The following is a 72,089-nucleotide window of genomic DNA, read 5'->3' as shown; positions in this document are numbered from 1 at the left end:
ATGAACCTCATTGGTTCTCACACGTCAAGCGAACATGCTTGAGCTTTCGTTTACCACGACTGATGTGTGAGTTGATGAATGTTTATGTGAATAAAAGCCTAAATTTAATCTTTTCATCATATACTGCGATCGAGTCTCTTCAGAAAACTTGAACTAAATCGCTCAATTCTTGGATTAGTTTTATGGTCTCTTTATTAACTTTTTGAAGAGTCAAAGTGGTAGTTGCGTAGCTGTCAATGGAGGGACAGAAATCACTGTATCTTCCAGTTGTGTTCCAAAGATGAACGAAAGTCTTATGGGTTTGGAACGACATGAGGGTGAGTAAATGATGACAGAATTTTCATTTTTGGGTGAACTATCCCTTTAACTCAAAGACAAATTATGGAAGTACTGATGGACCACGTGAAAGCACTTTCTAAGATATAAAACATCTCTCATATGCATTCAAACTCCTTATGTTGAAATTATTGTAATATCTCTTTTCTTGTCTCTAAACTTGATACTGAAATAGTTTTATTCATAGAAATTCCTGCTACTGGACCACAAATTCTTTGGTCAGACTTTCACATGGATACTTTCTCAGGAAACACAACAGCCCGTGGGTGGGTGAGTTAATCATGGGTAACATAATCACAACAGTCTAACAGCTTTAGTTCCTGTGACAATAGAGCACCTGTCGTTGACATCAATGCAAGTGAGGTGTACAGATCATTTCAGAAAGACACATATGCTCGTCTTTGTCTCCTGAATCTGTGAGAACTTTGCCCTCATCACTTACAGTACTAGTGTTGGTAGCTGGTTTCTAGTGACATGGCAGATTTAACTTGGAAAACAACGGAAGAAAGGCCTTCATACACTATCAGAAGGCACCAGGTTGCCAGTGGTGTCCAGCTGCATGCATTTACAGGTGCAGGCCGACACGGGACACTCACTGTGATCTCTGAAAAGAAAGAATATACAATATTACATTAAAAATACTGAACTTCATACTATACTCTACTACTGTTCCAAAGTTTGGGGTAGGTTAAAGGAGTTTTTAAACGAAGTTTACCAAGTTTACATTAATTTGATCAAACTACAAAAAAATATTATTAAAATTAAAACAAAACCTATCTTCAATGTAAATATTGTGAAATGTAATTTATTCCTATGATTAAAGCTGAATTTTCAGCATCATTACTCAGTCTTCACGATGTAACACGATCCTTTAGAAATCATTCTAATATGATGATTTGCACCTCAAAAAAACATTTTTCTTTTTATTAATGTTGAAAACTGTTGTGCTGCTTAATGCTTTTGTGGAAACTTTTTTTCAGGATTCTTTGATGACTAGAAAGCATTTATTTGAAAAAAAAAATCCAGTCACATTTGATCAATTTATTGCATCGTTATCTATTCGGATGGTAATTATTTCTCATGTGGACATCTGTAAAAAAAGAAATGAATAAATAAAACTTCATATGGTGATTTATTCATGGTAAACAAGGTCTGTGATCCTACGAACTCGAGAACGCACTGTTCATGTGCTCAACAACACACTGCCCTGCTTCATACTACAGTAACATTATTAATCTCATCCATGAACATGATTTCTGCCCAAGTCCCGTTCCGATTCTTTTTCACCGGCTGAGCTGAAGACGACAACTCCCAAGATTTCGTGCTCAGTCTCAACGCCATCACGCTACGCCTTTGTTTTGAATAGGTGACCCCTAGAGGCAAAAAACTACATAGTGTGCCTTTAATTTAATAATAAGAAAATAATATCCTAATATTTATTTGATTAATTAAATCTATTTAAAAAAGGAAAACTTTAAAGTTAAGCATTACATTAAAAATGGAAAGTAGCAGACAACGATTAATGCAACCTCTTATTTAAATAAGGTACAAATTTGATCCAGCTACTTGATTTATATTTATAATTTTATATTATAAATATATAAAAATTGTATTTCATACATGTTGCTGCCATAATAATGGCAACTTTAAAATGTTTATGTGCTTTACTCTCCTTAATTTTGTTCTTGTAGTGGAGAACAATATACTAATCAGTATTTCTGTAATAATGTTCATCTTTAAAATTCATCCATGTGTCACCATAAGGTGATCAGCAGTGGTCAAAAAGGATTTACAAAACAACTTTTGGATTGATCCTGTTATAAATTCAGAGATGTGGATACGGACAGCAATTAAATTACCACACAACCTTGGTGTATGTCAAAAAACAGTAGGTAATTTGGCCGGAAATTGTTACACGGATGGTGGGAGAAAAACAAGCATTCTGTTTCGAATGGCAATAAAATCAGACAATATACAAAATGGTGAAAATGCTTTACATCCACATAAGAAACAGTTACCTAAATAGCTATTGCTGAATGATTTCTTTAATAAATCTTTATAACCCCAACTCGACTAACTTTTGAACAGTGGTGTATTTGTATTTATAAGGCTGATCATATAAATGGCATAATATAGGTGAATATGGCTCTTACCTGAACCAGCCGAGCATATGACCTGCATGACCACCATGCCGGCAGTTGTGGCACCAGGTAAACCAGTTATTGAACTGTGCAAGTTTTTTGTCTCGTGTGAGATCGGCTTTCTCGTCTGCTTTTGCTGATTAAGAGGGATGAGATCAGTCTCACAATGAACTGAACACATGTGGGCATTATAATATCATATATCAAAAGAACTTTAAATGATCTGTGTGTTACCTGGGCAGCTGGACACAGGGGTGCCCATGTTCATTAAGCAGAGGGCACAGCGTGGAAGTGGTTTACGACAGCCAGGGCAACTGGTGACCTTTGACTTGGTGGGCGAACCGCTGACCCCATACTGACTGAATCCACGGCCCTGATGTGGAATCGCCGAGCAGCTGTATGATATAGACTTACCGCAGAAGTTGCAGCTCACAAACACCTGCACAGATCGCATGCAAAGGGAAAAAATGATAGAAGAAAATCAGAAATAGCAGCATAAAAACAAAAAGTAAAAATGTAGGATGCTACCAAAATGATATTAATTCATGATAGGGAATACTAGGTAACTGTTAATTATGTTTATGTTACGGCTCATGAACAACATTATAAATCGCTAGCATATAAGGTAACACTATATTTTGATAGTCCACTTTAAACATTCTACTAACTATAAGTAACTTTGCAACTACATGTGAACTAACTGTCATTAGAGTATTTGTAGACTGTCTGATTAATATTTACTAAAACTTTATTTTGTCGGTCCCCCAACAGACATCCTACTCACTGTAATTAAATGGGCAACTACAATTCAACTTATTCTACTAACCCGAACCCGAACCCCTAACCTACCAGTCTACTGACAGTATACTAATACTCTAATGAGAGTTAGCTGACATGTAGTTGCAAAGTTACCTATAGTTAGTAGAATGTCTAAAGTGGACTATCAAAATGAAGTGTAACCGCATATTAAAAAAATTGCAATCTAGAATTTTATATTTTGATAACAGATCAATCAGATTAAACTTAAAAACTGGTGGGAAAAAAATTATTCTAGCCTGTGCAAGTGGTTTTGAGCTGGGATCCAATTTGCTTCTATGAATGTCAAATTCAGCCCGTTTATGCCAAAACCTCCAGGCGTCCAACAGGTTGCGATAATTCTCGATCCAGCACTGCACCCGAGGGTCCTTCAGCACCTCTCCTGGGGAGCCCTACCGCAACAAACACCATTAGCCACTCACCTAAACTTTTGTGAAGTAGACCTACATACACACCAGTTCTCCTGGGTTTACATCTGTCCCACCATCGAATGCACATCTTTTTTGAACTTTTTGCCTATGTTGTAATATTCACTACTGTTCAAAAGTTTGAGGTAAAATATTTTTTGACAAAAAATAAGGATGCAATAAATTGATTTAAAAAAAAGTTACAGATATTTGTTACAAAATTCTACATTTAAATTAATGCTGCTCTTTTGAACTTTCAAAATTAATCAATGGTTCCCACAAAAATATGAAGCAGCACAACTGTTTTCACCATTAATAATAATAAGAAATGTTTTTTGATCATTAGATTAGAATGATTTCTGAAGAATCATGTGACCCTGAAGTAATGATACTGAAAATTCAGCTTTGATGAAAGGAATAAATTACATTTTTAAAAATGTTATAGAAAACAAATAGTATTTTTTATAGTATTTTTGATTAAACAAATACAGCACTGATGATCATAAAGGGCCTGATATACTCACAATAAAGTTCTTTGTCATTCTTAGCTTAGGGATAAAACGTCATATACTGTGATATACTGTTACCAAATCTGCCAAGCAAGCATTTTTTTAAATAAAGCATAAGAAAAGTGTCTGATCATAGCAATGTGGATATGTTTGCACAAGCTCTGCATTTCGCACTCTAGTAGTCATTTACACAATAGATTACATAAAATTAAGTAGCTTTAAACATGACAAACAGTGTTAATAGAAAGTACAACTTCATTTTCTACTATAAAGAACCTCTCCAGTGTGTTCATGTTTTCACTCATGGATTTCTGACCTCGACTGACTGAACAGGAGAAATTAACCAGAAAAGATTTCCACATGAAAGAAGGCGGAGCCACAGCACACACCTACCTATTACGTAATCACCATGGATCATTAGGAGAAGAAAGGTGTTTACCAGCCATAGTGAACTTTTCCAGACAGGAAAACTCCCAAAATTAACTCCAAGATATATTAGTTTTGGCCTGATTTTTTTCGAAATTACATCACATCAGTTCGTTCTTCAAAGTCACTTTAAGTATATCAGGGTCTTATAAGATTTCTTTCAAAACATAAAACATATCTTACAGATCTCAAACTTTGAATGATAGTATATGTACAACAACACATCCATACAAACATCTATCTGAGAGTAGATCATTCTCTTATATGTGACCGTCTTTATCATGTATTGTTCGGTGTCTGGATGTTCAGTTACCTTGAGCATGCAGAAACTGGCCGTCTGCACGTCTCCGGTTCGGTCTACATAACTCTCCATGAGATCTACTCCATCTTTGGTTAGTCCTGTAAGCAGGATTCCTTCCAGGTTACCAGCCTCCTTCATCTCATTGGTCAGCTTGTCTATGTAACGAGGTAACTTAAGGGGGGGAAAAATGACAGTATATAACACACCGCACATCAGCGACACTTGGATGAATGGAGCGGTGAATAGGCCTTACCTGAGCATCGTTTAGAAACATGCATGCAAAGGCCACCCTGTCCCTGACAGCCACACGACTCTCATACTGTAAAATAAAGAGCCTGAATATTCAGCAATTCAAAACAAGGTGATAGTTGGATATTTTAAATTCAGTGCAACTTTGAATATTCATTTAAGCACAATACTCTATCTAGTTTATCTTTTAACATACCAAAACCCCATCATACGCGCCAGGTTCACTGGTGAGGAAGGCAAACATGATGCACAGGTACGGCTTCTTCAGCTGGAGTCTGAGAGAGCTGCACATCTCTCTCCACAGGGAGTTCTTCTCATCTGTGTAGCCCGACAGAGCCATGGCCACTACATTCAGATTCAGATCACCTAACCAGAGCATAAAGGAAAAATCATTTTCATTTCGAATTCATGTTTTTCTTATTTGCTACCAAAAATGATGAATCCCCAAATCGATCTTCCATACAACAAGCATGGGGTTGCCAAGGTCCAAAAAAATAAAAATAAAAAATCATAAAAAGTAACATAAAAGTAGCCGATATGGCTTGTGCACTTTTTCTGAAGCCATATATCTTTATACCATAGGGATATTTTAGTTTTTATAATATAGTTTCATTAATATTTTGAATTAGCTTTTAATGCTATGTTAATTTTTTGTTACATTTTTGTAGCAATTTTGTTATGCGCTTTTATCATTTTATTTTATTATTTATTTTTATTATTCTTTCAGTTTTAGGGTTAGTTAGTTTTCATTTTAATTTTTTTAATTTTTTATTATTATTAACTATTAATAGTTTATTGCCAAGGCAAAAAAGTCCCTTTTTTTTGTTAAATTTTTTTCAAAAAAATGTTTTATTATATATATTTATTTAATTAATTTAATTAAAGGAATGTTTTTAATAGTTTTAGTTAACAATATTAACCCTGTTATATGATAAGCTGAAGTTTAAGTTGTTGTTTGCTGAAATTCTTTATCTTCATCTCTGAACTTGCACATTTTCAAGACAGCTTTTCAGACCACTGGTTGATATATGCTTTCATTGTATGCAAAAGAGCTCTGTGGATATCCTGCAAAACATCTCCTTTTGTGTTCCTAGAAAGAACATCATATGCTGTTTGCATAAGTGCAAACAAAACACACAGCAAAGACAAAAGACAAAAGTGGTGGTAGTACTTGTGAAAAACCACACCCTTTTACAAAGATCATATTGGTTTTCTAAAACCTCTGAACCAAAACAAATTACGCCTAAAACCCAAACAGGCAATAATGAATGTTAAGCAAACAGCCCTATATGCCGTATGCATCTGCAGCTTCAGGGCATTTAATATTCATGAACTATCATTGTGTAACATAAGCTATGCTTTTGTCATTTTATTAAGTATATAAGAAATGCTTTTCATAGCAGGCAGCTGATGGTGTTCACCATTTCTGACTACTGTGGATTTCACACAGTCCTTATAATAACTTGGCAATATTCATCCGAGCACAAAGGAGGCAGACTTCCTTTAAATCCCTCCGAGAAACATTAAAATCTGTTTTTCTACATGAAAAAGCTAATTAAAATTTTTCAGACAGCATCTTAAATGTACATAACTCCCTAATAAAGATTACTTATATTATTAGCAGTCTATAGAGGTATTTTCTCCAATTTAAATGGGATACTGTTACTTTGTATATAGTTATGCATCGTTACAGACTACAGTGTAAAGGCTGATTTATACTTCTGTGTCACACCTGCGGCATAGCCCTTACACCGTGGGCTACACGACGATTTACATTTATACTTCTGCATTCTTGTCTGCGTTGACGTGCAGTGTTGGTTTGGTAGACAAATCACAGCGCTTGTGGTCAGCATAGAATTGAAGCGCTGTTACATTTTTGGAGAGTTGCTCATCAGGGTACATCGTAGGCTACGCGTGCAACAGGCAGCCTAAGACATAGCTAAGGCACACATTTGACGCAAACACTAAACACTAAAGAAGTAAAAAAAAGTAGCAAAATCGCACACATTTGTAATTTTGATTAATGGTTAACATATCATGAAAATGTATATATGGAATCAGTCAAAATTGCTAAATCTTTTGGAAGTGGCACTAACATTTCAACACCTCAAACTCATTGTTGTGCTCCTCAAACATTCCTGAACCATTTTTGCTTTGTGGCAAGACGTATTATCCTGCTGAAAGAGGCCACAGCCACCAGAGAATACTGTTTCCATGAAAGGGTGTACATGGTCTGCAACAATGCTTAAGTAGGTAGTGCGTGTCTAAATAACATCCACATGGATGTCAGCTCAGGACCCAAGGTTTCCCAGCAGAACATTGCCCAAAGCATCACACTGCCTCTGCTGGCTTGCCTTCTTCACATAGTGCATCCTGGTGCCATGTGTTCCCCAGGTAAGCAAAGCATACGGACCCGGCCATCCATGTGATGTAAAAACAAAAAACAAAAACGTGATTCATCAGATAAGGCCACCTTCTTTCATTGCTCCGTGGTCCATTTCTGTTGCTCACATGCCCACTGTTGGCGCTTTCGTTGGTTACAGGGGTCAAACAAACTGAAATGCACTGTATATTCTGACACCTTTCTGTCAGAATCAGCATTAACTTCCTGAGCAATTTGAGCTACAGTAGCTCGTCTGTTTGATTGGCCCAGCCTTCGTTCCCCACGTGCATTAATAATGACCCTTGGCCCCCCATGACCCTGTCGCCAGTTCATCCCTGTTCCTTCCTTGGAGCTCTTTTAATAGACACTGACCACTGCAGACCAGGAACAGCCCACAAGAGCTGCAGTTTTGGAGTCGTCGTCTTGCCATCACAAATTGGCCCTTGTCTAACTCGCTCAAATCCTTTTGCTTGCGCATTTTTCCTGCTTCTAACTGGAATATATATATTATTTTCATTACTGTAAAAAAAATTATATATATATATATATATTTTTTTTTTTTTTATTTATTATTATTTATTTATTTATAATATTTATTATATATTATATTTTTTTACAGTAATGAAAATAATATCTCAATGCAAAACAAATCTTTATACTAGGGTTAATTTCTGTTTGTGTTCATGTTTTTATTTTGGGGTGAGAAAAGACATGGGCTCTTAGTCGCTGGCTGGAAAACGTTCCTCCAGTCTAGTCCTGTACCTTTCTCTGAGGAAGCTCCTTTATGAAGAATCTGAATCGCCCGGCGGATGTCCAGGTTAAAGAGGGCGACGGCAGCCGCTCTCTCCCACTCGCCCTCCTGCTCCAGAGACTTCAGGAAGGGTTCAACATCGATGTCAGGCCCTCGGCTAATCCAGCCACACAACTGCAGGGCCAGACTGCGCTCCTCACTGTGGTACCGCGGTACATCTGTCTGCCTGTCTGAACCCGACCAGCACCGCCGTGTCTCTGTAGTGCCTGAGGAGAGGAGAGGAGAGGAGAGGAGAGGAGAGGAGAGGAGAGGAGAGGAGAGGAGAGGAGAGGAGAGGAGAGGAGAGGAGAGGAGAGGAGAGGAGAGGAGAGGAGAGGAGAGGAGAGGAGAGGAGAGGAGAGGAGAGGAGAGGAGAGGAGAGGAGAGGAGAGGAGAGGAGAGGAGAGGAGAGGAGAGGAGAGGAGAGGAGAGGAGAGGAGAGGAGAGGAGAGGAGAGGAGAGGAGAGGAGAGGAGAGGAGAGGAGAGGAGAGGAGAGGAGAGGAGAGGAGAGGAGAGGAGACATATCTTGGAATGGCCTCCACTGACAGATACCATGAAGGGTGACTGAGGCATTTAGCATGTCTGTGAGAAATACTTATACTGTACCAAGCAAAGATGTTTTGCTCATCTCTACAACAATCCCCATTATGTTCAGAGAAAACGTGATTGACTATTGTGCTATTTACACTTACCAGAGCTGGACTTGATAATGTTTTTGATGCCTGAGTAGATTAGCGACTGTTTATTGCTCTGTTGCTTCTGCTCCACATTTTCAGTGTACTGCTTCATAAGTAAAACTTGTATAGGAAATATTAAGATATCAAATAGACTCAAATCCCTCAAGGGATTAAAAAATAAGAAATTAAGAAATGTGAATTTAAAAACATTTGTCAAGAGAATTCTCCTCTGGAATATATAGTGTTATTTTTTTTTACCAATAAAAGTCATATTATATGTAATTAATAATGTAATAAACATTAATATATATATATATATATATATATATATATATATATATATATATATATATATATATATATATATATATATAAAATAATTAATATATATTAATATATTATATTAATATATATATATATATATATATATATATATATATATATATATATATATATATATATATATATATATATATATATATATATATATATAAAATAAGTAAAAAAAGTAGCAAAACATCCAGAAACAACAATAAATAGTTATGGACAGAATATAACATGACATTCAACAGTAACTTTGCAATATATGCTTTGAAAGGTCCCTTGTAATGCCGCAGCGGTGCAGTAAAGGATATAATGAAGAGTGTACCAGAGCGACCTCAGCTGCGGGTCGTCTCCTCCGGCCAGCAAGTGATTCCGCCACACCTGGACGGTGTCGTGGCCATAGCGTGACTGCGCTCGCTCCCTCATCTTAGTGGCGATGTCCTTTTCAGCAGCGGCTGACTCCTGGCCGGCGTCTTCTGCGCACTCGTAGAGGTGCCGCCCACACGCCCACATCAGTGAAGTGGTGGAGCTCCAGGCCAGCGAAATGCGCTCAAAGACGGTGAAGTCGTTCATGACCCGGTTGGGCGACACTACCACCATGCGATTCTGGGCAGACGGATGCCAGGCGAAGCTGCTGCTGATGCTCTCACTGCAAGGCTGCACGCTGCGCTCAATGATGGTGGGTTCCACCTCGTCGCCGAATGGCATGGGCGTGTGCTGCATGTCGTACAGCCGGATGATGTTGCTGTCCCGTGTGAGTGTAGCCAGCAGGCCCATACGAGTGGGACACCAAGCCACTTTAGTCAAAGGTTTGGGCTGCTCGGTCAAAGTGAAGACCGGTTTTTCGAATTTTCGCAAATCCCAGATGGCCACCTGACCTTCAAAGAAGGATGCCACGCGATCCTGAAAGTGAGGGTCCACCGTCACGCCCTGGATGGCCTTGGTGTTCACGAACGTCTTCTGGCTGGTGTTGCGCAGGTCAAAGATGGCCAGATTCCTGTGCATCCCGGCCAAAAGCAACTTCTGTTGCTCACGAGGGAGCCAACAAAGAGAAAGACAGGCGTCATTCTGACCCAGCTCGTACAGCGGTTTGGTGACCACTGGCCCAGAGTCCGCGTCCCCAGACATGCGAACCTTCTCGGCAGGAACTGTTTCGGGGGAAAACTTACTACTGATGTCCCATATCAGAACAGAAAAATCAGCCCGATGTTTATCCAAACCAGCCGCCAGCCAATTACTGTCCACTGGGTTCCACGCGAGCGTATTGCATTGTCGGGCGTGCTTGGGCACAAACTCCTTACCCATAAGTTCCTTGCATTTAGAGTTGTGGCTCTGTCCCAGACTGGTCAGGACGACTCGGCCATTGGCCTGTCCCACCGCCAATAAACACTCTGGCTCATGTTTGGGATACCAGGCCACACATTTCATATACGGGGTGTCGGAGTTGATGGCCAGCAGCGTGGCCGCCGTCTCCTCGGATAACGGAAGGGCGCCCGCTTTGGTTTCTGAGCTTCCTGCGGGTCCGATTCGATACAGGCTGAGTTCATTGTCACAGATCACATAGCGGTCTGCGTGATGGGGGGACCACAGGATATCTGGCTTATAGCCACTCGACATGGCAGGAGAATAGTTTCTTCAGTGCAGATACCTGTGCAAAAGGAAAAAGTATCTCATTTATACAGCACTTGTACATGTCACCTGTTTCAGCAGATGTTATTTATATTATATTATATATATATATATATATATATATATATATATATAGAGATAGAGAGAGAGAGAGAGAGAGAGAGAGAGAGAGAGAGAGAGAGAGAGAGAGAGAGAGAGAGAGAGAGAGAGAATAATATCTATTGAAGTGCAATGTAAGTTGATTAGCCTAATCACAATAAAACATTTATAATAAACATAATTATTATTGTTTTTATTATAATACATGTTATTGTTATTATGTAATCAAGTCACGATACAATACATCATATAATAATAATTGTATTATTTAATAAGTTATACATCAAAGGGTTAAAATAAACAAGAGTAGTTGCACATGAAGCTAAAGATAATGAAAACAATGTTACCAAGGCATTACCAAAGTTCACGTGGATTGTTAAAGCCACAGTAAATACGTTTTTAATGTTTTAAAAAATAGACATAATATAATTAAACATAAAAAAAATTAACACGTATTTAATAAACAAGTAAAAATTTAAGTGTGATTTAATGTTCTTATGACTTGATATTAATAACTGAGAGTTAGCTGGTCAGCTAACGTTAAAGCTAAACGAACAACCTTTTCTAAACCGAAAACAGGTAATGACAGACGCCAGTCTCCTTATAAAGACACACAATAAACCATACTTTTAGATATAGAACTATAGCTGTACTCATGAACGTTTGATAACTATAAACTCACGTTTGACGTGCAAACATGCTGAAGTTTGTTTGGATGGCGTGAAGTCGGAAGCAGTGCAGATTGTAAACACAGCGTGACAGAAGCTGACAAAATAAAAGTCCCCAAGCGTCTAATGAATGTAACGGACATTACGACGGCGAAAGATTGAAGATAATTTTATTATAGTGGGACTCTCTCTGTGGGAGATCCGAATTTAATAAGCTCAGGCTCAAACCTCAAAGCTTTGTGGGCAAATAACCAAGATGAACAAATTGATCTAAAAAAAAATATATATATATAAAACTGCTCAAATACAGGTTATACAAATACAGTACAAAATTGTTGTGGGGAAAAATGACATAAAAGTCATAATTATAGCCTAAGTTCCAATTCTAAATGTGGAAATGAAGATATAAGAAGTCACTAATTAAATGAAAAGTAGTTTTTGACTTTTAATCTCATAATTTCGATTGACGAACGCCTTTGTTTTCTTACGCGGCACACACAGAAAAAAAGGGTGTCAAAATTGTACCTTTAGGGGTAGAACAGCTTGTCGCTGGGGCAGTACCCTTCAAAGGACACCTTTGTACCTTTTTTACTCCTAAAAGGTACATATTAGTACCTTTGAGTACAAATACGTACCTTAAGGTCCTACTATGAACCTTTTTGTGGTAAAAATGGTACAAAGTTGTAATTTTAAGGGTACTGCCCCAGCGACAATATGTTCTACCCCTAAAGGTATAATTTTGACACCCTTTTTTTCTGTGTGCAGAAATTAGCTTCCACAGGATTTAACTGTCAGAATTTTTGACTGTTTAATTTTTTATTTTAAAACTGTACTGCCCTCTACAGTTGAAAAAGCGGTAGGCTATATTTATGAAAAGTGGGAATTTATTCATAATGTTAATTAAGTAAAAATCGTAAGCATTTACGAGATACAAGAGACAACAATAAAGCATTAAGAAGTCATTTAAAAAGCTTTCATTATAATTAAATGCAAATTGGCTGTTTATGTTTGTGATTGTTGGGGTCACAAAAATAAACAGCTGATTTGCGTTTAATTATTGGCCTAAAGCTTTTTTATATGACTTATTAATGCTGTATTGTCTCTTGTCCCAATGTTCTTGTTCTTGGAATGTTTATTCTGTAGCTGTATGTTATATGCATATCTATCTGATAGGCTACTTCATGCATGTAATGGCAAAATAATTAACTTCGCCGCTTCAGCAAATAAGAGACAAACATTAGCCAATTATAATTATAAAGGTTTATTTAATAAAAAAGTTTCTTGCAAGAAAGAGGTACGGTTGATGCAACAGCAAGGCCACACCAAGCATACACTGACTGAAGTCATAACAGAAGTGGCTATCTCTTTATACTGTTGGCAGCATCCTCCCCCCTCAATACATTTCCATACAGGCCGTTGTTTAAGTCAGGATGTCACATAGGCTATTTTTCTGATCACACACACTCCATATACGCTACATACAGCACGTATCTTCCATGGTCAAACCCGTCAGTTTAAGATATAATCAGACAAGGGAAGGAGTCTCCCTCTAACATCAGGCCAGATGATCCAAGACCTTTGACCTCTGCATGACTAGGGATGACTGTGCATGCCTCTCTAAACTATCACATGGTCGTATCAAGTTTTTTCCATAACACTCCCCGCTTTTTATCACATGTTGATAAACTTACAAGAAAATTAAAACATGGTAAAAACTTTAAAGATATTAAATGTTATAAAATTTTTTAATAAATTCAAATTTAATGATTAATGTTAAATTAAACTAACTGATTAAACTAAACTCAACCTTAAATGAAAAATTAAACTTAAAAGTTAAAGATTAAATGTTAATAAACAAAATCAACTTAATTCAAAACTGAAGATTAAACATGATAATAAAAACGACAATAAAATATACTAATTAAAATAAAATACAATCAATAATACACACAGATCACACGTATACCCTTCATCTCTGATTTTCACATAAGTGGTCACCCTCTTAAATCTATCAAAGAAGTTAGAAAATATGCATAGGCTGTTTTTGCGAGACATAGTCTCTATTTTTGTAGCAAGCATAGTATAGTCTAAAGTCAGAAGGAAAATGAATCAAAGTAATACCCTAATCCTTAGGGTTCTCGCCATTAGGCTCATCTAAGTCATCAGTCATTTCATGAAATTCGTCCGTATCCATTTTTCATATTCGTCATTTACCGCCACCTTAGCCATTTGAGGTGATACTATTGATGTCACCAGTCTTCTCACCAGTCCTGCTACACATTGAAAAACAAATGGTAAGCATATCAATATCAGACAATCACAGCCAATACAGTGTATCCTAACCAGTGTTTCTATCCCCCCAGGCTTTCTATCCACCCAAACCATGTATCATCCGCTTTCTCAGGTTCCTTCACTGCCTTTCACCGCAGTGTCTGCTCTCTCGTTTCCTGTTTAAATAAAATCTTTGTTATTAGCGTTCGCTGCACATTTACAGATACCAACCTGGCCATGCAAGAACATTTTGTCTAGAAGAGAAAACACAATACAAACATTAAGATTGGCGTGCATCTGGCAATCCTCAGAGCCCCAAAATCATGCAAATCTCTGAGAACAAACCAATTATTTTACCCTTCAACAGCTTGGCATGTTTTCTGTCAGGGCCACGAACTCAACTCAAAAAGTTTCCCAAAACAAAACATACTGTTAACATGTGCTCTCTCAGGCAATATCACAGGCAATATTCATCTGGCTTCTTTAGTGTTTCAAATCCATATTTCACATCTAAAAACCCGGGCTAAGTCTTCAAAACACTATTTCTGCACTCTCGACATGTTAGGGGTGTGCACTACCCCTAACATCCAAACACACATCCCTAGGCCAGACCCTCAGTCTCCACAGAGGCCAAATACACACTTTAGAAAAAACATAAATGAAGAAACAACCAATCAATGGTTCTCTTAATTATTCAAAATCATAGCAGACCCTTTGGGGTTCGAGATACAATACATTGTAAAAAAGAAAAGAAAAGTTGACATAACTTAAAATTGTAAGGCAACTTGCTGCACAGCGTTTTTGAGTTCACTTAACTTTTACACAAAATAGTTCACTCAACTCCAATAACTGAGTAAGGTCGCATGTCTCCCAATTTAAGATCTTTTGTTCAGCTGACTGAGTATTTTTTTTTTTTTTTTTTTTTTTTTGGTCACCATAATGGTGGTTAGTGATCTTTGGTTGGGCAGTATGAAAACTTTTTAATAATAGAGTGTTTCTCTGGCTGCTGAATAACAATTGAATCATTATGTTGTGGCTTAATTCACTGATTTCATGATGAGTTTAATATGAGCAATATATTATTAACTTTTTTTTACTGTGATTCTAGAAAAATATACAGCATGGTTTTAATCATAAAAGCTGAAACCTTAGTTAAAAACCGATTGTACATTAAGCACGTTGACCTCCTGTGATATTTTCTCCCACACTCAAAAAAATTACTCTTTGAATGAACATAAAAAAATCATGGAAAGTATTTCCACATGATTAACTTGCTTTATTTCAGCATTATACAATTCTGTTATTCCAATTTAATGTACTTACATTGGGTCAACTTAATTTATTAAGGTTGATTCAACTTATTTACTATGGTTGGGCACAGCTTAATTTAATAGTGTCAGCTCAACTACACAGATTTGTTGTAGTCTTGTTGTATTAGCTTAAAATCATTTAGTCAAAACTACTAAAAAAATCATGTCATTCCAACTAGATAAAGTAGGATAGAGAGGGATAGAACTGATGGCCATATTTATTCTATGGGAACTGCGTCACATGAGTTAGTTTTCTTTATTTCTATAAAAACTATTAGTCAACAACACTTGATCACTTGCTAATTGTAACATGCAATCAATGATCAAGTAAAGCATTTCTCGTCACTGGCACAGTTACAGCTCATTGAGAACAGCACAGATTAACCACAAGGTCTACACTTCACTATAATGGTAACCTCAAAAAAATCAATCCAACATAACACAAACTTTTAAATACCAACAAAACAAAACATTAAACATTAAAAAGTCTCTCGATTTTCTAATCTCGTTAGAAATGCACAAAATAGCACTTTATTTAAACATTTACTCTCCAAATTCAGCCCCTTTGCAAAGCATGATGGGAAGTGAAAGTCCTGTTTGTCTGGCTTACTTGATTGATTGAATCATGTTATTTCAAAATAAACACATCAAGTTATGTTAAAGAGTAACGGTTTTAAGTCAGTTTAACATGAATCAATTACATTTGAACCAGAAACCTGATATAATGGTGTTAAATCAATATGAATTGCTTAAATAAAGTGAACAGCTTCATAAGTTCAATTTTTTTGAGTGCACAAGACATCAATAATCAGCCCATGAATCTCAACAATGGTGACATGCTTCATGCCGCAATGCATGCTGGGAGCCGTGGATGAGTTTTCTGTGATGCTCCCAGAATGCATTGTTAAATTGTTCCAACTTATATGCTCGTTAACTTGCAATTACAAATTGAATTTACAATGAATACTAGGTTGGTCCAACAATTGTTGAACCAACTTCTTTTCACTGGTTAAGCCAACTTTATTGCATTTATTTGTCCAGTTAACTAAAACATAATCAATAGCCTAACTTTTTGTGAGTTGGATTTTTTACAGTGTAGTTGTCCAACTCAAACTAGCCGACAAAAACAAGTAAGACAGATAATAATCCACGTAAGCACTTTGTCTCGTAAAACAAAGATGAACTGCTCCAAAAATTGGAGCTGTTTCAAATTCACATTTGAAACAGTGTTTTCGTTTTGGCTGTTTTCGCAAGATATAGTCTCTATTTTTGTAGAAAGCATAGTATAGTCTAAAGTCAGAAGGAAAATGAATCAAAGTAATACCCTAATCCTTAGGGTTCTCGTCATTAGGCCCATCTAAGTCATCAGTCATATCATAAAATTCGCCCATATCCATTTTTCATAGTCGTCATTTACCGCCACCTTAGCCATTTGAGGTGTTTTTTATTTAAAAACACATGGTAGCCTAAGCATATCAATATCAGACAATCACAGCCAATTGGTAATACAGTGTATCCTAACCAGTGTTTCTATCCCCCCAGGCTTTCTATCCACCCAAACCATGTATCATCCGCTTTCTTAGGTTCCTTCACTGCCATTCTCATGTGATCAATAATGCTTGTTACATTGCTGCTGTAATCTGGATTGTGAAAACAAAATGACAGCCCCAACATTTCGCAAACTCCCCCTTTTTCTGCTGTACAAATGTCTAAATTGTTTACCTTTCTCATTCACCATTGTTCAAACATATTTAGTGCTGTTAGTACAGTCCACGCCAACCCATTCCTTTCGTTTATAGTCACTCCCGTTTGGAATGTGTGGGCTACTTTTGAGCACACATCAAGGATGCTCGGATCTCATAGCTCTTGAAATTGTCTCTGGTTTCGACTTTTCACAGAAACAGTCGCTTAATATCTTTCAATAGGCTCTAACTTGAATGTTTGCTCTGTCAGTACCACTCTTGGCAGATGCCCCTGCTCCTGTATCGATCATGGCAGGTGATGTTTATGTTTGACCTCTGCCCGCCGACATGTGCTTCCTGTTGCTCTCCTCTCGGTTCCTCCTCCTCAGTCACCGCTGGGACCTTTCTGCAATGGCTTGCATGTACCTACGTCGCTCTTTATGCGACCTTGACAGCGGTGTGTGTGTCTGTCATCAACAGCACCACGAAAGGTCCCAGCCACCTTTTCACCTTCCAGCTCCTCCTCCTCAGGTTCGAATCACCACGAAATCACCCAGTTCGATATTGTGTAGAGGACTTTCTGCTGGCTTTCCCTGAGTCGCCTTTACCTGCACACAGATGTTAGATAACACAGACACAACACATTTCCTTGCAATAATTCAACAAACATACTCTCACATAGATGTTAGATAACACAGACACAACACATTTCCTTGCAATAATTCAACAAACACACTCTCACACAGATCTGTGGGTGGAAGCTGTTGGTTACCCTCTTCCATGCCCATAAAAGGCGATCTTCCGAAGACAATTTCAAACGGACTTAAATTTGCTTTGGGTCTTTTTCTCATTCTCATGTACATTAACACAATTGGCAGGGCCTTTACCCATGTGAGTCCAGTGTCCTCACAGCATTTTGCCAATTTGTTCTTTGTCGTTGCGTTTTCTCGTTGAGGCCGCATGGTAACTACAGTGTGTTCTCATGTCTATTCCTAAAAACTGACCCACTTGTTTGATTGCCTCATTTACAAAATGTGTTCCGTTATCTGAACTGATCTTTTTCAGAATTCCCCATCTGGGAATGATTTCAGTCAGCAGGGCCTTTGCCACTGCCATATTGTGTGTGTTACGAATTACGCATCTACTTCAAAAAAATTTCATCAAAAAATGTTCATTACAAAATTTTAATTTATCATACTATCCCCCTTTGGCTGCATGGTCTAACCCGTAAAGACACTTAGCATAGCATAATTTTGAGAAAAAAAAGTGTCGAGGTAAACAAGGGTTGCCATCCTCCCTCATCCACACATCATATTGGATGGATGCAGCCGCACCATTTCTCCGCTGTGGTCGTGAAGGTCTTCACACTCTGTAAAGAATTCAAAGCATTTGTGTTTATTTCAGATATTATAAGACATTCTAGTTCTTTTGACTTCGCCACAGCTTCTGCTCTCTCGTTTCCTGTTTAAATAAAATCTTTGTTATTAGCGTTCGCTGCACATTTACAGATACCAACCTGGCCAGGCAAGAAAATTTTGTCTAGAAGAGAAAACACAATACAAACATTAAGATTGGTACGCATCTGGCAATCCTCAGTGCCCCAAAATCATGCAAATCTCTGAGAACAAACCAATTCTTTTACCCTTCAACAGCTTAGCATGTTTTCTGTCAGGGCCACGAACTCTACTCAAAAAGTTTCCCAAAACATACTGCTAACATGTGCTCTCTCAGGCAATATCACAGGCAATATTCATCTGGCTTCTTTAGTGTTTCAAATCCATATTTCACATCTAAAAACCCGGGCTAAGTCTTCAAAACACTATTTCTGCACTCTCGACATGTTAGGGGTGTGCACTACCCCTAACATCCAAACACACATCCCTAGACCAGACTCTCAGTCTCCACAGAGGCCAAATACACACTTTAGAAAAAACATAAATGAAGAAACAACCAATCAATGGTTCTCTTAATTATTCAAAATCATAACAGAACCTTTGGGATTCAAGACACAATAGTTGTCCAACTCAAACTAGCTGACAAAAAAAAGTAAGATAGATAATAATCCACCTAAGCAATTTGTCTCGTAAAACAAAGATGAACTGCTCACTCTCAAAATGTGCTTTTACTTGGTCTCTTAACCAGTTTCAAATTCACTATTAAGTTGTCTTTAGAAAGGTCAGCCGAGCTGTTGTATCAGCTGATGCCGTTGTTTTAGTTTTGTCTCAGTTTTAACAGTCACTGTGCCATCTCTGCCTCCACAACCAGCCTCTCTCTCTCTCTCTCTCTCTCTCTCTCTCTCTCTCTCTCTCTCTCTCTCTCTCTCTCTCTCTCTTACACAGATAATCTTTTCAACAGTCTCTGAGACTTTTACTCAGAACAAACTATAATATTAAATTCTATGACATTTTCTTTCAAGTTATCTTTAGTTTAAATACCTTTTGTTTTCCAGACCTTCTCTCTAAACTTCAAAAGCCGTCCGCATCTCAAAGCCATCACCATGTCTCCAAATTATCCTCTGCATATCTAATGACCTGCAGGATTTAAAACTATGATCGAGACATATTAGTTCAATATCACACAGTTTTACTGATACCAATTAATACATTTTGTTCTGATCTCCACAAAAGTTAATGACAATCACCTCATGGTCTCAGCTGGCTCTTGAAGGCCCCTTCCCATCCCTTTAGGGTACTCTCTGGGATTCAAACACACTGCATGGGTTTTTTGGGTGAGCAGTAGAGGAACCTTTCTTTGGGGCAGACTGTATCTCTGTCTGGACTCTCGGCCCCAGCTCCCCCCAAACAATGAGTCTGATTGCCTCACACAGACATCCGTTCAACTCTCATACACACCTCACATGAACCCCACCAACTTATTTTGGGCAGGGTCCGAGTGTCTACGATGAAATTCCCAGCCCATCCCCACTTAAGCTCTTTGACCCTCAACAAGATCAGTGTTTTTGGAGCTTTGGGGAAAGTGCATTCAATTAAGAGTCACTAGAGCCGTTTGGTCTGCTTACTATTGGTAAACGGAGACAGATTAATTACAACACTACTTAATCACTGATACCAATTACATCTTCCAAACCGCAACATATTAGTGTGTAGATTATACTCAGTGAATTTAGCCATAACCACTGTCCATTCAATTTAATGTCCTGCTGACTCTGTGACCATTGGTCCTGTGCATGGTGGTGGCTATTTCTAGCCAGATCTTATGCTGAGCTAGTGTGAGTAGTAGCCTATAAATTTTATGAAAACAGTGTCAACAAATCACTGTCTCTATGATTTTCAACTGATGCACTGTGCTTTTATTAGAAATATCTTATCACCTATGACACAGGCTCAGATAACAGCTTTGAGCTAGTTTTGAATGAGAGAGACAGACTCTGAGTCATTGAAGATGGCACACTGTGTTTTCATAAACTTTATAGGCTACTACTCACACTAGCTCAGCATAAGATCTGGCTAGAAATTAAAATTGTTTTCAAATAAGACATCAAACATTTCCTTTTAACTCTATCCTTAGACAGAGATCACATTTTCAATTAATGATAATTTTTTATTTGTCTTTTGCCCATACAATTAATTTAGAACCAATTTTCAAATCATGTCTATTCATTATTCCTTCATTTTTAGAGAAGTCAGCTGGGTTGATTTGGTTCTGATATCATTGCTTTTGTTTTTTTTCAGCTTTAGCAGGACAATAACAGACAGAGCACCATCGCTGCTTCTCAAGCCAACTCTCGCACACCACAAGAGAAGAGGTGCCTTTAAAATAATAATAAACGCAAACAGGTTTTGAACAACATGAGGATGAGTAAATTGGGAGAAAATTAAGGTAAACTTCTTTAAAATCCATGAGATGAGTCAGATCTCAGGAGGTTCCTGCTCCTGATGTTTTCCAGATTCCACTAATGTGAATTCTTGTCAAGGAAAAGCTGTTGGGGAAAATGTTATTGTCCTCCAAACAATCTCTCAGCATTAATCTACAAAACAGATCTAAACAGCAGAAAATGGTGAAGAGCTTAATTTATGTTTAACGCCATATTAAATCACAATCTAATACAGTTTATGTTGTTTATGTCTAAAGCATTCTTTTCTGTTTATAGGCGACATACAATATCCAGCATCTGACAGGGCTCTTAGTCCATCATGTGCGCATATTTGGAGAAATAATGATTCATAATCACATGTTTGTAAAATATGTCCCGACCTCAGCAGACTGGTGAGAGTAACGTTAGGCTACATGTTAACGTCCAGCTCACCAGTCAGAGTGTCAATGTCAGCGTCGTTGTTGTTTACATACTTTATTTGAGAAGATATCCCAATTGTACTTTTCTTAACCGTCTTAGTAGTAGTAACACTTAAAAAAGTCTAAAAATGCGTTACTGCTGCTTATTGCTAGCCATGACCAAACGAGAGTGAGCGAGCCAGCGAGGTGACGTGACGGTGACGAAAGCACTTCCTGAGGAATTATTAAAATAATTAATCATTAGTTTATATCTTATCCACTGCCCATTATTTTAATCCCATATCAAACACAGTATGTTATGTCAGTATATTTTATTTTATTTTAATTTCATTTCATGTTTTAAATACAATATAATTTTAGTCCACAGCCCCCCACTAGGGGGTCTGATGCTATAACGAGGGGGGCTGCAGCCCCCGCAGCACCCCCTTCCCGCGCTACTTGTCATACATACACATAATACAACCGGGTATGCTATAGTTCATCCTAATAATGTAGGCTTATAACACAAAATTGTTTGCCTGTCCAGTAGGCTACTGGGTGCGTTGTGTGTGTGTGTGTGTGTGTGTGTGTGTGTGGGCGTGTGTGTGTTCAGGCGTCGCGTCAGATAACTTGGGACTGTGATGTTGGGCTGATGTTCAGCGAAGAAGAGAAATCAGTCATAACAGAAAGTTCTCCACGAGAGACATGAGCATGTGGATATTCTCTATATTTGCATAAGAGGCCAGGTAAGCACTGTATCCATTTTCATATTATTATTCCTGCTTAATTTCATTTTAGCATTAAATTACAAAACTAAACATAACCATTAATGTTAAAACAATATGCATTTAACATTATCACATGTATTTGTTGATTTGAATTGGTTGTTTAAAATGTGTTTGATGCATAAGTTCTGATTTATTACACTTGATTTATTAAACATTATTATATTTGTTTGGAAATATCCGAGGACCATGTTCTGCTGTGTTTAAACTTCTAAAAAGTCTGTATTCAAACAACAAGAAAGGGACTACCTTTTTGTACAGTTATTTTTTTTTTATGTCTTTGTAATGCATGCAATAGCCTAATTATGTACCATAAGCACATTTTTAAGATGCTCAGAAAGCCTGAAATATGTTTTATCCTATTATCTTTAAGGTTATGAATGAAAGCATGGCCAAAGTGTTTTTTCTGAGCATGTTGCTTTGGCTGCTTTTACCTGCGACTAGATGCCAGAACACAACACCGCCTAGAGAAAAACCTAACCCCACTGCAAAACAGGGTAAATGCATTAGAGTTTTCTTCAGTGCCAGCTGCAGCATTTATTGTGTTGACTTTGCATGTAAAGTGAAAGTTAGATATCTTTATGATCTCAATTGTTTCTCCAAGACAGCAACGAGCCACTGTTCTCCAGAGAAAGGATGTAGTTGGTTGAAATGTTAACTTTTCACTCAAAATTGTTGCTGATAATATTTGCAATAAGATTGCTTTTTATTCAGTTAGAAAATAAAATAATTTTTGCTTAGGTCGCAGTTGTTTGGACCCAATCTATATCTATATATATTAGGGCCGGGACTCGATAAAAAAAAAAATCTAATTAATTAGAGCTTTGTAATTAATTAATCGAAATTAATCACATTTTAATTGCATATAAATATTTGACCTGAGAACAATGAGAAGTAATTTTTCACATGTATTTTTAGTATACCATTGAATAATGACTGAATACATAAGCTTAATCAACAAAATATTGTTTATTTATTTCAGTCCAGCGCAATGTTTGCCATTAAATGTAGCAAAAGCATATTTGTGATATTTGAGGCTCGATGTGCTGCAGTGATACGCAAATTCCTTGTTGTATAGCTTGCACACAACCATGCTCTTGACGACGCTTCCATTCTTTCGTTTTTTAAAACAAAATTTCCCATCCACGGGGCCAAGCAAAGCGGTCTCATCAGCTTCTTCGTTCATGTTCACTCATGGTTTGTTGTTGTCTTGACTCCGGAGCGCTGGTTGGTGTTCCAGTATAATCGGTCCGTCGAAACTCGTTCATTGAAAAACGTTCCGCGGTGCAAAAATAAGTGTGGTTAAATTTTTTTTTTTTTTTACGCGTTAAAGTCACGTAATTAATTAATCTTAATTAACGCGTTAAAGTCCCGGCCCTAATATATATATATATATATATATATATATATATATATATATATATATATATATATATATATATATATATATATATATATATATATATATATATATATATATATGTGTATCAATCAGGCATAGAATTATGACCACCTTCTTGGTGGACAGGGGTCAGCATGGGCACCCTGACTGGTCTGTAGCTGTGCAGCCCCGCAACAAACTGTGATGCTCTGTGTATTCTGACACCTTTCTATCAGAACCAGCATTAACTTCTTGAGCAATTTGAGCTACAGCAGCTCGACTGTTTGATCGGACCACACGGGCCACCCTTCGCTCCCCACGTGCATCAGTGAGCCTTAGCCGCCCATGACCCTGTCGCCGGTTCTCCACTGTTCCTTCCTTGAAGCACTTTTGATAGACACTGACCACTGCAGACCGGGAACACCCCACAAGAGCTGCAGTTTTGGAGATGCTCTGACCCAGTCGTCTAGCCATCACAATTTGGCCCTTGTCAAACTTGCCCAGTATTCCAATTTCTTACACATCAACTTTGAGGACAAAATGTTCACTTGCTGCCTAATATATCCCAGCCACTTACAGGTCCTGTGATGAAGAGATAATCAGTGTTAAATACCCATAATGTTGTAGTCATAATGTTATGCTTGATCGGTGTGTGTATATACATATGTCAGGCTATAATAATGTATTAAACCATTTCAAAAGGTGGTTTTCCCATGCAGTGCTGCAATTAAAGAATTTTTTTTTCTTTTCTAAAAACCATTTTCCACTATAAATCATATTTTGTGTAATGGAAAGGCTTCATATGTTAAACTATCTTCATGGAACCATCAATGCCAATAAGAACCATTATTTTTGTATATACAGTATGTGTGCTTGAGTTTATGGCTATTGTTTTTTCTCTCGTTACAGCAATAGTATGTCCACTAGAGATTTTATTCATCCTGGACAGCTCAGAGAGCGCGAAAGGCATTCTGTTTGATCAAGAGAAAGCATTGGTGCGCTCCTTCAGCAGGCAGGTGGCGCTGATGAAGTTGCCTGACCGGCGTCTGGAGACTCGTTTGGCGCTCCTCTACTACAGCAGTTCAGTGTACGTCAACCAGCACTTCAAAGAATGGCAGGACCTCGGCGTCTTCCTGAAGAGATTGGAAGATGTCAACTACATCGGTCAGGGAACGTATTCAACGTATGCCATAACCAACGCCACTCAGCTCTTCACCAGTGAGACCAAGGAGCAGAGTGTTCGAGTGGCCCTGTTCATGACCGACGGCATCGATCATCCACGGAATCCTGACATCATGACGCCGGTCGCAGAGGCCAAAGGCCTCAACATTAGAATCTTCACAATAGGCTTATCAAACAACGTGAACCGTACCAAACTGCGGGCCATAGCCAGCAGCCCAGCCCAGCAGTACTCACACAGCCTCGCTGACTCCAACCTGCAAGAACGGCTCCTGCAGCAGCTCGTGAGACATTCAGTTCATCTGTTAGCCTCATTAGCTTTAGCAAGATCACACATCATAATCCCCCATATAATAAACGCAAACAAATGATTGAAGTGAAAGATGCATATAGACCTACAGATATAGCACAACCAACAAAAACAATCAATAGTAAATTGAGAAACCAAGGGTATCAGAAATTCTAATTGAATTCCTTTTTAATACATGAACTTTTCCAAATATTTTATACCTCTCTTTGAAGTTACAATTGAGATACAGCAGCTTTTTGCATTTTTAATCAAATTAAATCATGAGTCCATTAGCTTCAGTGCAAACAAACAAAAATCACCTGAAGGAAAGGGAAAGAAAATATTGTAATTAAGATTTGAAAGCCACCAATTGTGCAAGTTCTCCCATTTAACAAGGTGAGAGAGGCCCGTAATTTTCATCATAGGTACACCTGATCTATGAGAGACAGAATGAGAAAAAAATCACATGTTCTGATTTTTAAAGAACTTATTTACAAATTATGGTGGAAAATAAGTATTTGGCCACCTTAAAGTTCACTTTAAAATGAAAATTCTGTCATCCTTTACTCACCCTCAAGTTGTTTCAAACCTGTATGAATTTCTTTCTTCAGCTGAACACAAGGGAAGATATTTTGAAGAATGTCAGTAACCAAACAGTGAACTGGAGCCATTGACTTCCATAGTATTTTTTTTTTTCCTACTATGGAAGTCAATGGCTCCAGTTAACTGTTTGGTTACTGACATTCTTCAAAAAATCTTCCCTTGTGTTCAGCTGAAGAAAGAAATTCATACAGGTTTGAAACAACTTGAGCGTGAGTAAAGGATGACAGAATTTTCATTTTAAAGTGAACCATCCCTTTAAGCAAGATGTCTGGCTCTCACAGACCTGTAACTTCATCTTTAAGAGACGCCTCTGTCCTCCACTTGTTACCTGTATTAATGGCTCCTGTTTGAACTCATCAGTATAAAATACACCTGTCCACAACCTCAAACAGTCAGACTCCAAACTCCACTATGACCAAGACCAAAGAGCTGTCATATATATATAATGCCCTTAGCTGTTCTAAATTCACTGTAAACCATGGCTTCTTGGGGCGTATTGCTTTTATAAACCAGTTAGTCTATAGAAATATACAGGTGTATGTTTGCAGAATAAATTACACAGCTCAACCAGTCAGAATCAAGGACCATAACTTTCCATTTTAGTAGTATTTTACCGTATGTTACTAACTATGTATTTTTGATTTCAATTTTTTTTTTTTACATCAATTATGAAGACCTAGACCTATGGAGAGGGAAACATTAAAACCAACAAAAAAATAAAAAAATAATGACCTGCCATTAGTCTGGAGTTTTAAAAAAGAAAAATGTACAAATTGTTTTAAAGTTATTACTTTATTAAAAATATTTTTTAATAAAGTAAATAATAACTAAAATAATTAAAATTAAATAATTAAATAATAAATAATTAAAAATAAAATTGCATTTTTTTTGTTGCAATTTTGCTGAGACAAAAATAAAAAATAGCAAAGTCATTCCAAAATATTTTTCACTAACCAATTTTGTTAACTAGCCTACTACCTCCAGGTATTGCTAACTAGTATGTAATCTGCATGCTGCTGTCTTTGCTCATGGTCACTCAGCTCTGGGTTCAATGTACTGCAGTGTTCACTGGTCATTTATACCTTCAGGTAATTCTAACTCTAAATTATGAATAGCCATGTTTGAAGATTATTGTAAAATAAGCGCTCAAAACATCTTGGCATACATATAGAAACAAGCCACTCACACTTTTCAGTTTCTGCACAACATTTCACAGAGCTTTAGTTGCACATGGACTCCAGCTAAAAAGCTCCCCATTAATTTAGCTTTGATGCAAGAAAAAGCTCTAGCTTTGTTTTTTCCAGCTATAGGAAATGTGGCTATTTGGGTTCAGAAAATACAAGCTCTAACCGTTTCTATTGGAGATCCAAATACAGTAACTAGTGTTTGATCTGCTGTCCTCAAGCATGGTTCACACATCAGTGAGTGAATCAAATCTGTGTGAGAGGGATTTTCCAAATAAACACAAGGAAGGGTCTGCCTCTTCTGAAATGTCACTTTAGTCACACAATACGGGTCTCATAGAAATGCATAATACTACTTCCCATGTCATGCAGGAAATCTGGCAATCAATTGGACTTGTTTTGTTACTGTCATAGATTTGTGTCCTAATTCTTATTTCTCTTTTCATTTCAGAAAATAATCGTTGAGAATAAAGTAAGTACTGAACTATCAAGAAGGGTGGCCCTCGAAGTATTCAGACACTTTAGTCATAAAAGGTTGGAATGTCATTGCACTTGAAAAAGAAGCCCACAGAAACCAAGTGGCATTAAGCTAAAAAAACAATCAGGTTTCATAATTATCAATACCCCCCCCCCCCCCCCCCATAATAAATCTATAACTCAAATTGATTATTTTAACTAATAATAAACTTTACCCAGATATAGTACGCTTATGTAAAGCAATATATACTACTCTATAGCAAATCTCAGCTGTGGGATTGTTTATATTGACACAAAAAAATGCAAACTGTATATTATATATTATATCCAACTTTACCGGCATATAAGGGAATTTTTTATTTTTTGTCTCAAAATGTTATTTACATTTTGTCTCATTTTGAGACAAAAAAAATTGCCTATATTTTCTATAAACTTCATATAAACTTGGATTTACAGGGGTTGGACCACAATCATTTATTGGTGTAGGGCAGGGCTAGGCGATTCCAGTCCTGAAGGGCCACTGTCCAGCAGAGTTTAGCTCCAACCCTGATCAAACTCACCTGCCTGAAGCCTTCTAGTAATCCTGAAGACATTGATTAGCTGGTTCAGGGGTGTCTGATTAGGGTTGGAGCTAAACTCTGCAGGACATTGACCCTGGTGTAGGACCTCCTTTTGTAGCCAATACAGCATAATTTTGTCTTGGAACTGACAGATACAAGTTCTTTACTGTGGACAGAGGGATTGTGAGCCATTCCTCCTCCAGAACAGTGTCCAGGTCACTATGAGATGCTAGTGGAGGAAAATGTTTTTTTTTTACTCTCCTCCGAAACACCTCAAATATATTTATATCTGGTGACTGTGCAGGCCATGAGAGATGTTCAACTTCACTTTCATGGTCATGAAAGCATTCGGTCATGAGTCTTGCTGTGTGTATTGGTGCATTATCATGCTGATACACAGCTTCCTTTTAAGGGTCTAATGTTTGAGCCATCAGATGGTCCTCCAGAATGGTTCAGTAGTCTTAAGCAAAGATGCGTCCATCAAACACAGTAATGCCATGATATTGCAGCCCAAACCATCACTGATCCACCGCTGTGCTTCTCACTCTGGACAGAAACTCTGATTTTTTTAAAACGTTTTTATAGATGTGAGAAACACATTGAAGGTGAACTTATCAGAGAAAAATACACATTGCCCAAAATTTGACACCAATGAAACTGACATTTAGCATTGGAAAAAATGACCAAAGGTCAACCATGAATATCCACGACAGTGGATATTGTCTTTTTGGAGCTCATGACCAAAAATTTTGGTGGAAACAGGAGAGTCGAGCTGTGCAGGCAGTTGTGGATTTATGCTTTTTGGATACAATCCAGGTCACTACCTGGACATCGCTTTCAGGCAGCTTCCTTTTGCGTCGACGGTTACTCCTGTTGGAAGTGGTTCGTCCTACGATGGTGGTATGCCAGCATTACCCTGGACACCAGAGCTTTCCATGCACCACAAGGACTTGCAATATTTGATGTACTTTTATGCAAGATTTTATGTAAATCAGTGAAGATTGTCTTCCATACGGCGCATATATAGACGTGAAACCTCCAGCTCTATATTGGCCAGTGTTTTTGTTTTATTGTCCAACCCCTGTATAACTGTGTCCAACTTTATCCACATACAGTAAAAACCCATATACAAGCAATCAAGCTACAAATCTCAAATGCTTGATCGCTTATCATTGCAAAATGTAAACTATATTATTGTCCAGCTCTAATCTGCCTAATGTGGAAATATGGCATTAAAATATTAAGGTATTTTAAACATTACCATCATGATTTGCAACAATGTGTATACTGTGAAAATGGCTATACAAATATATTTGATATTAAACCTGACTTGATTAAGCAGCATATCACACCAATGCTGATTGCAAACTACCTGTTGGATGTATTTCTCTTACCAGTGCCTGGTGTGTAGGTGCGAGAAAGGTGAAAAAGGTCTTCCTGGAGCTCCTGTGAGTATTGCTGGGACGGAATAGATGCCATTTCCCTTCAATGAAGGCATTTATGAGTAAAACTTTATTTTGTTTAGGGTGAAAAAGGAGATCCAGGTAATAAAGGAGAACCTGGTTCAAAAGGCTCATGGGTGAGAGTGAAAATAATGATCACATTTTTTTAAAGGAATTATGATTAGAGCTGTAGTTTCTTGTTGTGGACGCACTGACCTGACTGATTTTAAAGGGGGAAACAGGAGCACCGGGTCCTCCAGGAATCAAGGGTCCAGAGGTACATCACATCTTCATATGGTCATCTTATATATTTTGACTTACTACTGACTCTCTGACCAACACGGTTCTTGTTCCTGATTCCTCATCCACAGGGAAGTCCTGGGTTCAAAGGTGATAAGGTGAAACATTTGAGTCTTATCTTTTGCATGCATTTAGGTTATTGTAATTAATTTGTTAATATATTGTCCTAACCAGCCGCAAGTCTATCTACTAAGATTACATAATCATTAGTATGCAAATTGAAGGTTCTTCATTGGCTTTGATGGTTGGAATGTATGCTGATGTCTTGAGTTATGTTTTAGGGGGATCAAGGTATATGTGGACTACGAGGGGAAACAGGACAGAAGGCAAGTCTTTTCTGTTCTACGAATTACTATTGTTCTGAAACATGCCACATATTATTGATCAAAGTCGTATGTTTCATTTCACAGGGCGCTGAAGGGCCTCCAGGGCAGAGGGGCCCCAGAGGAGAGCAGGCACAGTACAAACATCTCTTTACATGACACATTATATTACATTTTAGGTTTTAACTGAATTCATAATGCGTAAAAAAAATTTTTTTATCACTCAATAATGATAATAATGTAATAACGATTAAATAATAATGATTATTTAATTTAATTCTGTGAATAATCTGTGTCCTTTATGGTACACACTAATAATATTTAAACAGTAGAACATTTATATTTATCTCATTAGACCTTCACACAAAAAAGCTCCAATAACAAAAGAAAAAAAAATTCTTAAAAACATTCCGACTATTCCTTATTTTATAAATTAATACGTTTATACATGCACGATTAATCGAAATCATACCGCAATCGCGATTTGGCTTGTGTGCGATTATAAAAGCTCAAATACTGTGATTTTAATTAAAGGGGGGGTGAAATGCTGTTTCATACATACTGAGGTTTTTACACTGTTAAAGACTTGGATTCCCATCCTAAACATAGATAAAGTTTCAAAAACTAATGTTGGACGTTTGATGGAGTATTTCTGTGTTAAAAATACTACTTCCGGTTTCTCACAAGTTTCGGAGAGTTTTTTTCGAGCATGGGTCGACTTGACGTTAATAGATCGGAAGGTCCTTGTATGGGCCGTACGGGCTCTTCTCCCGGTAGGGTGCGCGCGCGTGACTAGAGCGAGAGAGGAAATGCACGCCCATAAACACTCGCTCGATCCAGTCGATCCAGGCGCCGCGCTCCACTTTATTCCTATGGGTGACATCAAGCGACTTCAACGCTTCAGCACAGCATTCCGGGAAGGCAGCGCTGCATTTTAACCGATTTGAACGCAGAAATGACGGGAAGCTTCACAACATCGCTTCAGTTGCGTCACAAAAGTGGATCTCCACCGTTCACTGCTGTCACAGGACTTTACCAAATCATACCAAAGAAGTGTGTTTTTGACGGAGCGGTCCCAGCGATAAAGGTTCGGTCCTGCTTTGGAAGCAGCCGGTGAGTAAAACTGCTTCAAATGTCTGTGCTGTTGGCTCGTCGTGTGAGTAAACATCAGTAAACGACACGATCGCGTGCTTCGTCATTCAAATGCGCTAACGGACTCTATTGTTGTTCTATGTATAACGTTACACTAGTCTGACATGCGAAACCGTTTTGCTTGCTACTGCTAAGGTTTAGTCGCATACAATAGTCCATAAACCGAATCATGTCCTCATAAACTGCGAGTAAAGACACACAAATGTTGACAGGCCACTAAATACAGTACATACCACAGAGACGGACATCCTGCTGTTGCTGTTTCTCCTGTTCAATTTATTTCAGCCTCCAAATGATTCTGGATCATTATCTGTATTAGCTGAGATAGCCATGGGTTTCTCCACGCGATCGTCATTCTTTAGCTCTGCCCACACAATACGCCTCCAGGCGCTCGTTTTTTTCCGGAAAGACTCGGTACAGCCCATATTTCTTTTATAAATATAATAAAACTAAAGACTTTTCGGAGATATGAAGGATGCAATACTACTCTATAGGTACTCAAGATTGACATGAGATTGACTGAAACATATATATAAATATATATATATATATATATATATATATATATATATATATATATATATATATATATATATATATATATATCTTATATTATTTTTTTACAATAACTCCTTAGGCTTAGACCTTTCAAATGTTTTTTAGTCATAGGCTGTCTGCATATTAGGTAACCCAGCAGTTTCTTTTTTGTTGAAAATAAGTTTTCTGTAAAATATTACAAAAATAATAATAATAATAATTAGTATTAGTATTATATTGTTATATTTATTCAGACATACTATTTTTTATTTGTAATTATGAAAATGTTATTGTAATTTTAAAAATATTTTTAGCAATAATAATAATCATAATAATTATTATTAGTCACATTAATATAAAAACACAAAATGTTATATACACACACTTTTCATTTGTAAAAAATAATAATAACAATAATCGCATTTTAAATCGCAATCACAGTTTTACCCAGAATAATCGCAATTATATATTTCCCCCAAATCGTGCAGCCCTAATTCAGACTTATATATACTTATATGACTTATAATCAAAATTATAAAACAGTAATTACACTCTAAAAAAATGCTGGGTCAAAAACAACCCAAGTTGGGTTGAAAATGGACAAACCCAGAAATTGTTTGAACCCAGTAAATGGACCCATTCAAACAACCCAATTTCTGGGTTTGTCCATTTTCAAAACAAATGTTCTATATTTACTAAATGTAAAATTGAATTTAACTATCAAATATCAAAATAATGCATTTACTCTTTTACACTGCATTTACTGCAGAAGTACTTCACAGTGAATATAATAAAACCAAATAATAAAGCAAGCAACTGTACAGTTGTGCACTCTTATTCATCCTAGCCTGTAGAATGATGTGTTCATTTTTTCTAAACACAAAACAAATGATAATTGTGTATTTCACCCATACATAGGCTACTATATATTACTATAAACACATTTATAGCAGAACTATAATGCTATTTTTGATGCCACTATTTAAAAACATCTGTGAACTAAAGAGATTTTTTAACTTTTAACTTAAAACGTTACTTGTCAAAGATACAGAAAAAAATGTAAAAGAAGGGTTTAGAATAGCACAATTTAAGGAGTGATTTCAGAAAAGAAAATCATTTAGAGTGATCAAATGTCATGTGACTAAAGAAAACCGGTAGTATGCTGTTTTAAAAAGGCTGATTCTTCCATTCGAACTATGCGATTTGTTGTAGTTGTTCTAAAAGTGAGAAATGAACATAGATAGAAAATGAAATGCGTTAGTCTTATCACATGTTGTCTCATTACATAAACGCAGCGACCGCAGGCCGTTTCCCCGCTCTGCACTAATGGAATGTGATCGGCAGATCGCTCGTAATCCTATGCTAATCTACACATGTAAAGCAGTGAATCCAGCCTTGCAGGATATTATTCTTTTTCCGAGGAGAACTTTGTACTGTGGGATTAGTGAAGAGACCGAATAGTTCAGATTGACTGGGTCAAGTTCTTCAGAAGCGACATTAGCACAGTTTAACAGGCATCAACAGATGCCTAAAAGTGCCATATCAACCTATGGTTTACATAGTGATTAAAAAAATAATGCATTACAAGAGCAATTTTAACATATTTCTTCATTATTTCACCAGGGTTTTAAAGGGCCTCCAGGGGAACAGGGGAACGAGGGTCAAGCAGGACCCAAAGTATGATCATATCTTCCATTTCTTTGTCAGTGAAATGTCTGTAACTGATATGTGTGCCTTAAATAAAGACAGAAATCTGGCTTAGTAAAGATTTCACATTTTAGGGATCTTTCCATGTTTAAATGCAGATTTTGCCTCTCACGTCTGGTCTGGAAGTTTTAACAAAGAGTGCTTTGAAAATCTGAAAAATATATAATTGCACATGCAAATGTAAAAACTCCTAAACTGTTGGACACAAGTGCCTTTATCCTGTGTGAATGTTGTATGGACACACGTGAGAGAATGCGTTGGATGGTCAGATTGTGTATAACAGGCTATAATATGAATATTACGGAAAAAGTTGCAATGTGACACGCATCCGAGATGACTGAGGTTTATGGCATTTAGCAGCAAATATATCAGCTTTATGATGACGTCCAAATAAAAGACTGACCTCTGGGTTGTTCCTATAGGGGGATCGAGGGCCGGTTGGTGTGTCTGGCCCGCCAGGAGATATTGGAATTGGATTCCCTGGTCCAAAGGTAAACTTTTCAGAGCTGGTTGTTCTCTATAGGACTTTCCTCAGTTCATATTAGACACAAAAAAATGTTTAAAGCAGGTGTAACATATACTACCATTCAACATTTTATGCTCAGTTAGATATTTTAAAATATTTTTGAGGATTAAATTAGAGACTTAAGGATTACATTTATCAAAAGGAACAATAGAAATTTCTATTTCAAGTCAATGCTGCTCTTTTGAATTTTCTATTCTTTAAAGAATCCTGAAAATAAATGCATCACATTTTCCACCAAAAAATTAAGCAGCAGCACATTATGTTTCTTGAGCAGCAAATTAGCATATTAGAATGATTAAGTTCTAATCATTGGAGTAATCATGTAAAAAATTGCATCACAGGAATAAATTAGATTTCAAAATATATTCAAATTGAAAAGATTTATTTTAAATATTATTGGGGTTCTTACTAGCCTGACAAGCCAGACCCACATCAAGATGTTTGGTTTGTAAACTCACCATTGACAGCTCAATCCGAGGGGAGGGATAAACGGTTGTCTTTCAAACTCCCTCTGCACGTGATAGGATAGCGCTACACCAAGCAGAGCAACGAAGGTGAAGCGGAGCTCGCTGACTGATTAAACATTCGCCGTATCTGGTCAGTTAAACTCCGAACACATCTTCCCTTTTTAAGAATGACTTCAGTGCCGTTCATTGCTCTTTTCTCAGAGAAAAGCTTAACTCCAAGTCTTCCAGAGTCGCGGTCAAAGCTGATTCGAAATACCGCCGCCGTTTGCCAGTTTCTGTGTTTACTAGAAGCACGCAAACGCAACTCGGCCGTCGTCATTATGGCCCCGCCCACCGACTCTATACACGATGTGATTGGCCCGGCAAGAGATAGGGGAATACAGCTCAGAAGGGTATTGAGAGTTGCTAGACGACACTCGCGGGCAGATTAAATTAGCTGCCGCTAGGGTGCGTCTAGATTTCTAGGCTAGGTTCTTACTTATGTTTCATTCAAGTATCAATACCCATTTTAGACTTTAAGGGCCCTATCATACACCCAGTGCAATGTGAAACCAGGCACGACCGACACAAGTGTTTTTTGCTAGTTTCAGCTCGGCGCAGTTATCATTTTTACGTCCTGCACCAAATTGTTTAAATAGCAAATGCATTTGCGCCCATCTGTTCACCCGAGAACATGCTGGTCTGAAAACGAGGTGTGTTCAGGTGCATTGTTGGTGCGTTGCTATTTTAAGGCAACTGAAATTGACTGCGCCATTGACCAACAAAACCTGCTCTAAAATCAATAGCACAGTATTTTTTGTGTTATTTAAAGTGTGTCTTAGTAATATGGACATGCCCTAAGTGCACTTTAGATCATGCGCTCTGATCTTTAAAATAGAGCCCTAAGTTTCTTCAAAACATTAGAGGAGAAAGAAAAATGGAAACAAATGAGAAAATTATTGAAATAAAGTTAGATTCCCCCCCACCCCACCCACACACACACCCTTTCCACTCCCATCTGCACCTTTATGTGATCATGCTCTCACGTTAATTTGCCCTGTTTAGTAAATCTGGCCCTTAGACTTTAATGAGAAATGTTTGAGTTTAACTTAAGATCTTGTTTGTGACTGTTGAGGAGCCACATGTGAGATGGTGTCATTGTCTCCAAAGAAAAATTAAAGTCTCCATTTTGAGTCTCATTTGCTTTCAAATGAATCTCATAACTTCCTAAAGAGAAATGATTGAGATATATAAAAGATATCTCATTTGTGGTTTTCTTTGCTATTGGAGGTTTTAATCAATAACCAATTACAATGAGGTACTTTCTTGTTCCAGTTTTAGTATGTTCATGTTCATCAATATACAAGTACCTATGCAGTGTATTTTATTTAATCACAAAGTTATATGAGGTGTGATTGTTTTAGGGTTACAAAGGAAACCCAGGAAGACCTGGTCCTCTGGGTCCGGTTGGCGTAGGTCAGCCAGGTGTACCTGTAAGTATATTAACAGTCTCTTTGTATGACATAAAACATCTATAGATTATAATGAGATAATGATTCATGCATCAATGAAGGGTTCTCCAGGTTTACCAGGATCACAGGGGAACCCAGGTGCTTCAGTCGAAGGACTTCCTGGCCCAAAGGTGAGCAGATACAGTTGCTGTTCCTGCTTCTTTTGTGTGTCATCCCCTTTTCCATATAGGCTCTCTGACATTTTCTGAAAGAAAACTGAAAAAAAATGTACTCACCCTCACATTGTTGTCATTTTTTTTTTCTGTGAAAACAAATGGAGATGTTTAGCATTATTTAGTTTTCCCTACTCTTTTTGTTACAGTGAAAGTGAATACAAATAATTATGTCAATAAAATAAACATTCTTAAAAGAAAAGGTTGGAAAAAGGAGGTTTTCACAAGATGCCATAGAACAACTATTTTGGGTTCCTCAAAGAACCTTTCAGTGAACAGTTCCTAAAAGAACCAATTTCTCTTAGTGTGAAAAACATTTTAAAGAACCCTTTTCCACTTAAAAGAACCTTTGGGTAAAGGAAAGATTCCATGGATGTTAAAGGTTCTTCATGGAACTTTAAAATCCAATAAAGAACCTTTATTTTTAAGAAGGCACATTAAAAATCATCCGAAATGAATGCATACCTCTGTTATTATTATACCCTTTAATGGTCGTGTGAATAAAGACATTAAAAAAATCACTTTTTAATCTGTTTTGTGTTTGTGCCTTAGGGTGACCGTGGCTATGTCGGCCCTACTGGTGGACGTGGACTCCCAGGTTATGGAGTCAAAGGTGAAAAGGTATGTCGCAGTTGTGTAAGATTTAATTTATAATATGTGATAATAATTAATTGGCCATTTTGCATTAAATTTAGCCCCTGTATCCATCCTCTTAGGGCAATGCGGGACCTCCTGGATCACCTGGATTAATAGGAATGCCTGGCAGGGGATTTCAAGGAGAGAAAGTATTTGTTTTTTGTATTTTTCTGGGTTAGCTTTTTTATTTATACCAATACTTCTGTAATAGTGGTGATAGTTAAGGCAAGCTTCATGTTCGTAATACGCTCTTAGTGTTAGAGATTTAAACAAACCCTTAACCCTAAGTAATAAACACTGTTTGTGTTATATTTATATACAATATGATTCATTAAATCATGTAGCATGTTGAGAAGTATGCAATTACTTTTCTAAATCATTGAAAACATTCAATTGTCACCTCCATTTAATATTTAAAGGGGACTCAGGGACCAGCTGGTCCTCCTGGTCAAAGAGGGAATCCTGGGATAGGACTCATTGGTGCAAAGGTAACTGAATTGTCTTATATAACTAATATAACATTTTTATAAGAGAAAATGATTAAAAATAAGAGTAAAGGCATTTTCGTTGTTACAAAAAAAAATCTATTTCAAATAAATGCTGTTTTTTTAATTCTTCGAAGAAAAAAGTATCATGGTTTCTACAAAAATATGAAGCAGCACAACTGTTTTCAACATGATAATAATAAATGTTTCTTGAGCAGCAAATCATCATATTAGAATGATTTCTGAAGGATCATGTGACACTGAAGACTGGAGTAATGATGCTGAAAATTCAGCTTTTAATCATGGGAATAAATTATATTTTAAAATGCATTCAAATAGAAAAAAGTAGATAAAATAAATTCAATCTTGGTGAACAAGAGGCTTCTTTCAGGAAGAAAAAAAAAGATTCCAAACTTCTGACCGATATATTATTTTGTTTTGTTTGCTCTCAGGGAGAACATGGCTTCCCTGGAAATCCTGGAGCTACTGGAGAAAGAGGAATCGGTGAACCAGGACCCAAAGTAAGTCGTCCTTTCAACAAAACTGTAATGAAATGACATTACATCATGTAAATGACATGAAATCAGAGGTGTGTTTATGTTGATGCCGTAGGGTGAACCTGGATTACAAGGTTTACCAGGTGAATCAGGTGTGCCAGGAGAAGATGGAGCCATGGGATCAAAGGTGATCTTAGTAGCATGTTAGTGATGGATAACTTCACAAAATAACACTCAGTAGGCATATCTTATTGAAATCTCTTGATTTTAGGGTGATGTAGGCCCACCAGGGCCTAAAGGACAAGACGGACCTTCTGGAAGAGGCCTACCAGGGGAGAAGGTATCACGCCTACCAAACGATTATATTAAAAAATATATCATTTTATGTATTAAATAGGTTGTATCTTCCTTCAATAGGGGGATCGGGGGGAGAGGGGCTCCAGAGGCCAACCAGGACCAGTAGGACCAGTTGGGCCAATAGGGGGAAAGGTGAAAACAACTCATCCAACTCTATGTCAAGAAAAGCTCTGTCTCTCCTCAACTAACAGTGTCTTTCATTTAAAATAGGGAAAACCAGGGAATGTTGGACTTCCAGGTGTTCCTGGGCCTTCAGGAACAGGCATACCAGGAGCTAAGGTATGTTAAAGAAATGTTCTGGGTTCAACACAAACTTTATCAATAAAATAAAAGGTCACAGTTAGACACATGGACGGTGAATGTGAGAACATGCTCCATGTTCTTGTTGATCCTGGAACAACATTCTAATCAGCAGTTTACAGATCGCAGTGCAAGCGGGAGACGCCTCATGTTCAGGTCGTCACGATCACAGATGAAAACATAAAGGATCAACACTGTTCATGTACAGTAGGGTTAAATTAATTTACATTTAATCTGTTTAATATAGAGAGGCACTGAAATGTAGACGTTCGTTTATGTGAAATTGACCTACACTGTTAACGTTACATGACATGAGAACAGTTAGCTTATTTAGGTTTCTACGTAAGCATGGACTCACTTTTTTTAGTTGTAACTTAATGAGACTATGGGTGCTTTCACACCTACCTTGTTTGGTCCGGATTTTCGGACTTTTCAGTTTGGTACGAACCAAAATTACAGGTGTGAAACCTCCCTCAGACCATGGTCCGGACCAAACAGACGAAATTTGGTCCGACGAAAAGAGGTAGTCTCGGTCCGGACAAACAGAACAAAGGTTCGGTTCGTTTCTTGTGTGAAAGCATTTTCTGTATAGTTCGGACTTTCAGACCATTTACAGGAAGTTCTGGTGTAGGATTAGTGAAAAAACACAGATTAAACTCACAGCACATGCAGTGATGGAGTGCGCAGCATTTTATCCAGAACCGCTTGTGTAGTCATGTCAGCTCGCGTGAACAGCGTGCTCTGCTTGACTATATGAGTTTCGGTTTATTTATGAGACCGCTCCAGTTCATGTTCAACGCAAATGATCACTCCATCACGGGATGTTATATTATTTATTTAAGCTTATTTATTAAATTCAGGCAAACGATGAAACATTTATTAAAATTAAGATACAAAATAAAGCTTTCTACAAAACAAATCTTAATGAAGTGGTCAAAATTATTTCTGACTCGATGTCTTTGACATATATTGCACATCTGTGCACGTTTCATAATCAATATAGCCTAGATGAAATTTAAAAATAACATTATAATATTTAAACATAACTATAAAATAAAATACATTGTTTGGCTAAAAAGCCTATCTTCTAGGAGCTCCTCCTTTCCTGTCGGCGCCGATAAAATGTTTGCATAACGAGGACGTTCATTTGGTGAATTTGCCTCGAGTATAGTTGGTGCTGCAGATAGTAATGCCATAATATACAGTATTGGCAACGATGTGTCTGTTCATTCATTCTTGTCAAAGTTAGCCGCTGAATTGACAACACACTGACGTCAGACGCACGTCCGCTAACAAACCAATCAATGTTAAGATGCAGCCCACATAGATGATGACGACAGGACGCCAGTGCGTCATGTAAAGTTCTTTGGTGCGCTAACATAACTGCAATGTGAAAGCAAACCAAAAAGAACCAAATGTCTAAACACAAACTTTGGTTTGGACCTTGGTGCGGACTTTCAGGTGTGAAAACGCCCTAAGACAACCAAAAAATCCTCCCAGGATACCTGGAATCAGCAATACAAGTACCCCAGGCAAATTGTTTTACCATTTTTGTAGCATAAACATCATCAAAGCAATGCTTCTCTATGGCGCTGAAACCTAAAGATGATTCTGGTCCCCGTGCATCTGATACTCAACTGCCATTGGTGTTCGAGTGAAGGGGTTTGCGGATAAGTCAATTGCATTTAATGAATAATTCATAAAAGGTCAATTTAAGTTCTTGCTTTAAAAAAGTATACATTTTAATGTGGCTTAAATTGAGATCACATACCTTTTTCGTCCTGTTGTAGGGCGATTCAGGGCCAGTTGGTCCAGCAGGACCTGCTGGAGAACCAGGGATAGGAATTGCAGGGCCGAAGGTAAGAGCGACTTCCCCGGAAACCTACACTGTGCTTTTGTGATTCAGATAATCCAATTGGTCTGTCTTTAGGGTGAAATGGGGTTACCAGGACCCTTTGGACCACCAGGGCTGAAGGGAGAAGGCCATCCAGGCACACCTGTAAATATTAACATTATAAAGGGCATTATTCATGCAACTCATAGTTACATTTGTACAGTCTGTATTTATTCTGACATACCAAATGGAATTATAACAGACTATATATGTGTTGCTCATGTGATCTATAGGGGCTACAAGGTCTTCCAGGTCTTAGAGGAGAGACTGGGCCAGAGGGTATAGGTTTACCTGGACCAAAGGTAAGGTGAACGCATCCCTATATATTAAATAAATATATTATTCTATTGGGGCATTTGATTAATTTATATTTTCTGTTGCAGGGGGATCGAGGCTTTCCAGGTCGGCCAGGGCCTGCTGGAATACCAGGTCTTGGGCAGGTGGGCCCAAAGGTAGGAAATATGTGTCAAACTACATACACCGATCAGGCATAACATTATGACAGGTGAAGTGAATAACTTTGATTATTTCTTCATCACGGCACCTGTTAGTGGGTGGGATTTATTAGGTAGCAAGTGAACATTTTGTCCTCAAAATTGTTAGAAGGAAGAAAACTGGGCAAGCATAAGGATTAGGCGTCCAAATTCCCCAGATCTCAATCCAATCAAACATCTGTGGGATGTGCTGAACAAACATTCTGATCCGTGGAGGCTCCACCTCACAACTTATAGGACTTAAAGAGTCTGCTGCTAACATCTTTGTGTAAGAAACCACAGCATACCTTCAGAGGTCTAGTGGAATCTATGCCTCAATGGGTCAGGGCAGTTTTGGAAGCAAAAGAGGGACCAACACAATATTAGTAAGGGGGTCATGATGTTATGCCGGATCTGTGTATATTGTATGTAGAATGCATATTAGTCTTGTATAACCAGATCTTTAAACTGACAGCAGAAGGTCACACGTTGCTTTATTCAGCATCATTTTTAGATGCATGAAAATGTTTTTTTTTTTTTTTTAAAGTTATATAGACCAGCATGCAATTCTTTCAAGAATGTTGTTCAAGTTTACTGCAACAATGGAGCAATTAAACATGATGGTGCTGTGAACTGCACAGATCCAGCGTTTAGCTTGTCCTGATAAGCACTCATTGTCACAGTTGTGTGGTGCGACACACGCGTTTGCCGGAAATACTGGAAAATTCAACCAATCAGATAATGACTACAAACAAACTCCCAAAGTGTTTGATCTTTGATCAATGCCTCAGAAATTCAGCCAATGGTCTAAGGCTGAGACTAAATACATACAGGCCTTGACATTAACACCCAACCCTCCAAATGTGTGTATTTCAGCAGTGGCGTGTAACACAGTTTTTCAATTGACCTTTAAAGGCATCTGAAATAATAAAACTAAGTGCAATGTAGTGTAAATTACAAAAAGAATCAATTTTTCAGTACATATCAATACTGAAATATCTGAAATGCTTCCAATATACATTTTCTGCAGAATAGATACACAACACCATGCTGCTCTTTCTTTCTTCTCTCTCTCATCTCTCATCCGTTTCTCATCTCTGTGACAGCGAGTTACACACAAACCCACCTCCTCTTACTCACTCGTTTAATTTGCTCCAGATGAATATTGTTGCTGTTACAGGGCTTGAATTTCACCATGGTATTGAGGTTATTGCACAGCTTTTTTTTTTAATGCTCACACCCAATGTTTAACCACACAAACCACGCCTCTCAGTACTAAATCGAGTTATTTTTCACTGATTATTACACTTAGTCAAATACACACAAAATAATGCTGAAATGCTGTTCTTGGTGAGTGTTCATATAAACACAGTCTGTTCTGTTGTAAATGAATGTAAATAGTTGAGAAAGAAAACGCATGTGTAACAGTATAATGGGTCCGTGCGTCAGGTCTTAAAGTGACAGCAGCCTAATATGCCTGCTGGGTGGCTAGTAACTTTGGAAAACCCCTAGCCATAGTGGATGGTGAGCAAAAAAAAAATGTCAAGCCCTGAATATATATACCCATATTCATCGAATCAACACCATGATGTTACAGCACACTGTTAGATGAGTCTTTAGATTTGTGTTTGGATATATATTCAGAAGAAATTCATGAATCTTGGTCCTAAATGTTCCTAAAAATGTTCCTTATTTTTTAGTAGCAGAGTATAATTCTGTTCAGGTTTGTTTAGAAGTGTTTTTGTGGTCCACAGGGCTCCATTGGTCCGACTGGTCCAGCTGGTCTTCCAGGTTTGCCAGGAGAGGGCATACAAGGACCAAAGGTAAAAGCTATCTGAGGCATATCAGCAGTATTCCTGAACACATTACAGTGTGCTGTACAGTTGTGAAACTGTTCAATTTACATGCAGCTTATACTGTTTTATAAAGGGTGATCCTGGATATCAGGGTATACAAGGGCCAAGAGGGTCCCCTGGAGAAGGTCTGCCGGGACAGAAGGTGAGGAGAGGCTTATAGCCAGTCATGCATTCATATTTTTTAAAGTTAGCATTAAAGGAATCCTTGAACCAAAACTAAAAATGTCATCATTTATTCACCCTCGTGTTCCAAACCTTCATTACTTTTCTGTCAAACACAAAAATGACACTTATAATTAAATATAATTAACGGCAATTAAAAAATGGTGCATCTCTTCATGTTTGAAACAACGTAACCACAAATGTGATGTAACTGCTCTGTTTGTAGGGGGATCGTGGGTTTCCAGGAGCACAAGGAAGCAAAGGGGACATGGGAAGCCCCGGAGAAACAGGACTTAAAGGACAGATGGTGAGAAGAACATTTTGATTGGTTAAGATAGCTGATTCTTAATATTTTACTGCATTTTTTTAACATACTGAACATTGCCTCTTCTTACAATCGCAGGGTAATTTAGGCACAAAAGGAGACCCTGGTATCACGGTACGTGCACAGATGAAAGAATTTCTAACTTGTCATTAAAGGTCCAAAGAAATTGAATAAATTATTCCATTGTAAAAAGTTTTTTTTTTACAGTTTTAAACTGATTTTTGTTAAGCTGTTGTTGCATGATCTCACCATCATGTGATTGTTGGAAAATATAATTTTTTGCATTTGTAACCCAATTTTATGTAAAAATGACTTGACTTGACACAAGTCAAGTCTTGTGCATTGCATTGTGGGATGCAGTATTTCACAAAATGTATACTGCTCATTTTGGTCATCTGCTCAAAAAAAGAAAAAAAGAAAGAAAATTGATATAGGATTTACTCTGAAAAAATGTTCACTGCAATTGCTAGTAAATGTCATAAATAATTATAAAGAAATGACAAGTAAAACATTTAATGAAATGTGATATTTTTAAGTAAAATACTATTTATTACTAATAAGTATCTTGTTAAACATACTCTAATAATAATAAGATTTATTTACAGTGTGCATTTAATGTATACAGAACATTGTAATATTGTGCATGGTACTCATGCTATATTCTATATATAATAAAACAAACCTGAAATATAATAAAAAATATTAGATAAAACCTAAAAAATCAAAACAAAAACGTAGCTAAATGAAAATGTCAAATAACCAAAATACATACAAGTATTAAAATGACTCAAATAAACATGAAGATTAATTAATTAAAGATAATAAAAAACTAAATATAATAAAAATGACAAAAGCAATTAACAAAATGGCTAAAATTTGAATTAAAATGAAAACTGACAATATATAAAAAGCTAATTTAAAATATTAATAAGTATTATCACAGCATAAAAATAATACTGATTAATAAACCTGAAACAGAAATTGAGCACCTTATTAAAAAAGATTTATGTTTTTTGCAGAGAACGGAAATAATCATTCTAATCAGATCTATTTGTGGTAAGTAACCAAATGGCAGATCTTTTTCTAAATTCGAATGCTTTGCGATGAATTACACCAAACCTGAATTGAATGATTTATTCTTGATTCTCAGGCTGTGGCGTGATATGCAGAGTAAAACCTCTTGAGCTGGTGTTTGTGATCGACAGCTCTGAGAGCGTGGGCCCGGAAAACTTCGAAGTCATTAAAGACTTTGTGAATACCTTGATCGACCGAGTGTCAGTCAGTCCGGATGTGACGCGTGTGGGGATCGTTCTCTACAGTCACATTAGCATAGTGGTCACAAGTATAAACCACAATTTAACTCTAGATAAAGTGAAGGCAGCTGTGTACAACATGAGTTATATCGGAGAGGGCACTTACACAGGAAGTGGCATCAGAAAGGCCATTGAGATTTTCGGCTCTGCTCGCAATGATGTGAAGAAAGTGGCGCTGGTTATTACGGATGGCTTGACAGATGATCGTGACACAGTGAAGTTGGAGGATGTGGTCAGAGAGGCTCATTCAGCAAATATCACCATGTTTGCCATAGGAGTGGTGAATCAAAGTGACCCTATTTTTACCAAGGAGTTGAGGTCAATAGCGTCCCTGCCCACTGAGGATCATCTGTTTTCCATAGAAGACTTCAGAATGCTTCCTGGTATGTCGCAATGCATTCAATTCACACAATTAAATGGATAGTTTAACCAAAAATAAAACGGAGTGTCTATGTCCTTGTTGACAAAGGCTATTTACACTAACTCCGCCCACCAATGTCTGGTTGGGTCAGACAAAAAAAGCAACTTCTTACAAAAGAATAGGTAACTTCTGAGCCAAAAGTTTGAATGTTCCTTTTTCCCTTTTTCTCCCTTTTCCCCATCACATATCATCTCAGAGCAGCCTTTATTTTTAAATATTAGAAAAGTGGAAATAAAGTTCCTAAAGGGTATGTTTATGGAATAGAGTTATGAGTAGGTATATATGCAGCCGGGGTTGTAAAAAACAACAACATTGCAACATAATAGCCTAAGTATATTGCAATTCAGCACAATACCCTTTTCATTAAAGTGTTAGTTCACCCAAAAATTAAATGTATGTCATTAATGACATCAAAGTAGTTCATATGTGACATCAATGGGTTAGTTAGAATCTCTTGAAGCATCGAAAATACATTTTGGTCCAAAAATCACAAAAACGACGACTTTATTCAGCATTGTCTTCTCTTCTGCGCTTGTGTCCAATCCTCAAATAAAGATTCAAACGGTTCATGAATCAGTGAATCAATTCTTGATTCGGATCGCCAATGTCACGTGATTTCAGCAGTTTGACACGCGATCCGAATGAATCAATACGCTAATTCATGAACTGTTTGAATCTTTATTTGAAGATTGAACACAAGCGCGGAAGAGAAGACAATGCTGAATAAAGTCGTAGTTTTTGTTATTTTTGGACCAAAATGTATTTTTAATGCTTCAAGAGATTCTAACTAACTAACTGACGTCACATATGGACTAATCTGATGATGTTTTTATTCCCTTTCTGGACATGGACAGTATAGTGTGCATAGACTGCATATGCTCTGGGACTAAAATATAAAATATCTTAAACTGTGTTCTGAAGATGAACACATGGTCTTATGGATGTGGAACGACATTAGGGTGAGTCATTAATGACATCAATTTCATTTTTGGGTGAACTAACCCTTTAAGTTTATTGACAGCATGCATGTCACAATGTTTACATGGTACAAATACCTTGCCAACTGTTTTTATTGATGCTTGACAAATTTTACGATTGCAATAGCAATATAATTCCTATCTTGATTCAATATCGATTAATTTGGATAGATATCAGGTACAGTAGCTGTTCATTTTTCTCAAGGAAAGAAAATCTCTCGACTAATGCTGTAAACATACAGGGAGCCCTGTCAGCTTGTATTATTATTAAAGGTTCAAATTAACAACTCAAATAGTTATATCTCCTTTGTGTGAACAAATGCTATGTTTCACAATGTCGACTAAACATCTTTAGTGATCGCCGAGCCGGTGGGGGTCAGCAGCTTATACCGTGACCTTGCACCATAAATATGTTTGTATAGCAGCCTATAGAACCAGCCAATAATGATGAATCTATGTTTATATATCTTAGCCTTGCACGGTGCACTGGTCCAACTAAGAGGTTGCAGGTCTTAATTAAAACCAATATCTTGTCAATACGTGTTTGACTTAATCCAGCGCTGCGTAGAACAAATGGCTTAGGATATCAAAATACTGCGAGAGCGACTCGAAAGCAACCCTGGTATAAACGTGATTTCAACATTGGTGGAGGAAGTACTGAATCTCAGTACTTAAGTAAAAGTACAAATAACCAGAGCCATATTTACTTAAGTGAAAGTAGAAGTACAACAACAATCCTACTTAACTAAAAGTAAAAAAGTACTTGATTTTAAATGTACTTTTAGTATTAAAAGTAAAAGTACTTGTATAACAATTTATTCTCTTAATGTCTATATTCTAATAATTAAAAAGAAGAAAACAGTATGGGCTGTGGCGTTTTAATTCAGTTAGTTTTAGGTTAATGTAGGCTAATTGTGCGTATCATCTGCTGCCCAGTTTACATTCTGACTCACAATATTAGAGTTAAATATCAATGTTCAGAAGTAACATTTTCATCAGCTTTGATGTATTTAAATCTTCATATTTATGAGGATTAATCTTAAATATAGGATATGCTTCAGCTTTCCTTTTATATTCGTAAATTATATCAATAAATTAAATTAGAATAACGCTATATGGTTGTTAAATTAAATAATTTACACTGACAAATTACAACTGCATTAAATAATGTTATGAGATTGTTTTAACTATATATTTTTAATACAATAAGAAATGTTGGAAAGAATGTTTAAACACGAAACTAAACTACCAGTAGGTGGCGGCAGGTCTTAATGAGTGAGTCATTGAGTCGGTTCGTTCAAACGGCTGATTCGTTCATGAATGAGGCAGTCGTTTACGAACAAGTCATTGAATCTTTGATTCAACCGATTCATTCTAACGCTGAATCATTCATTAACACACTGTGAGATGCGTTGTGGATTTTAGGGACAAGTTTACATTTTATGTCAAGTTTAGGCTTACAACCAGGGGATTTTAGGGATAGGTTATGAGTAGGGATAGGACAGGAATCTCATTTTAGGGCTTTATGTTTGGACATTGAACTGGGACACCAGAAAGTATTTTAGCATCGACAACAACAAAAACACTTCACCTTTAAAAACCATAAAACATTCTATATAAATATTAAAAGATAAAAAGATGACTTACCTGAGCTACAGGATGACCTGCATTAATTCACTTCATGTTTTCTGTCTCTGTGGTCTAGATGTGGAAAGTAAATTGCTCGATAAGCTTTGTGAGAACAACGACTCGACACCCAGACCAACTGGGCTTTACCCGATACGCAGACCAACTGGGCCTGACGCGGTACGCAGACCAACTGGGTCTGACGCGATACGCAGACCAACTGGGCCTGACTCGACACGCAGACCATTTGGTTTTACTCCAGGTAAATGCCCATACAATGGATCAAAAGTGATACAATATAAATAATTGCAGTTCTGTGAACAAATTGCAAATCCCATTACCTCTCTTACAGAAGAAGGGTGTCTGGAGCCTCTGGATCCTGGTCCTTGTCAACAGTATGTTGTTAAATGGTATTTTGATCCAAAGGCCAATTCATGTGCTCAGTTCTGGTTTGGAGGCTGCGATGGCAACAAAAACCGATTTGATAGTGAACAGACCTGCATAAAATCTTGTGTGGAAATGTAAGTCTTGTCATTAGAGCACTGAAACTCATGCAAAAGGACAGAATACTAAACAAAGAAATAAAGCTATGGGCCTTTTATTATTTAAAAATATTTTGGCTTTTAATATTTAACTGTGAACATTTTAATTAACTAAACTGCTCAGAAGTACTTGAACAATTAAAGTGTTAGTTCACCCAAAAATGAAAATTCTGTCAGTAATGACTCACCCTCATATCGTTCCAAACCCCTAAGACCTTCGTTCATCATCAGAAAAACAAATGAAGATATTTTTGATGAAATCCTAAAGCTCTCTGACTCCTCCACAGCAATTTAATGAACACTTTCAAGGTCCAGAAAGGTAAAGATATCGTTAAAATAGTCCATGTGACTCAAGTGGTTAAACCTTAATGTTGTGAAGCGACGAGAATACTTTGTGTGCAAAAAACAAACAAAAATTATGACTTTATACAACAATTTCGTTCTGTCAGTCTCCTATGCATTTTACGTTGTAAGCAGTGCATGGCATTTTTGGGTGAACTAACCCTTGTTTAAATCAATGTATGTATTTGTATAAATAATGGCCACAAAAATATGTCAAACTTAAATATTTAGAATGTGACTGCATTATAAAGCAAAATATCAAAAAATATAGAAGACATGACTCTAATTTGACATGCTGTAGTCTAAGGCAGACAATTAGACATTATTTTGAGCAAACCAACAAAACACAATTTCTTCATGGCCAATGAACAAATATTCATAAAGATAAAACACTCTAATCTAGTCTTTTTGTTCTCATGAAATTGTTTTTTGGTCACATGAAATACCTCTGTGGTTTTTATTTTTTCTATTGTGTTTGTATTGTGGTTTGAGCTCACTGGTGCTGTTTTGTTCATGATTGATGTTAAATCTGTACTTGTATCCCAATGGTCGCTGGTGATGTGCAAAATACTCCAGCATGTCTGCAGGTTTCATATAATGAAACGATTTCACAAAATAAAGACAGCAGTCAGGGCCCTGGAAAAAGAGAAAAAATAATCATTTTTGTATATATCTGAGTGAAACAGGATATTCAACAAGAAAAAAAGGTCAGATCTCCTTCCCCCCTAAATATATATATATATATTTCTAGTTCCTATCAATGGCCTTACACCGGACACAAACATTGTCACGCAATGGGTTCTTTAGAATGCAACAGCAAATTTTGGAAGTAAAAACTCCATTCATTTTCTCCATAAGGAAATCTATTTTTAATGATAACATTTAAATACAGCCTTACGGTGATCTACAAGGTTGTTAATTGAAAGTATTTGCTTCTGTTGAAACAGTCAGCCTGCATAATTTCAACTTAAAATAATTGTTTAACGTACATGGTGAAAAACTACATTACCCATGATGCTGTACAGAAAATGACACCAATCAGGTCAAAACAAGCAAAGTGTGCCAAAAGAGTTCTTAAGCCCCGCCCACACACATTCATTTCACTACAGTGGTGCAGGTATGACATCACTTTGTAGGCCAAAACAAGGAATTAAACTCTTACAGACTCATTATGCTCATAATTGTGCTCGTAGAAACTATTTTAACTCAAGTTTCTGGGAAAATGTTTTTGGATAAAAACTGTAAAAGATTTCGTTGAGGTCCAGCGACCGTGGTGTAGTTTGTTTATAGCCTATAGCTATATCCTTTAACCTGTAACCTTTAGCTTTTTACATCTTGCAACTGCATCTACGACCTCAAAAAGTTGTGTTCATCTGTGATAAATATCTTGATGGACAAAATGTGTAATATCAAAACTTGTGTTGACCACAGAGCTTGTTTTTAGCGATAATCCAAAAGCCTATAGGAAAATCCTATTGGGTTTTCTCAAGGGAACCGGTGTGATGCCAACTGCTGGTAGGCCTGCTAAGTGACCTCATACTTGGCCCACTCTATTTTTCATATTATATATATATATATATATATAGAGAGAGAGAGAGAGAGAGAGAGAGAGAAAGAGAGAGAGAGAGAGAGAGAGAGAGTGGTGATATATATAACAACATATATCAAGTATGATATATACCGGTATATCAACAATTAATAAATTAATCAATATTTTTAAATGTATAGCCCAGTTTTATATTTTTTCATAGTTTTTGATTCGATTATGCTGTTCCCAATGCATCATGGGATTGTAGTTCTTTTTCTATCACTAAAACCGTTAAAGGTTCACTATGTAGTATTTTTGCAGTAAAATATCCAAAAACCACTAGGCCAGTGTTATATATTTTGTTCAGATAAATACTTACAATATCCAAAATGTTTACAATTATTTGTAAATTGTAAGAAAATTGCTATTTTAACCAAGGACCCGGGACCCAAGTCCCACTACGCGTGTGTTGTTCATCTCATAAAAGGGTTACTTCAGCGATTAGCATATGACTTTCTATCAGTAGAAACCCTGGAGTATATTCAAATGATTTGGGAATGGCCTCACAGGGCAGAGAAGCATTCTGGGAATTGTAGTCTTTTATCCCCATGATACAAAAATACATTTTCTGTCTTTTCTCAGTCTAGAAAGCACCAAATTAAAAAATAATTTCACATTTCTACTACTTTAATGGCCCAGTTTAAATACAGATTCATCTTCCCAGCGATGAAAGTACTCCTTTAACAATCGCTCCAGCGGCCTTGCTCAGCTCCACAACACTCAGTCCTGCTCTGCTTCATACTACAGTAACCTTAACAAACATGATTTCTGCCTGAGTCCTATTTTCCACCGGCTGTGAGGTGAAGTCCCAAAATGCTGCGCTCAAACTTGGCATCACCAAACTACGCCTTTGCTTTGAATAGGCGCCCTCTAGCGGACGGAAAGTTGCATAGTGCACCTTTAAGTATAGGCTTCAAAGCTCGCATTTTTGTCTGATTTAAAAATTGTTTTGCTTTAAATCAAAGTTTGTAATGTTTTTATTCACCTTGTAGCTGATTGGCTTGGGCCATGGCTCATAACGCTTTAATGAAGACTTTTTGAAATTAATGGAAAAATCCAGAACCTGCACTGCAAAAAAAAAGAAAAGAAAAAAAAGTGCACATTCTTTGTTGCGTCACGCCCCATTACACTGTGCTAGTAGCAACAGTAACCATGGAGGGCGGAGCTTAGGTTTAACTGTACAATGAATGACCCACAAATATTTTCAATGAAAATCTGCCAGCTGCACTCACCTGTAGCCCCAGGCATGTTTTCCATTCATTGGGGAAATTAGGTAGTTTTCCGGTCTAAAAGGATTAAATGTTTCTCGTTTGTTTGGATCTCTTGAATCCCCGGCCTTTACTCCACTGATCTCTATGCACCTTCCCAAGGCCATGTCCTCCACAGAGATGAAACCTTGCACAAATCTCCTGAAAGCCTCACGGCTCAGAACGTATCCGGCTCCTCTGCTCATGTAACCCTGAAGTACGTATGAACTGCCGGAACCTGTGGCCGAAATCAACAGACTTTCCTGTGTCATGCTGTGAATGGTATCTCAGGTTTTCAAGCTCATGTACAGCACCTGGTTACAGTGATTAGCACAGGTGGCACAAACATGCTGGAGCTTTTCCAGCAGATTTTCATGCCTCGCCATGATCCAACACAACACACGCCAGGGACTGTTCCAGCTCATCTGGGAAATTCAAGCAAAAGTTTGAATTGTGGTTGAATTAGTTTGATCAGTAGTAACAGTGAAGACTTTTACAATGTTACAAAAAATGTATTTTCTATAAACGAGATAGCTGTTTTCAACATTGATAATAATAAATGTTTCTTACACAGCAAATCATCACTGAACTGACACTGAAGACTGGAGTAATGATGCTGAATAAATTCAGCTTTGATCACAGGAATAAACTCATTTCATTAATTATCATCAAACTATTTCATATTTTATTGTTTTGACTGTATTTTTGATTAAATAAATACAGCCTTGGTGAGCATAAGAGCATTATACATTATACATTATAAAATCATATTGACTACAGGGTTGTTCTAAAGACATTTCTACATAAAGGCTTGAAATTAGCTTTGTAGACAAATGTAACAAATATAAATTATGCATATACAAATTAATTTCTTTACAGGTAAAAAGATTGAGACTGTGTGTTCAAATATTTGACTGGTACTCTGAATACAATGCCATTATGACTCAAAATATGAGTTACAAGAAGTAAGTGATAATCAACATACCATTCTTTTTCCATGACTTTTGCCTTGAGATGAAAGGCTAGAAGGTCAAATCTAACACGTATGAGTTGCTGAACAAAGAGAAAACCAATTCATACCCCACAGAATATTAATATGTGCTGAGACATCTGAAAAAAAAGAGAAAAATATGTGAAAACAAGCTAAATAACCAGATATATTCTGCAAGAGAATGAATTGCCATATTGGTGCAGTTTACTTCATTTTTTATTGTTTTCTTCATATTTTAAATTACATCATGCAACTTTTTATAGCAAGGAGGGCGACTGTCCTCTGCTGAGGTTCAAATGTTTGTTAATACCATCCATCACACCTTTTTTATTGTAACTCACCGCATACATTTTTATTAGCCATTGCTGATGTCACAGTTCTCCTATTCTGTATTGGTAATGGTTGCTCATACTGGTTATTAAATCAGTCATTAAATAAGCTTGATTTACCTCAAAACAAGAATATAATCATTCCCAATTATTTTTCCCTCAAATATTACATATAGTTTTCAAACATCTGGCTATGGTAGTGCACACTATATGCAGGTAAAGCACTGTATATAATATGTCCATGACATATGGTAACACTTTATTTTAGTGTCTTTGTTATACTGTTTTTACTAAAAATTGCACTTAATTACATGCAAATAACCTGACCCACAATCCTAACCCTATAGTACACGCATTGAATTATTACTCAGTACTAAATAAATGTATAATTACACTGTAACATGGACAGCTTAATAAAGTGTAACCAAAACTGCATAGTAAAGATTTAACAATAGGCCTATTCCTTATGGTCAGTCAAAATCTGCTGAAGGGCTGCTGCAAAATCTTGTTCTTTTAAAAGTAAAGGGGTGTTCCCATGTCCTGACCACACTCTAAAAAATGCTGGGTTAAAAACAACCCAAGTTGGGTTGAAAATGCACCGACCCAACAATTGTGTTGTTTTAACCCAATGGTTGAGTTGTTCTTACCCAGCAATTGGGTTGTCTTAAGCAACATTTAACCCAACCACTGGGTTAAAACAACTCAACCATTGGGTTAAAACAACTCAACCATTGGGTTAAAACAACTCAACCATTGGGTTAAAACAACCCAATTGTTGGGTTGGTGCATTTTCAACCCAACTTGGGTTGTTTTTAACCCAGCATTTTTTAGAGTGCATGGACTTAAAAATATATATATATATGCATCAATGCAAACCGTCTCCAGTGCGACGACTCCGAGTTTTCAAATATTCATATTCTTGTGTAATTGACTCGTCATCCTCAATAAACCCGTCTCTTGCGTGATACCCAGAAATTTTGAATATTCCGATCTAATATGATTTTTGACCTGTAAGGTTGCCAGAATAATAATCATACCCTGTTTAAAAATAGGCCAGAGGAGAACTGGCGCCCTGACTGAGTCTGGTTTCTCCTAAGGTTTATTTCTCTCCATCATGCCCTGATGGAGTTTTGGTTCCTTTGGTCGCCTTTGGCTTGGCTTGCTCAGTTGGGGACACTAAAACTATGATCTAAGTTATTCAACTAAATATACAAATTAAATGGATTAATCAGGTCTTATTTAATTCTATAACCTATAATATGATCTGCCAACAATGTCGCTATATGATAAATGAATATAAGCTGATAACATCACTGTTTTCTCCAGAACGACGGTACAGCTAAATAAATAATTTGTTATATTGTCCTGTTTTACACTTTGAAGCTGCTTTGAAACAATTGTCATCGTAAAAGCGCTATATAAATAAAGCTGATTGATTGAATTTCCATTGTAGAAAAGTGAAGTTGCATATGGTTCTGACATCTTGCGTCCCATTCGAATACATGGAGAGGGCGGGGTTTATGAGCTATACTGGGACCAACCACCTGGGGCCGATTGAGATGCTTTGGCTTCACTTTTCAGGACTTGTTGTGCGGCACCCTTGGTCCTGACCGTGACAGCTTTCATTTCTCAGTTGCAGTGTTCCAGTGTTCACACAAGTTTTAGTCCTTTCAATATAAAAGTATTCGCTATTGAGTGACTGACAGTCTTTGCCGCCATCTAATAGCGTCAGAATGTAACTTCTGTTACTGCCACTGATCAATTATATAGATCAGCGGCTGCTGTTCACGGTCAGGGACTTTTTAGGGTTTTTTTGTGGAAGGAAGGCTTTTAGTGGTTTTACCTCATAAAAGTTGCATTGATACATATATTTTGGCTTTAATATTTGTATTGTGGTAACCATTTATGAAAGTAATAAACCCAGTGAAGCTGTTGTTTACAGTGAATCATTAATAGTTAAGGGGATTTTAGGCTCTCCGCTCCGCGTCGTGCATAACAACGCCCATTAGCAGTTATAAATTCACTGTAAATCACAGCTTCTTGGGGATTATTGCTTTATTTTCTGTTCTGTTCTAATTTATATGCAACCAGCATTACAAGTACGTTTCCATTATAGAATACACAATAAGGGTGGAAACTAATTGAGCAAGGAGGACCTCTGTGACTCAGATACTGGGTCACAAAGGGTCAGTCCTCAGAATCAGGTACTTAAAAGCTCCTTGAAAGTAAAATGCAATTTTCTCAAGAATGAGGATCAAGATTTCCTGGTCTTTCTTCCACTTTAAGATAAGAAGCTACTGGAAACTTGTCTAATTGCATATAATTGTCCAACTTCAGAAGAAACTGTTTCTTTAACGCCTTCTACAGACGGTTTTACAGTTTTCAACAATAAGACCATTACAAATTACACTGGGCGACATGGATCTAATAAACTTGAGTATGACATGTATGTGGACTGTATGATGATGACACCTATTAAATCTTTAGTTAGTAGAAGAATAAAACCTCATCAGCATGTGCTAGTGGTAAAGGAATAGAGCAAGATGAATCACGCTTTAACAATAGTGGTTTATGTTCCACTAATCTGTGTAGAACTTTTTGCCTCCTTGGGCATGGCATATAAGTTTTAGCGAAATGTCGCGTCATTTCATGTTTTATTTATTGGGCTTGTTTATTGGCTAGTCAGTAGACATTGACACTGTCAGAAAATGTCTGAAGGCTCTTTGGTTGAAAGACCATGACAACGGCCATCTTTGAACCTCTCTCACAGTAAGTACATTTTATTTTATTTATATAGCACATTTAAACATAGCAAAGTTGATAGCAAAGTGCTGCACAGAACAAATCAAATATTAAATAGAAAACAGAATAAAACAACATAGAAGTCCAACAATACTAAAATTAGATTAAAACACTTGGGAGAAAAGATTCGATTTCAGCCTCTTCTTAAAAATGATGCAACAGCGTGGAGCAGTGACTGATAAGGCTGTCTCACCCTTGGTTTTTAAATGTGATCGAGGGCCATCTTCAAGATCTGCTGGATGAATATGGGATGAGAAGATCTTTAAGATCAGAAGGGTTTGATCATTAAGAGCTTTAAAACAAACAGATGTTTAAACTGGATCCTAAAATGGACCAAATGACCTGGACAAATTTCAACAAGAACAACATTCTCCAAATCTTGAAAAGACTAATTTAGAAATAATCCGTAATTGATAAAAACTACTCTTAAGACCACATTTATTTGCTTGGCTAAGCCTAATTCTGAGTCTGGGATGTTCTTAAGCTGGGAAGAAATTGAGGGGAAATGATTACAAAGTTCATTAGTGAGCCCACCTCTCAATCTCGGGGGACCAAATACAATCATTTCTGTTTTGTCCTCATTTAGTTGAAGAAAGTTATTTGTTAACCATTTCTTGACATTATCAAGACAGTCCAACAACTGTTGAATAGAATCACCAACTTCCATTGGTACAACATTGTCCCCTCTAATAATATTTCCCAGAGGACGCATAGATAAGTTAAAGAGGAGCGGGCCCAAAATGGAGTCCTGAGGTACACTGCTAATAATAGGAGCTGAAGAGGAAGAAAACTTACCCAACGATACAGAAAAGGACCTGTCACTAAGATATGAATTGAACCATTTTTGAAGGCAGTACCCAGTATGACATGACCGTTTAGGAGGCACAAGCAAAGAAATCGATTGTTACATGTTGGATCATTTTTCATATGGGACAGTCCAAAATCATACAATGTATACTGCGCATTATACAGAGATCACCAAGACTTTAGAAGCATGACAGAAAACAAATACATTCATTTTACTAAACATTATATGAAACATTGTTCCAAAGTAAGCTGCCCTGATGTCTGGAACATTCTAACTGGAAGGGAACATCATACATTTGGAACACTTTAGATAGGAAGCAGTTTGCTTGAAAATATTTTTTTAAATAGCCTAGAAATCTAGACGCACCCTAGCGGCAGCAAATCTAATTTGCCGCGACTGTCGTCTAGCAACTCTCAATTCACTTCTGAGCTATAATGACGACCGAGTTGCGCTTGCGTGCTTCTAGTAAACACAGAAACTGGCGAACGGCGGTCTTTCGAATCAGCTTTGACTGCGACTTGGAGTTAAGCTTTTCTCTGAGAAAAGAACGGCACTGAAGTCATTCTTAAAAAGGGAAGATATGTTTTGACTTTTGCCGACCAGATACGGCGAAAGTTTAATCTGCCGACAAACTCTGCTTCACCTTCGTTGCTCTGGTTGGTGTAGCGCTATCCTATTGCGTGCAGAGGGAGTTTGAAAGACAACCGTTTATCCTCCCCTCGGATTGAGCTGTCAATGGTGAGTTTCCAGACCAAACATCTTGATGTGGGTCTGGCTTGTCAGGCGAATTTTTAAATGTAACTTTTAAAGAACACTTCTCAGTATTAGTCTCTGAGAATGCATCATAGGATTTTTTCCTATGCTATTTTTTCCCATACTTCCTAACTTTTGGAACAGACTTTGCATTGGGAGCACCGATGATGCCTGCCTACAGAGGCAGCTCTCTAGAGTTTGCACAGTAATACAGTCAGGCTAGTAATACTAATACATTACCTTAGTGAAACTCTCTCAAGACATTTAATTTATTTGAAAAATAGCATATCAATATAAATGTGATTTTCAAAATCATATCAGCATGGTCTAATCTCAGTTGTCAAGTGGTTTAAAAGCTAAAATATATTTTTAATAATATCAGCTTGCATTTACAGTACAAACAAAAATAACTTGCTGGTTAAAAAAAAAGCAGCATGAGGAAATACTAAAATGAACAGAAATCATTACAACAGAAATTAATGATTCTGAATGTAGTAAAATGAATGATTAATGCTGTCAAACATTTTAAAGATTCAAGATTTATATATATATATATATATATATATATATATATATATATATATATATATATATATATATATATATATATATATATATATATATATATATATATATATATATATATATATATATATATTTGCAGATCTGTAAAATCATTTATAAAACACTAGATAGGAGTACATAATGATGTACCCCGGGTCAGTCTTTGGATTTGGGTTGCGTCCCTCATAGAGTCCAAAGTACAGGACAGAATTGATTCCACTCATGTCCAGCTGTGAGAGGAACAAAATGTTTTTAAATCATTGAAACATCATGCATCACATAAATCATCAGCACAGCCTGACCTATTTTATTGGTGTACTAAGAAATAAATAAACAGTAACACATTACACTGTCTATGGGCGCATGCACCCTAATAATGTGACCGCAATGACATTTAGGAAAAATATAATTTACTTCATGAAAACAATACTGGGATCAAATTGATGCGATTAAGCTCATAAATCATAGCAACCGCAATTGTAGTAAAATGTGTGTCATATGCTGATTTTAAATCACAATAAACCGGCAAGGTAACACACTTCATAATCATGTCTATTCCACTCTGGCCAAAGTGTGCATTGTGCTTGTGACATACATGGATGACGTTTTCATGCAGAGATTTGTAAATATGGTAGTTAAGAAACTGTGTTCATGTTGACAACTCTGTGTAACATGAATATAATGGAGTGCCTTGGTCTGAAACATTGAAATGGAGACATTTTAGGCTCATCAGCGAAAAAATCCATTCTGTTTTGCATTTGACGCAAGTAACACACCTACTGTATGAAACCTCATCATTTGTGCTGTGCATTGAGGTATGTGAATAATGGAGGTAAAAATAGCCACCATTTTTAGCCAATATTCAGAATGAAAACTGCATGTAAACAGGAGTGAAGAGGTTTGCTCGTGTCAGGGTTGATATTGGAAATAATCCAATTATTGGTGCACATGTAAACATAGTCATTGCTGTCACAAGACCTTATCTTATTTCATTTTTCTACATTCAGTTCTGTTCCAATTTGTTGTACCTGGGAAGTGATGTCAGTTCTCCACGGATCCACCTGGAGCCCGTCGCACCAGCCTCCGCGGCCGTACAACCAGGTACCATGTTCATTTGGCACTGCCCCTTCAGGAACCCGCATGGCACAGCCCAGGGGTGATCCTACACAGAAATGCACATCTGTTTTACTCTCTGGCACAGTGTGAGCACATCACTCGAATTAATAAATAATATTATTCATTTTAATTTTAACAATAAAATAATACACTTTGAATAAAATACAATTTAATAATACACTGCAATTCTAAATAAATAAAAAATGTTATCAATAGTCACACTCCAACCATGTGCCCGCCCTGATCCTACTAACCAGCTGACTCAAATATGAGGGAGTTATTGATGGCTCTGTTGATCAGGAAGTGGTGTGATGTCACACAAAATTCACCGCAGAAGTTCTCATCAGACCCGTGAGCCGTGATAATGGCGTATAACTCCACCTGCCATTCCAGCACACACACACACAAATACACATTCGATTCATGGAAAGCTTTTACTTTATAACATAACTTTGATAACATTTAACAATATACATATTTTTTAAACAAACACACACACACATATACATATATATATATATATATATATATATATATATATATATATATATATATATATATATATATATATATATATATATATATATATATATATATATATATATATATATATATATATATATATATATATTAATATGAGTATTATTGACGATATGACTATTATTATTACTATTAATATAACAATAATTCATGGAAATATTAAAAATAATATAATGTTCTGAATCGTTTATTTTTGTTGTTATTATTATCATTATAAATAATAATACATTTGGGGGGGATTTATCACCTTCTTGGTTGAAGCTGGAAGACTGAACTTGATCTCTTGGTATCTGCTGTTATAGTCCTTGTCAAACGTCCCCCCGGAGAAGAGTGATGTTACCTTGAAAGGGTACAGTCTCTCAGAGTAATTACCTGCAAAGACAATATCAGATGATGTTAATATATTTATAGCAAATATCCTCATCCCTCTGCAAACTATATACCTAGGTTTATTACTACAGTAACTTAAGTTTCATTGACACATTTTGGGAAACAGCTCCAAAACGCAGCTTCCAAGAATAGTGTATTTATGATTTCCTGCAAGTGCAATAAAAATAGAGCAAATGATTATGAATTATTGCAAACATTTAGATACGTATACGCTTATTTAAACTGACTGTAAAAGTACAAGTGTGCTGAAATCTAGAGTAACAGACTGCACTTTAAAGGACTTGAAGTTCTCTGTATGTTACATTGTTCCTTTGAGGATGACTAGATAGAACATGTGTGGGTGAGCAACAGCTTTTACAGCTGCATATAGTAAATTAGTCTTCGACATGTTCTTTCTAGGGACATATTGGCGTGTGTGCAAATATTTCATTTTAGGTTTGGTTTCAAAAACTAGTGTCCTTTGCTTCGTGCAGGTCCCTTCTAAAGCAGCATCCTAAGTGAAATGTAACCTCATATGTGATGACTTTGGAACACACTAGTTAGACAACAACTCTGTGTGTCATACAAATACTGTTGTGCTCAGGTACACCAAAACCATTTGGACACTTTAAAATCACACCTAATAAGTACTTGACATGGAAGCTTTTTGGAACAATCAAATATTGTCTCCCCTTCCTTTACACTCCAACTTTTTAATCGCCATTTTCACTTTTTTCAACTCTGAGGTGTGAACGACCAGGGTCATGACACATTAAACATGAAAAACAGTGTCTGTGTTGAATGAGAATTACACTTCAATTTCTACTATAAAGCAGCTCTCTAGTGTTTATGTTTTAACAAGTAGACGGCTGACCTCAACAGACTAAATGGAGGAAATAAAGTGGAGAAGATTTCCAAGTCAAAGAAGGCGGAGTTTGGTAAACTGTTGCGAACCAAGCCTGTCCATAGATATCCATAATAAAGGCTAGATGTCTTACGGCGGAGTCACCATCGGCATCACCGGCGGCCATCTTGTCACAGGCAGGCTTTCTGTCGGCCTCTGTGGAACCTGATGTAAGATGAGTGATCTGTACGAACATAAATACTCTTATCTCGATGAAATCTTGACGGATTTACAAATGGTTTAGTTTCTTACAAACGTTATTAACATGGCTACAAATCTGGATGCTTTAACACGTTGAAATTGCAGCTTTTCGTTTCGGTTAACGACTTAATCGTGCAGCTTGTGTATCACGGCTAACTTACGTGCACTTTATCAAGGCTGAGACCACAATCGAGCTGTTCAATTATATAGGTTTATTGACACCAATAACAATATTATGACAACCAATCTTTTGTCTAGTTAAAATAAACTTAGTTTGCATGTTTTTTTTGTTTTAATTTAAAAAAATTTTTATTATAATAGTGATATTCTTACTATAAAGTATATATATATATATATATATATATATATATATATATATATATATATATATATATATATATATATATATATATATATATATATGCTATAGCTAGCTCTGGAAAAAAATTCAGAGCTATGTGTGTGTGTGTGTGTGTGTGTGTGTGTGTGTGTGTGTGTGTGTGTGTGATATAATTAATACATTTCTCATGTTGCCATTCGGTACACAGTTTTAGTAGCCTATATATTGATTTAACATAAATACCTTTTTTTATTGCACCTATCTGTTCTGTTCAATGTTACTTTCATATTGAAGTTCATGGTTATAATTATTCATAAGTATGTAGTGTCATAACTACATCTCTGACGTTTATAACAAACAAAACAGTTTGAAAATCGGTTGAAAATTGAGCAAGTTATGGCTATTTAAAAGTACATGCACCATTAAAACACACTGTTACGAGTGAGCGAGCTGCCTGTGACAAGATGGCCGCCAGTTGCGGACGGCGACCTCCATTGGCCAACACCGTGCACGAGACATCTAGCCTTTATTATGGATATCTATGAGCCTGTCACACTCGTGTTGAAAACTGAAGCAAAAACGTCTCGATTGCCCCCTGGTGGCTGTCCCAGTATAGCTCATAACCCGGCCCTCCGTGTGTTCTAATGGATGCAAGACAAACTAAACAATCAAACAACACTTCAAAGACTTTTTTTTACAAAGATGGTTTCATTTTTGGTAGTTTTTATCACAATGATTTCATTTCAAGTATGTTTTTCATTTTTTTATTTGATGCTATAAAACGTTGGGTGTGACGTCACGATTGACAGCTTCTCTGAGTGAAGAAGTCACTGAGGTACTAACTGACTTTTTTCGGGATTCTCGAGAAATTGGAGCTTTAGCTTTAACGTCTACATTTCCATAACTGTATATTTTCCCACCGACATAAATAATTTCTCTGTATCAGCGAGAGTCTGGGCGGCTTTTGATATCGCAGCTCTACTTCCTGCTCTCTACTGCGCAGACTTCAATCCCGAGGTCACTACTGCTCAGATTCCGGTCCCGAGGACAACATCTGTGCAAGATGTCAACGCCATATTTGAGTGTTGACGACTTCAATTTTCTTTAGTGAAAGATAGTGAAGACACTTCATCTATATTTTTTAATGTTTTTTGCTATGGTCTATGTTTCGAACTCACAAAACTGGGAGTGGGCAATACGGCAAAATTTGGTATCGATCCAATACCAAGTAATACAGGGCCAGTATCGCCGATACCAATACCAGTTCAGATACTTTTACCTTTTACTTTTACCACTTGAACTTTCATGTGCTTTTCTTTAGGGGAAATTAGTGTGTCGTGATTTATAAGTTGAATTAATCATTAAATCATTAATATGCTAAAAAAAAACATTAGTGGTTAAAAAAAAACACACCTTTTGGCTTAGGATCAATATTTTTAAGGCGAGGAATGATCCTTTCGATACAACGCCATGCTGAATAAAATTATTTTAAAAGGAACCTGTTCATAGTTAATGTGATTAACTGACTTTATACATTCACCAAAAATCACCAAAACACCAGTAAAAACCTTGCACAAAGGTGCCATCCTGAATGCTTTTATGACCTGTAGTTCAACGTTCTGACCTGTCTGGTTGCTGTGGCTAAAGCGTAGATTGAGAGACGTCATCCATGGCATCGCCCATGGTGCAGTCTTCATGCTGAAGGAACACTTATTGTTATTTAGCAGGGGAATCAAAGGGGACACATCCGTCAGCCAATGACCTGTCCCTCTGTAAAGATAGTCACAAACGGTTTTAAGTAGTAGCACACCAATTAAAGGGATAGTTCACCCAAACATGAAAATTCTGTCATTAATTCCTCACCCTCATGTCGTTCCAAAGCCGTGAGAGACCTTCGTTCATATTCAGAACACAAATGAACACACTTTAAAATGTCCAGAAAGGCAGGGTTGCCAACTCTCACGCATCTGGCGTGAGACTCACGCTTTCAGGCTCTGTCTCACGCTCTCACTCCGCCCAACTCAATCTCACGCCAAATTGCCAAACCTGCTTTTGATATTAAACAAAGCTATAAGCTTTAATTTTTTTAAATGTGTTTTAATGAAATTCAAACAATAAATAGCGTTTTGGCGCTAATGTGGCATAATGTTAAAGCCAGAGGCGTTGAAAAGCGGAGTGCATGCTCTCGTCTCCCTGCAGTGCGCGCTGGTCACGTGGCCCATGAGCGCTCATAGCGCTGTGCCAATGCATTAAAATGGCTTAAGCGGATACACAACAGTTTCACCATATAGATGTTTGCTGCAAGTTTTGGTAAACAGTACAGCATAGTGTTAGTGTGTATTGATTATTAAGTCAGCCATATTTACAGGATCGTTTTATTATGGAGAGTGATAGAGATGCAACATTGTTAACATTAATGTTATTCTTGTATTTAGCCCTCAGGTATTCCTTACTAATAGGTCACACTCATACTCATTAAATTATATTTATTGAATATTTTGAGGAGATCTTTTGGTACTAAATACTATTTGTGCAACAATTATTGTCAATAAATGACCACTTAAAATATTTTTATTGTAATATTTGTATATATTTCTTCTAATATTTATATTACAATATGTTTAGTAATTAATGTTAAAATAGAGAATTCCAATTCAAAGAGGACAAATACAGTCATTTTGTGGCTAAAAAAAAAAAAAGTTTATTTGTAATGCCATTAACCAGTAGGTGCCTTATGGCTCGTTAATAAATATCCATGTATCTAATCTAGTTGCTCAAAAAAGTATGATGACTTCAGTGGTTCAACCTTAGTGTTATGAAGTGACGAGAATACTTTTTTGCAAAAAAAAACGTACAAAAATGATTTCTCTATTCCACTATTTATTTTTGTCTGTGTCAGACTCTTACACAGTAACAGCACAGCACTTCCGAGTTCTACAGCAGAACGCCGGGTTACCATTGGCTGACTCTGTTCAAATGAGCACAACTATGCATGCGTCACATAAAGTCGCTATTTTATGCTTGTTTCTGGCGCACAAAAAGTATTCTCGTTGCTTCATAACATTAAGTTTGAACCATTGGAGTCACACAGACTATTTTAACAACGTCTTTGCCTTTCCGGACCTTGAAAGTGCTAATCAAATTGCTGTCTATGGAGGGGTCAGAGATCTTAAAGGGTTAGTTAACCCAAAAATTTAAATTCTGTCATTAATTACTTACCCTAATATCGTCCGACACTCGTAAGACCTCCGTTCATCTTCGGAACACAAATGAAGATATTTTTGTTGAAATCCGATGGCTCAAAAAGGCCTTCATTGACACCAATGTCATTTCCTCTCTCAAGACCATGATTCAGATCGCATATCAAACCGCTGAAATCACGTGACATTGGCGATCCGAATCATGAATCGATATGCTGATTCATAACTGTTCAAATCTTTGTTTTGAAATCGTCCCATTACTATACAAGTCATTATTTAGTTTTGTTTGCGCACAAAAACTATTTTTGTCGCTTCATAAAATGATTGTACAGACTCTGTAGTGAGATGGGCTTTTTAACGACGTCTTTAGTGCCTTTTATGGGTCTTGAGAGAGGAAATGACATTGGTGTCAATGAAGGCCTTTCTGAGCCATCGGATTTCAACAAAAATATCTTAATTTGTGTTCGAAGATGAACGGAGGTCTTACGGGTGTCGGACAACATTAAGGTAAGTCATTAATGACAGAATTTTCATTTTTTTGGTAAACTAACCCTTTCATTTGAGTTTTGAGGATGAATGAAGGACTTATGGGTTAGAAACGACATGAGGGTGACAGAATTTTAATTTTGGATGAACTAGGCTTTTAAGACTAATTCCAAAATGGTCCAAAAATTATGGTTTTGATAGAATTCAGTTCGGAAAATCCAGACGATTAAATACCTGCGGAAGGCCGTTATCCAGCGCCCGAGCTCCAAGTTGCAGTACGGGCTTGTGTGATCGCAGCATATGTACAGCTGTACAGTGTGATCCCAGTGAGCACATGTCTCGTCCCTGCGGCCGGGACAGGACAGGGAGGCGTCCAACTCCAGAATATCATAATTTAAAATGTCTATATAGGAAAACAGATAAAAAATTATAATGTCTAGCTGTGAATGACAGGCCTGAATTTGTAGGTGTTACTCATGTGAAGCTCAAACCTCCAGGGAGATCCACCACTGCCTGAGCGCCCGTCTCTCCATGCATAAGATGACGGTCAAACACAGGTACTATAATGGCAGGCCGACTCAGCTGCTCCTGCAAAGCCTCATTGAATGTGAACCTACAGGAAAACATAAATGTGAACTGGATTTTAGGCCAGGCCTAAAGCAAAGTTTAGATTATCAGCATTGCTCAATACCTCCAAAATATATGAATAGCCTTGACAATGGATAAGAAATATTTTGCCAAACAGATACCAGTGTTTTTACCATTGAGCCTGCCAGGCCATGAATCTAAAGGTTGGGTAGAGAAACCAGCCCATCTCAGACAGTGCCCCCTTCTGGTCAATCCCAAAGAAGAAGTTTGGTGAAGGTGTGATCTGAAATGTTACATTCACAGGACGCCCCTTTCTATATTGAAAAAAATCCACATGTTGTTAAAAAAAAAACACTGATTAAACTTTAAAAGACACAATTAAAGTATAGTAGAGGCTGTACATTCACACACTTTAACACACTGTTTAGTTTCAGTCTCTTAAAAAAACTAAATTAATGATTTGCTGAAACAATATTATTTATTGGTGGAAGTAGATTAAAGCATTTCCAATATGCAAATAAGAACAAGTGTTATTTTATTTTATTACAGCTTAATTTAAATAATAATAATAATTTTAAAAAACAACACTGATAACATCATAACTCTGAGATTACAAATGTACAGAGTAAAATCTCAAAATTTGAGAATAAACCCAGAATAAAGTGATTGAAATATAGAATTAAAAAATTCATGATTTTATATTAAACCAAGGGAAAGAACAAACAATTTCAAATGTGAAAAATCTGCTCTCACTATACGCCCAGTCATGGGCTATAATTATTTGCTCACCGTAGGGCTTGCACGACAGAGGGTTCAATATGAACCATAGACGCAGGTATGTTGAGTGAGGTGGAACATTCGTCTCCTGAGCAGTTCATGTCCTGAATGGGATTCCCAGGCAAGGCATACACCAGCACACCAGTAGCATTGGACTCAGCCATGTTTTTTATCTTAAACATTAAAAAAAATGGTTAAGTAGGTCATATCTTGTGTCTTGAACAAATATCAATGTTTCGTTGCTCATGTACAATAGCTCACCTTTTTGAAGAAAGAGCAGCCTCCCTCAGACACCCACGCGACCGCACCTTCGACAGATGTCACAGGTTCACAACCATCACCTGCATCCAGCAATCTGTACGGATCTGTACCCCAGCGACCATTCAGCCAGTCATATCGGGCATTCAGACGCTTGGCGATAACTGGTATGCTCCAGTCTGCAATTCCAAAATGCATCAGTAAACTAATAATGCCCAGAGTATGACAAAATAATACAACAAAGTCATGTGATCCCATCAAAACAAACTCACCTGGAGAGGAGAAAAGCACCTGGGCGAGGCCGCAGTTGTGACCACCGCAGCCCCATGAGTACAGTACTCTGGGTATCCAGTTTCCCAGCGCAAACACAGGCGTAGGAGAGAAATGCAGTCTGGACAAGATCTCTTTTCCTCTAAAAAGAAAAAATTGTGTCTTAAAGGTGTATTGTGTAAATTTTAGCAGCATCTAGCGATGAGGTTGTGAATTGCAGCCGCCCGCCACTCACTCCTCCCTTTCGAAGCACAAAGAGAAGCTACGGTGGCTGACAGAGGACAAAGATGTCGTCGTCTGAGACAGTAGAGAGTGACTAGTGCTCTGTAGAGCAGTTTGTCCGTTTAGGGCTACTGTAGAAACATGACGCCGCAAAATGTAGACTTCACTGTAAGGGGACCCGCGGTGTATGGAGATAGAGATGGCTCATTCTAAGGTAATAAAAATATAACGGTTCATTATATAAGGTCTATATACACCACTGAAAACATAGTTATGTAAATTATATTGCATTTAATAAATCAATAGATAATCATAAATATTACACACTGCACCTTTAAGGTTAATTAATGAATGCCTAATTTTTGCATACTGTAGTGTAGTTACCATGATGTCCTAAAATCATAAAAAAAATGAATATTTTTGGATGGGTGGAAATTTGAAGGGAAGGAAGGAAGGAAGGAAGGAAGGAAGGAGCGAGGGAGGGAGGGAGGGAGCGAGGGAGGGAGGGAGGGAGGGAGGGAGGGAGGGAAGGAAGGAAGGAAGGAAGGAAGGAAGGAAGGAAGGAAGGAAGGAAGGAAGGAAGTTTTAATGAATGGATGGATGAATGGAAGAAAGGATTGGGTTATGGAAGGAAATTTGGTTGGAAGGAAAGAAAGGATAGATAGAAATTGTAATGGATGGATGGATGGAAATTGTGAAAGGCTGGAAGGAAGGAAGTTTGGATTGGTGGAAAGATGAAGGGATATTTTCATGGAAGTGAAGAAAGGAAGGAGGACTGGATGGATGGATGAAAGAAAGGAAAGAAGGGTGGATGGATATAAATGAACTATTTAATTAATAAATGTAAGAATAAAAAATGCCACTCTGTCCGTTTATGTCTTTTTAATGTTTACGTTTGCTATGATAATAATTATTTAAATGGATCTCCAAAGTAGTGTAAAGAGTTCTACGGTATTATTTCCTTAATGTTCAGAATCATAAAATCTGGTACTTTCTGTGTTTGTGTTGTTCCATCCCTGTCAGTCAGTACCTGTGGGCAGCGGCTCTGTACACCTGCTCTCTCATCCAGAGGGCGTCCTGCACGGCAGTCTCATCCAGGGACAGGAGCAGGACTTCAGTGCTGGACGGCAGGTACTCCAGCAGGTCTGACAGAGACTCGCTCCAGGTCCACAGAACCTCCAGAAAGGCGGACTTATTAGTGAACGCGTGAACGATGAGCGCGCGCCTCGAGTGATTCTGGGGATTGTAAACAAACACTCCGTCCAGAGTTTGGACCTGAAAGGCAGGAGCCGGATCACCAGGATCAAACCCCCCGAGACCTTCACTGGACCTTCGGCTGGATCCGGTGTTACCTACAGAGTCTATGTGCTCCAGATTATCAAAGGATTTCGCATTTCGAGTCGATGCAGTTACGCGAAACGCAACGCATACATATAACAGATATAAATAAATCAGCAGTAAGCGACAATAATACATGATTTTCAGTTCAAAACTGGCATTTGTTTGTTTATAAACACCCCTGAGAACTATTCCGGTGTTCGTAAAAGTCTCCGGTCCTGAAACTATATCTACATTGTTTCACTTTTATTCAAGTTCCTCATATGGATAATATCGGGGGGCGTGACCTACGGAGGCCCTTCAGGTTTGAGTGGCACGTTCAAATGGCCAATAAGAGACGAGAAGTAGCAGGTTACTGTGCGAAATAATAGAATCGTACATAATAATATTTTGAAAATACATTTAAATACTATAGGGGGAAGAACAGCAACGACGGGAAAATCTATTTCATTTTATTTAATCGGATATCCATTTCAGATACTTTTATGTTATGTCCTTGTGGGCATCTTTAATATTTAGTTTCTTTAAATTAATTACGTTATTTTTGTATTCTTTATATAGCCAAATATTAAAGAGTTTATTGATATTTTAAATTAGCTTTAAATTAAATTTAAGTTTTTGTAATTTTGTGCTTTGATTTGTAATTTTTATGGTTTTCTATTTAGCATTAATTAATTTTTTATTTACGTTTTAGTTTTAATATGATAGTAATTCAACTTAAACTTATTTCAATTAGTTTCAAAGGCAACATTTTTACATTTAAGTTTTTCATCTAATATTTAGGCTATATATATATATATATATATATATATATATATATATATATATATATATACATATATATATATATTAGTTAACAACAACACTTTTAACATTTTAACACTTTAATGCTTTTCTTGCTTATACTAGTGCAGCATACACTTTCCAATGTAACTATTAATGCAGTTAATAAATAAATAACCACATTTCATTATTTAAAATATCACCAATACTGAATAATCATCTAATTATGTTAAGAAATTAAATAAAAATAAAATATTGGTAATTAATATTAGTAAATAATATATTAAAATGTAATCAACAAATGTTAATTTTTTTTAAGTTGCTGAAGAATCCTTTAAAATGATCAGCCAGAACAAAATATAAAAATATATATAAATATAAAGTATTTGTTAAGGAAGAATAGAATAGAATAGAATAGAATAGAATAGAATAGAATAGAATAGAATAGAATAGAATAGAATAGAATAGAATAGAATAGAATAGAATAGAATGTTCCTTTACATGACTCTATTTTATGGTTCAAACACTGACACATGCAGACAAGCACCACATGGACAATATTGATGTACAGAAATCAATCAGCCGCATCAGTCAAATGAATGAGTGAACAAAATCATGAAGTGTGATGAAATTACTGTCATTCTGAAAATCCTTCAAATGAATCAAGCATCTCAAATGATCTGAACGAGGAGTCGATCAGAGGTCAAATGCAGAATCATTAGAATAATAGCTGAAATCGATGGCGGATGAATCTCACAGGGATAATCCAGTGAAGCAGCAATTTTCTTTTAATAATTCATAATTGCCACCTGATTCATCATGTGTCTATTTCACCAGCCCTATTTAAACAGAGCTCCTGTTCGCACCACATCTGAGTAAAGGGTTCATCACAGGCAATGCTCAGGTTATTTAGCTCCGGTCTGAATTTATTAGAGAACGGCCTATAAGAGTTTGGCATCAGATAAAGTGATTTGATCTGGTCACTGGTTATCCATCAACTGAACTGCAAAGACATCAGCCCATCATGAAGATCTTGCTGCTGATTCTTCTGCTCTTGTCTGCTTTGACAGATGTTTTGTGCCAGAACTTCAATCCTGATGAGGATAACTGGATGAATGACAGGTCAGACGAGGTTAGTGAGTTCAGTTTTTGTTGTTCTATGGAATACAGAAGTGATATCATTTGCACAGAACTGTAATATTCAATTATATTCATATTTAATAAAAGACTATTTAACAACAGTATCCAATGAAAGATTATCAGTTGGTTGCTTATAAAGTAATTATATCATCTGAAGGTAAATTTGCAGGAGTCGGAGCTACAGACACTGTTGGAAAGAGTCAGCCGAACTCCTGGACTACAACAGGTTTTCGGTCTAATGAGGAAAAGATCATCTGGTAAAAAAAAAAAAATATATATATATATATATATATATATATATATATATATATATATATATATATATATATATATATATATATATATATATATAATAAATGCTCATAAAGGCTATATTTATTTGATCAAAAATACAGAATTTTTTTTTTTATATTGTAAAATATTTATTACAATTAACACTTTTCTAATATGATATACTTTAAAGTATAATTTATTCTTGTGATGTCAGATCTGAATTTTCAGCATCATTACTGCAGTCTTCAGTGTCACATGATCCTTCTTATTATCAATGTTGGAAACATTGTTTTGCTGCTTAATATTTTTTTGGAACCTTTGATACTTTTTTTCAGGATTCACTGATGAATAAAAAGTAAAAAATAACAACATTTATTCAAAATAGAAATATTTTACAACAATGCACATCTTTACTATCACTTTTTATCAAGTTAACACATCCTTAATAAAGTATTCATTTCTTTTTCTTTTTTCAAAGGAAATCATATTTAAACTATTAAATGTAAGTATTGAAATAGAAAACTACTATTTTAAATTTTAATAATATCTCACAATATTACTGTTTTTTCTGTATTTTAGATCAAATAAATATAGGCTTGATGATCATAAGAAACTTCTCTCAAAACATTTAAAAATAGTAATGTTTCCAGGCTTTTGTGTGTATATAATGTATAATACTACAAATATTATTAAATAATTATGGTGATATCAGGTTTAATGTAAATTTTTCTCTTCACAGCAAAATCACAGATAACACGGAGACGTAAGTAGACTGGATTTTGGCGAGTTTTCATAATCAAATTCCTCAGAATTGCTTAGTTTGTGCCACATAATCTGTGCATTTAAGTCAATGTGAATATTAAAGGGATATTTCATCCAAAAATTAAAATTCATTACTCGCCTTCCTGTCAAAAGCCATAAGACCTTCGTTCATCTTCAAAACAGAAATGAAGATATTTTTTAATTAAATCCGAGAGCTGCACTGTTTACAGCGTAAACTGCGTAGGAGACTGACACGTTGAATAAAGTCGTTTATTTTTGTTTTTTGCACACATAAAGTATTCTCGTCGTGTTATAACATTAAGGTTGAACGTAATATGGACTATTTGAACAACATCCTTACTACCTTTCTGTGCCTTGAAAGTGTTAAATTGCATTAAATTGCTGTCTGTAGAAATATCTTCATTTGTGTTGTGAAGATGAATGAAGGTCTTATGGGTTTGGAACGACATGAGGGTAAGAATGACAGAATTGTCATTTGTGGGTGAACTAACCCTTTAAAGAGTTTCCAAAAGAAAAAGTGACTGCTCATGCTGATTCGTGTATGATCATGTGTTTTCTGATCATCTCACAAATGACTTCCAGGGCAGAAATTCCAGACTTTTGTGGGTCTAATGGGAAAACGGAATGTTGATCCAGGTGATGCTGTTTTTTCTTTTATTCTTTTGTATAACCTTTCAATATAAATTCTGACATACATATTTTTCTTCTAGGATCCTTCTAATGAAAAAGACAAGCGCTGTGACTTTGATGAAGCTTTTAACATGCAACCACTTTTGGCCCAAATTGTCAGGCTGAAACATCCTCTAATACCCCCCCCCCCCCCCCCCCCCAAATAAAACAAGGTAATAATTAGTTGAGGCATTGCATTTGTTTTTATTATATTGTATACTGTACTTAAGAATGTCTGTACATGAGTAATGTATTAGTAAACTTTTCCATTCAAGTGGTTTCAACCAAAAAGAATAAGGATGAATTGGACGTGTCGACATCGCCACCTAGTGCTGCAGAGTGCAACTACACCCAGCAATTGGGTTGTTTTAACCCAATTGCTGGATTTGTCCATTTTCAACCCAACTTGGGTTGTTTTTAACCCAGCATTTTTTAGAGTGTACGAATTAATTCTGAAGGATCATGCCACACTACATCACAGGAATAAATTACACTGTAAAAAAATATGTTCAATAAGTTATGACAACATATGTTTTTACATTGTTTTAACTCATCAAAATAAGTTGAAATGTTAAACTTCTTTTTATTTGTTATACAAGATGTAACTCATTTTTTAAAGTCAGTTTAACATAATTTAATTGAAATAACTTAAACATCCAAGTCAATTGTACTGCAAAAGTTCAAAATTTGCCCTTTTTTTTACAGTATACATTTTAA

At 36.7% G+C, this 72,089-nt stretch overlaps 4 protein-coding genes and 1 long non-coding RNA gene across 8 annotated transcripts in view; 2 read left to right on the top strand and 3 right to left on the bottom strand.

Annotated features, from left to right (window-relative positions):
• The window catches only part of mios (missing oocyte, meiosis regulator, homolog (Drosophila)), a 14,825-nt gene extending 2,985 nt beyond the window's left edge, over positions 1-11,840 (bottom strand). Inside the window, exons 1-11 of the mRNA XM_067447923.1 lie at positions 11,771-11,840; positions 9,672-11,008; positions 9,052-9,150; positions 8,331-8,585; positions 5,382-5,551; positions 5,190-5,255; positions 4,949-5,107; positions 3,533-3,685; positions 2,712-2,916; positions 2,490-2,613; positions 1-940 (exon numbers count right to left, since the gene is read on the bottom strand). The exon at positions 1-940 is cut by the window's left edge and continues 2,156 nt beyond it. Coding sequence (XP_067304024.1) covers positions 850-940; positions 2,490-2,613; positions 2,712-2,916; positions 3,533-3,685; positions 4,949-5,107; positions 5,190-5,255; positions 5,382-5,551; positions 8,331-8,585; positions 9,052-9,150; positions 9,672-10,977 — 2,628 coding nt within the window. The 5' untranslated portion in view covers positions 10,978-11,008; positions 11,771-11,840 and the 3' untranslated portion in view covers positions 1-849. The remainder of the gene's footprint in view (positions 941-2,489; positions 2,614-2,711; positions 2,917-3,532; positions 3,686-4,948; positions 5,108-5,189; positions 5,256-5,381; positions 5,552-8,330; positions 8,586-9,051; positions 9,151-9,671; positions 11,009-11,770) is intronic.
• Positions 11,841-21,709: 9,869 nt separating this feature from the next.
• Positions 21,710-47,717, top strand: col28a1b (collagen, type XXVIII, alpha 1b). Its single transcript, XM_067447922.1, has 34 exons — positions 21,710-21,998; positions 22,411-22,534; positions 24,328-24,881; positions 27,125-27,145; positions 29,108-29,158; positions 29,236-29,289; positions 29,385-29,429; positions 29,524-29,550; positions 29,734-29,778; positions 29,863-29,907; positions 33,088-33,141; positions 33,594-33,662; positions 35,568-35,636; positions 35,717-35,785; positions 36,380-36,448; positions 36,544-36,612; positions 36,883-36,951; positions 37,401-37,469; positions 37,561-37,632; positions 37,717-37,785; positions 37,863-37,934; positions 38,013-38,081; positions 39,893-39,961; positions 40,033-40,101; positions 40,230-40,298; positions 40,380-40,448; positions 42,224-42,292; positions 42,399-42,467; positions 42,714-42,794; positions 42,891-42,926; positions 43,832-43,868; positions 43,963-44,508; positions 47,229-47,411; positions 47,502-47,717. The coding sequence occupies exons 2-34, from the start codon at positions 22,414-22,416 to the stop codon at positions 47,672-47,674; spliced, it is 3,252 nt and encodes a 1,083-aa protein (XP_067304023.1). The 5' UTR covers positions 21,710-21,998; positions 22,411-22,413; the 3' UTR covers positions 47,675-47,717.
• An 815-nt stretch (positions 47,718-48,532) lies between these two features.
• Positions 48,533-52,016, bottom strand: LOC137082624 (uncharacterized). The gene is made up of 3 exons (XR_010906372.1): positions 51,854-52,016; positions 50,854-51,293; positions 48,533-48,669 (listed from the first exon to the last, which is right to left on the bottom strand). It is a non-coding gene; the product is annotated as an uncharacterized lncRNA (long non-coding RNA).
• A 5,197-nt stretch (positions 52,017-57,213) lies between these two features.
• Positions 57,214-68,068, bottom strand: si:dkey-256h2.1 (uncharacterized protein LOC337520 homolog). The gene is made up of 12 exons (XM_067449528.1): positions 67,417-68,068; positions 66,167-66,306; positions 65,898-66,073; positions 65,649-65,809; positions 65,033-65,173; positions 64,763-64,884; positions 64,506-64,674; positions 62,210-62,355; positions 59,019-59,143; positions 58,486-58,612; positions 58,144-58,277; positions 57,214-57,345 (listed from the first exon to the last, which is right to left on the bottom strand). The coding sequence occupies exons 1-12, from the start codon at positions 67,860-67,862 to the stop codon at positions 57,226-57,228; spliced, it is 2,007 nt and encodes a 668-aa protein (XP_067305629.1). The 5' UTR covers positions 67,863-68,068; the 3' UTR covers positions 57,214-57,225.
• On the top strand, positions 67,705-71,509 carry LOC137083570 (protachykinin-1). Of its 4 annotated transcripts, none has more exons than XR_010906522.1 (5): positions 67,705-67,843; positions 69,578-69,639; positions 69,805-69,904; positions 70,660-70,683; positions 71,286-71,509. XR_010906522.1 is itself a non-coding variant. In XM_067449531.1 (5 exons), exons 2-5 carry the CDS (start codon positions 69,619-69,621, stop codon positions 71,384-71,386), a joined length of 234 nt encoding a protein of 77 aa, XP_067305632.1. In that variant the 5' UTR covers positions 67,705-67,843; positions 69,578-69,618; the 3' UTR covers positions 71,387-71,509. The 4 variants fall into 4 exon arrangements, 3 of the variants coding, with proteins under 3 accessions (XP_067305632.1, XP_067305631.1, XP_067305630.1); XM_067449531.1 differs by having other exon boundaries at positions 69,817-69,904; XM_067449530.1 differs by lacking the exon at positions 67,705-67,843 and having other exon boundaries at positions 69,066-69,639; positions 69,817-69,904.
• The last annotated feature ends 580 nt before the right edge of the window (positions 71,510-72,089 follow it).

The sequence above is a fragment of the Pseudorasbora parva genome, chromosome 7 (assembly GCF_024679245.1).
Source record: "Pseudorasbora parva isolate DD20220531a chromosome 7, ASM2467924v1, whole genome shotgun sequence".
Classification (NCBI taxonomy): Eukaryota; Metazoa; Chordata; class Actinopteri; order Cypriniformes; family Gobionidae; genus Pseudorasbora; species Pseudorasbora parva.
Note: the sequence above shows the minus strand (reverse complement) of the source record. Positions and strands in the feature narration are given on the sequence as shown.

Bases quoted from the DNA above. Each gene is read 5' to 3' on its own strand.
- LOC137083570 (XM_067449529.1), top strand. From the start codon at position 69,532: ATGAAGATCTTGCTGCTGATTCTTCTGCTCTTGTCTGCTTTGACAGAT. The intron at 69,640-69,804 runs GTTAGTGAGTTC...TATCATCTGAAG, and splicing joins TGAATGACAGGTCAGACGAG to GTAAATTTGCAGGAGTCGGA. The intron at 69,905-70,659 runs GTAAAAAAAAAA...TTCTCTTCACAG, and splicing joins AATGAGGAAAAGATCATCTG to CAAAATCACAGATAACACGG.
- col28a1b (XM_067447922.1), top strand. From the start codon at position 22,414: ATGAATGAAAGCATGGCCAAAGTGTTTTTTCTGAGCATGTTGCTTTGG. The intron at 38,082-39,892 runs GTATGTTAAAGA...GTCCTGTTGTAG, and splicing joins CAGGCATACCAGGAGCTAAG to GGCGATTCAGGGCCAGTTGG. The intron at 40,299-40,379 runs GTAAGGTGAACG...TTTCTGTTGCAG, and splicing joins TAGGTTTACCTGGACCAAAG to GGGGATCGAGGCTTTCCAGG.
- si:dkey-256h2.1 (XM_067449528.1), bottom strand. From the start codon at position 67,862: ATGTATTATTGTCGCTTACTGCTGATTTATTTATATCTGTTATATGTA. The intron at 65,810-65,897 runs GTGAGCTATTGT...TTAATGTTTAAG, and splicing joins GCTGCTCTTTCTTCAAAAAG to ATAAAAAACATGGCTGAGTC. The intron at 64,675-64,762 runs GTTTGAGCTTCA...TTTCCTATATAG, and splicing joins AGTGGTGGATCTCCCTGGAG to ACATTTTAAATTATGATATT.